This window comes from Arachis stenosperma, chromosome 6, assembly GCF_014773155.1.
Source record: "Arachis stenosperma cultivar V10309 chromosome 6, arast.V10309.gnm1.PFL2, whole genome shotgun sequence".
Taxonomy (NCBI): domain Eukaryota; kingdom Viridiplantae; phylum Streptophyta; class Magnoliopsida; order Fabales; family Fabaceae; genus Arachis; species Arachis stenosperma.
The window spans coordinates 7,477,417-7,549,064 of record NC_080382.1 but is presented as its reverse complement, the minus strand read 5'-3'; the positions used below and the strand labels follow the sequence as shown (position 1 = coordinate 7,549,064).

The window sequence follows — 71,648 nt, the reverse complement described above, 5'->3', positions numbered from 1 at the left end:
ATTAATAATCAAAGAGTTCACGACAAATTTATTCATTGGAGAACATAAACAATTTGTTTATAACTTTTATTACACTTGAGACATAAATTTTAAAAATTCTGTCATTTTTTTAGTTAAATTGTTCAAATAACAGCAAAAAATCTAATAAACTACCTCTTTTTCTTAACTTTTTTTTGGATGAAATATTCGTCCAACTTTTAAAGTGTTATTTTTTTACCTAAAAAGCTCCACATTCTTTTAAAGGTGAGTGATCTCACAACCAACAAATAAATAAAAAGTAATCTTCACATATTTATAACATAAAACACATATATTGTCATTTTGATTAATAACACATAATTTACACATTACACAGTCTATTCTTAATATTTTACTATGTTGACCAACACAAACTAAAAAAATAGCTCAATTTTTAGTAAGACGAACTCTTTCCAAATAAAACTAGTAAAATTATAGTTTAATATGTCTAATATTCCAGCACCTAATATATGATTTTAATAGTAAATTTTTCAATTTTTTAACTAATCAAAAAAGCTAAAGTTACTATTTAATTTTATTTCAAACATAAAAATATCTACAAAAATTATCAATAATATATATTAATTTTATGGTGAAGATAAAATTAATTTTGTATTGGAGACAATTAATTTATATTATTACAAATTATTAAAAAAAATTAAATTTTCACTAAAAATATTTATTTTTATTACTTTAAAAATAAATTTATTTTAATTACTGAGTAATAAATTACTACATACATAAATATACTCGGTTAGTTTAGTTGATTCGAATCTATGACCAAACTGATTCTATTTTTAACAACAAGATCATGTTATAAATTTATGGGCATAAAATTAGGATAATAAAAGTGCAATATAATGTTGGAAAATGCTACTTGTACAACATAAATCAGTCTTTAGTCAGCCTTTAAATCTAATATTTTATTATTTTAATTTTTTAATTAATTATATTTCCTATTTTTAAGGAACCACTATTATTTTAAACTTTATCAACTAAAAAATCTCTAAGTTCTTATCATTATAATAAAGTATTTCCTTTATTTTCTCCCTCTCTCTCTTTTAAAAAAATCAGTGAAGTTTTCAAAATTAATTAAACTCACTTCAATTATTTTTTTTATTTAAAACATTTAAAACTCATGTCAAAAACACATCTAAAATTAAATAAACAACATAAACACATTTAAAATTATGTATTAACACATCTAAATTATTATTATTGTAGTTCTAAATTACATATTGAATACAGAAAAAGTTAAACTCAAATACACATCCAAAATTATAAGAATGTACTCTAAATATTTTATCAACACATCCAAAACTCATGTAAAAAAACTTATATATGTACATAAGAACATAGTAAACAATGTAAACACATCTAATATTATAAGAATGCACTTTCAATATTTTATCAACACATCCAAAACTCACGTAAAAAATTCTATATATATACATAAGAACATAATAAGCAACATAAACACATCCAAAATTAAATATTGACACATATAAATTAAGTTAATATTACAACTTCCAAATCAAATATATGAGTTAAAATCACAAACACATTTAAAAAAATAAAACATAGACATATTTAATATTATACAAAAATTAAAAAAATATAACCTTTTATTAAATGAAAAGAAAGGGATAACATATCTCCATGAATAAACTCAACCAATTTTTTTTTAAATTTTGCCAGAGACAGAGAAGAAGTGTGATGTAGAAGAGGAGACAGGAGAAGCACAGGAAGAGGAGGAGGCGGTTGTGCGTGGTGCGAGGGAGGACACCAAGGATGGGGAGGAATCCATCGATGGAGGAGGTGTGTGCGCGTCGCGAGGGAGGTGCACGTCGCGAGGGAGGTGCACGTCGCGAGGAGGAGCGCGTTCGCCGAAGGAGAAGATCCTCGCAGAGGAGGTGTGCAACGCGGGAGAAGACGAAAACGGTCACATATGAAGAGGGGTAAACGTTGCAGTTCTGAATATTTACGAAGGAAGATTTTACTAGTGATGAAAATCTGATTTGAAATATTTGAGATTTGTTAGGATTTATAAGCTTTAAATTTAAATTTTGAATTTGAATTTTAGTTAATCCAGTTTTTGTAGATTTGTATTTAAATTTAAAAAAAGAAAACAAGAAATCTATTTTAATGTGTTTGTTTTAATTTTTTTAAATTAATGTAATAAAAGGCTGAATATTGTACCATTTTTAAAGGATATCTAGTTAAATTGTATAATGTTAATTAATGTTGTGGATTTTTAGGATAGTGTTGTACGAATTCCTTTCACTGGCCGACCAACTAATTTGGAAATGTCAGTACTCAGTGGCTTACTCGCATATTTTTTAGCAGTCAGTTTATAAAGTTAGTTTTGTTGGACAAATCAAATAACTGAAATCAAGGGGTGAAAATGACTATTATTATTGGAAATAAAAAAAATAGAAATTGAATACTATTATACCAATGTTATGAAAATATATTCATTTGAATATGACCTGATATTGTTCAAAATTAAATAATTACCCCTTTTTTTTTCTGTTAACATTTATTATTTAATATATTTTTTTTGTTTTTGTCACAAGATCAGATCAAGGCCCAAAGTAAAGAGAAACGATACTTTAATATGTTTTGAGGTAAGGAACTTTAATTATTAGTTTATTGATTTATTTAAATAAATATTAAAAATTCAAATTTTATACAATAATTTATTAGTAACTAATAAAATTTTAAATAAAATTTAAATTTATAACAAATTAATTTTTAACTTAATAAATTAAAAAATGTTATAAAAAAATATATTGTGAGGTTGGAGACTTGGTTACAACCAAGATTTGGCGCATATAAAAAATTTGTAAGCATCTCATTAAGTTGTATCAAGATTTTAATTTTATAAGTAGAATATAAAACTTTTTTTTAATGTATTTATCAATTATTTTACGGTGTTTCATTCTCAAATTCTCTTTTTTTTCATTCACTCAACAGCTCATTTTTTGATTTTTTAAATTGTATAGAAGATAGAGTACGTATTCTTTTTTAAATTCTTTATCTGAAATTTTTGATAAGATGAAAGTCAAAAATACTCTTTTATTTATTATTTATTAATGTGTCATTTAAATATATACTAAATTTATTAGAAATAACTAATAAAATGTACTTAAACTCGATATGCAAATATATACATAAGTAAAATATGATGTAACATATTTTGGCCTAGTGAAAATCTAATTCCATTTATTACAAAATTACAGTATTTTAATAACTGTTTTTTCTTTTTGTATATTTTCAAAAAATAATAAAATTTAAAAATGGATTAATTTCTGAATAATAAACTTGGATGTCTATTAAGTAAGCGGATCATGAATTTAATGTAAAGGCAATTAATTAATGTTTTATCCATTTTCATTCCCACCAAGAGAAAAAATGAGGCAAGTTTAGATCATTTATTTAAAACAAACAATATTTTTTGTATATTAAAATTAAATTAGTCATTAAAATTATTACTAATATATTTATATATAAATATATAATCTAATTTATTTTTAATATATATTTATATTTTAATATAAATTTTATACTAATAATTAATTTTAATAATTGTTACGGTAGGTAACCGGAGATTAGTCCAATGGATGGCGTTCGGCGGCCCAAGTGTATAATAGAGGAGGACTCCAGGTAGGTTCGCAACTCGGGAGGCTCCGTCCGACTTGTGCTCGCGTGTGAATGGGGGGTGATACCTGAAGACACTCCGATGCCTAAGTTAGCAAGGGTGTAAGCAGGTCTTATAGAGTATTGGACTTAGGGATACCTGAGGAGTGTCAGTGTATTTATAGTGGTGAGCCAATAACCACCGTTGGTGTAGTGCCGTATCTCTAGGATAATAACCGTCCCATTATCTTAGGGAGGTTAAGATATGGCTTTATGAAGTGGTTAGAGAGATTTTCGGGGCGGTTACTCATTTGAATGAGTGTTTATCTGCCAGCTAATCTCATAACCGACTTCTTCATCGCAGGTCGGGATGAACACCGACTTCGTCTGCGAAGGCGGCGTTTAGTAAGGCTTAATCTATTGGATTAGGCTTTTTAATAGGACCTGGGCCCTTATCATTGGGCCAGGGTATGAACAGTGCCCCTACTTGAGCCCAAGATCCTTTTAAGGCTTGGGTTCAAGTATTCAACTCGGGTTCGTAGCCGACTTTCACGGGTTTTGAAACCGACGTGATTTACGCGACCTTTTGTTTCTGACAGTTACGTCAATTCAAGCGTCGTGTCTGTTGAGGGATCCTTTAGGGGTTGAGGGCTTTGGAAACGGTGCAATCTCATTAATGACTACCTCGTTTTTATCATTATGCCCCTTAGCCTATTTATAAATGCTTTCCCTCTCTTTCGTTTTTCCGTTTCTGCAATCTTTTCAAACTTCTCCTTTTGCTGCATTCTTGTGCTTGAAGATTTCCGTTCTTCCCCATCCTTCATTTTCGGATAAAGGTTAGCTTTGCCTTTTTCATGTCATGCTTTTTGTTTGCATGTTTTGTTTTGCCAGTAGATAGGTTGACCTGTAGATTCTAGTTTCGAATCTTTCTCCTTAGAGGCCGTGTTTTTTGATTTTTCCTTTTCTTTTTCCCTTTTTGTAGGTTTCTGCCACTTTTCTTTATATATAAAAAATGGCTTCCGTAGACGTTCTTTCTCAATGGGTAGATGTTACGGTCCTTGGGGAGGAACCGTTGGTCGACGCTGAGTTCATCACTCATCTTCGCACTCATCACAGGCTCTGTACTTCAGAGGAGGACGAGCCCAAATACGAACTGATAATCCCGGGTCCCGAAGACCGGGTCTGTTTTGGGAGAGAAAATGAGGAGGCCCCTCATTTTTTCTTTATGTATGAGTGCATGATCACCCGTTTGGGTGTTTTTCTTCCTTTCTCAGATTTTGAGATATCTGTTTTGCATCATTGTAATGTTGCCCCTACTCAACTTCACCCCAATTCTTGGGGTTTTTTGAAGATTTATCAGTTTATAAGCCATGCTCTGGACTTTCCGACTTCTCTAAAGATTTTCTTCTTTCTCTTCCATGTGACCAAGCCCTTTAGTGGGCTCAACAATAAACAGCAATGGGTATCCTTCCGAGCCATTCAAGGTCGGAGGATTTTCACCCTTTTTGATGAATCTTTCCACGACTTTAAAAACTTCTTTTTCAAAGTTCAAGCCGTAGAGGGTCACCACCCCTTTTTTCTGGATGAGTATTCCTCTCCCCGCTTTCCCCTTTATTGGTCGCCGCCCTCCTCTTGTGAAAAATATGGTCCCGATGACCTGGATGAGGTGGAGGCGGCCATTGTAGGGTTTTTCCGAGAAGCGTGGGGGAGGTCCCCATATTTGGATACCAGAAAAATTCTTCAGGGAACACCGTCTTTCGTTCAATCTCAAATAGGTAGTGCATGCATTCTTTATTTCCGAGTAGTTTCCGCCGACTTATATTATACCGACTTGTAACTTGGTTGTTTCTTTTGTAGATATGGCAAAAAAGAACGCTCAGGAGGCCTACCAAAGGGTCCGAGAGGCCAAGGCGAAGTCCCGGGCTAGGTCCGGGGCGATCACCTCTCCTCCTCCTCCACCTCCTCCTCCTAAGAACACTGGCACTCCTTCTCAACCCATTGTAATTTCTTCCTCGAGTTTGCCCCGACCACCCCCTTCAGCCCAAATTCTCTCCGAGCCCGAGAAGAAGAAGCGTAAGACTTTGGAGTCTGGCTCTTCTTCCTTCGATGGTGGGGTTAAGGCGGATGCTATGGCATTCGTCCGAAAGAACATCTATCCTTTTATCAGTATGGATGATGTTTCTGTTCGAAACCACCTTACCACCATGGCTGAGGAGAGTTTTAGGGCGGCGGGTGTTTGTGGCAAACTTTTGGACATTTTTGAGAAGGCTCCCCTCAGCTCTTTGGGGGCATCCTCGAGGGTTGAGGAGTTAGAGGGGAGGATTCTTATTTATGAAAAGCATGAGAAGGAGTTGAAGGAGGAGAGGGATAAATTGAGGAAGGAGAGGGATCACCTGAAGGAGGAGGAGGGTAAACTGCGGGCCCAATGCACTTTGGAGGCGAATCTGAGGAAAACGGCGCAAGACAGCTACCACAGCTTATTTCAAGATATTGTGGCCGTGAGGAAGGACTTGCTGAATTCTCGGAACGCATACGCCGAGTTGGAGGACTCTATCGCCGATGGTGCCGAGGAGTCTTGGAGAATTTTCTTGGAACAGGTCAGAGTCATCGCTCCCGACTTGGACCTTTCTCCACTACATCCTGACAAAGTAGTTATTGATGGCGCCATTGTTGATCCTCCTGTTCCCGAGGTCGTTTCCGAGTCAGACCTAAAGACTCGGGGACAGAGGATTATTGAGTCTCCTCCTCGTCCCCAAGATGCTCCGAGTTCTTCAATCCTTACCCCGACTTCCTCTTTGGCTCCTCCTCCCGGTCCTGGTGGTGGTGATTCCTCTACTCCGATCAAAAAATGACTTCTTTATTTTTATGGCTATATGGGGGCCCGGCCTGTGGGTCCCCCCTTTTTTAAACTTTATTTATCTGTTGGTGCTTGTGAACAATTTCCTTTTCTGGCCTTTTAAGGCCGTAAACAAAATATTCCGATCCGTACCCTTTTTTGGATAAGGGTTTTAAAAATAAATGCCCTTTTTGGATAAGGGTTTAAGTTACCTTGTGCGTGTACATGCTTTTCTGTTTTGGATATGTTTGATCTTTTCTGAAAAAACCTTTTGTTAGCTTGTATTGTTTTCTCAAGCCCTTTTCGTTCAAAGGTTTGTATGCAACCTTTGAACTTTTTCCAGGTTTTGATATCTCTTTTGTTATCCTTTATACTCAACTTTTGCTTTAGTGAGTTTTTACGACTTAGGTTATTTTTGCGATGCGTTTTTCATTTACTCGGAATATATCCGAGTTTTTCTACTCGGGTTCTTGTCTTTGACTTATGAGTCGGACTGTTCCCGAGTTTAATACGATCAACTCATATAACCTCTTTACGCCGACTTGTACCTCGTCGTTTCATCCTGACGACCATGTTAGGTCGGTTCATGGGATTTTCACGTTTTGTCGAGGTTAAGTCGGCGCGTTTCGTAGAAAGACTTATAAAAATAAAGAAGGATATTTAAGAGAGATATAATAGACGAAAAAGATCTTTATTAACTGGGAAGGTACCTTTTTGCTACTAAGGGTCTTGATAGCTTATTTTCCCTTAGCCTCTACTATGATGCCTCGTTAAAAACCCTTCTCCAGAAAAAACCCTTTTCTTTGGGAAAAAATCGTGAAGTTGGGAAAAGAGTACATCAGGGAGTAGAGTTCGCTTCTAACTGTAGTACCTTTTCATATTACAAGCATGCCACGACCTCGGTAGCTCATTGCCATTTAGGTCGGTTACTTTATAATAACCTTTTCCTAAGACTTCTTTGACTTTGTACGGTCCCTTCCAATTCGCGGCGAGTTTTCCCTCTCCCGATTTGTTGACTCCGATGTCATTTCTGATTAGGACCAAGTCGTCTGTAGCAAATGTTCTTCGAATGACTTTTTTGTTGTACCTCGCAGTCATTCTTTGCTTTAGTGCAGCTTCTCTTATCTGGGCATTTTCTCGGACTTCGGGGAGCAAGTCGAGCTCCTCTTTGTGCCCTTGTACATTTCCGACCTCATCATGGAGAATTACCCTTGGGCTTTGCTCACTGATTTCTATAGGAATCATGGCTTCTACGCCATAAACTAGTCGGAAGGGTGTTTCTCCTGTGGCGGATTGGGGGGTCGTCCTATAAGCCCACAATACTTGAGGGAGCTCTTCAGCCCAAGCTCCCTTTGCTTCCTGTAGTCTCTTCTTCAGTCCTGTCAGTATGACTTTGTTAGCTGCCTCGGCTTGCCCATTGGCTTGTGGGTGTTCTACCGAGGTGAATTGATGTTTGATTTTCATACTGGCTACCAAACTTCTGAAGGTGGCGTCGGTGAATTGGGTTCCATTATCTGTGGTGATGGAATAAGGTATTCCATACCTTGTGATAATATTTTTGTAGAGGAATCTGCGACTTCTTTGAGCGGTGATAGTGGCTAGAGGTTCTGCTTCTATCCACTTTGTGAAGTAATCTATTCCTACGATCAAGTATTTGACTTGCCCTGGTGCTTGGGGAAAAGGACCTAACAAATCCATTCCCCATTTTGCGAAAGGCCAGGGGGAAGTTATACTGATGAGCTCTTCTGGAGGAGCCACGTGGAAATTTGCATGCATCTGGCATGGCTGGCATTTTTTCACAAAGTCGGTTGCCTCTTTCTGCAAGGTCGGCCAATAGAATCCTGCTCGGATTATTTTCCTGGCCAGCGACCTTGCTCCGAGATGGTTTCCGCAGATCCTACTATGTACTTCCTCCAACACCTCAGTGGTTCTTGAGGTCGGTACGCACTTCAGCAATGGCGTTGATATCCCTCTTCTGTAAAGGACATTTCTCACCAAAGTATAATGTTGTGCTTCCCTTCGGATCTTTTTAGCCTCTTTCTCCTCTTTGGGGAGGATGTCGAATTTCAGGTATTCGACTAAGGGGTTCATCCATCCGAGGTTTAGGCCGACTACCTCAAGTACCTCTTGTTGATCCTCTGTTTTTGATACCGAGGGCTCTTGGAGGGTTTCTTGGATCAGGCTTCTATTGTTCCCTCCGGGTTTGGTACTTGCTAACTTGGATAGGGCGTCAGCTCTGCTATTTAGATCCCGAGTTATGTGCTTAACCTCGGTTTCCGCAAAGTGCCCCAGATGTTCCAAGGTTTTTTCCAAGTATTTCTTCATATTGGGGTCCTTCGCCTGATATTCTCCACTTATTTGGGAAGTCACCACTTGTGAGTCGCTGTAGATCATCACCTTTGTAGCGCCAACTTCTTCTGCTAACTTTAATCCGACAATCAAGGCTTCATATTCTGCCTGATTGTTTGAAGCCGGAAATTCAAATTTTAAGGAGACCTCTATCTGGGTTCCTTTTCCATCTACCAATATTATACCTGCGCCGCTCCCTGTTTTGTTGGAGGATCCGTCTACATAGAGCTCCCATGTAGTCGGTTTTTCCTCTTGTTCTCCTGCATATTCTGCAATGAAGTCGGCGAGGCATTGGGCTTTGATTGCTGTCCGAGTTTCATATCTCAAATCGAACTCGGAGAGCTCTATCGCCCATTGAACCATTCTCCCTGCAACATCCGTCTTTTGGAGGATTTGCTTCATGGGTTGGTTTGTACGGACTCTTATTGTATGAGCCTGAAAGTAAGGTCGTAGCCTTCGTGAGGCTATCACTAAGGAGTAGGCAAACTTTTCTAGTTTGTGATACCTTAGCTCAGGGCCTTGTAGAACCTTACTGGTAAAGTAGACCGGGTGTTGGCCGACCTCGTCTTCTCTGATCAGGACTGATGAGACAGCCCTGTTTGCCACGGATAGGTATAGGACAAGGTCTTTTCCCGGTACTGGTCGGGTTAAGATAGGAGGTTGGCTTAAGAATTTTTTGAACTCTTGGAACGCCTCCTCACATTCCGGAGTCCATTCAAACTGGCATCCCTTCCTTAATAAGGAGAATAATGGAAGGGATTTTAGTGCCGATCCTGCCAAAAATCTGGAGAGGGCTGCAAGTCGGCCATTGAGCTGTTGAACCTCTCTTAAACAAGTCGGGCTCTTCATTTCTAGGATGGCTCTGCATTTTTCGGGATTGGCCTCAATCCCTCTTTGTGTTAGCATGAAACCTAGAAATTTTCCTGCTTCTACTGCGAAGGCGCATTTTGCGGGATTTAGTCTCATCCCATGCAACCTTATAGTGTTGAAGACTTGTGAGAGGTCGGTTAAGAGGTCGACTTCTTGCTTGGTTTTTACTAACATGTCGTCGACGTATACCTCCATTAAGCTCCCTAAATGGGGGGAAAACACTTTGTTCATCAGCCTTTGATACGTGGCTCCTGCATTCTTTAGTCCGAATGGCATGACTACGTAGCAATAGTTGGATTTTGGTGTGATGAACGATGTTTTCTCCTGATCGGGTTCATGCATCGGGATTTGGTTATATCCCGAGTAGGCATCCATGAATGATAGGTATTGGTACCCCGAGCTGGAGTCCACCAGGGTATCAATACTTGGTAGAGGATAAGGGTCCTTAGGACATGCCTTATTCAGGTCGGTATAGTCGACGCATATTCTCCATTTACCATTTTGTTTTTTGACTAGCACTACATTGGCTAGCCATGTTGGGTATTTGACCTCCCTAATAAAGCCGGCTTCCAGGAGCGCCTGTACTTGTTCTTCTACTATTGAGGCTCGTTCTGGGCCGAGCTTGCGTCTTCTTTGCTGTACAGGTCGGGACCCTGGGAAAACCGAGAGCTTGTGGGACATGAGCTCGGGATCAATCCCGGGCATGTCGGAAGCCTTCCATGCGAAGAGGTCGGAATTAGTTCTTAGGAGTTCTCCCAACCTTTGTTTTAGGGTTTCCCCTAGGTTGGCTCCTATGTAAGTGTTTTTTCCTTCCTCTTCACCGACTTGTATTTCCTCGGTTTTTCCTCCCGACTGGGGTCGTAGCTCTTCTCTGGTCCTTGTGCCGCCCAGCTCTATGGTGTGGACTTCTTTGCCCTTTCCTCTCAGATTTAGGCTTTCGTTATAGCACTTCCTTGCCAATTTTTGATCTCCCCTCACCGTTGCTATTCCTCCGGGAGTTGGGAATTTCATGCAGAGGTGAGGAGTTGATACCACTGCTCCAAGGCGATTAAGGGTAGTTCTGCCGATTAAGGCATTGTAGGCTGACCCTTCCTCGATAACTATAAAGTCTATGCTCAGAGTCCTTGATTTTTCCCCTTTTCCAAAGGTGGTGTGAAGGGGTAAAAATCCCAGTGGCTTTATTGGCGTATCCCCTAACCCGTATAGGGTGTCGGGGTAAGCTCTCAACTCTTTTTCATCTAACCCTAGCTTGTCGAAGGCAGGCTTGAAAAGGATGTCCGCCGAGCTTCCTTGGTCTACTAGGGTTCTGTGGAGATGGGCGTTGGCTAGGATCATAGTTATCACCACGGGATCATCATGCCCGGGGATTATCCCTTGCCCATCTTCTTTCGTGAATGAGATGGTGGGGAAGTCGGGTATCTCTTCCTCGACTGGGTAGACTCTTTTGAGATGTCTTTTGCGAGAAGATTTGGTGATTCCACCTCCCGCAAATCCTCCTGAGATCATGTGGATGTGTCTCTCAGGGGTCTGTGGTGGAGGATCTCTCCTATCCATGTCATCTCGCTTTCTCTTTCCATGGGTGTCCGACCTCTCCATGAGATATCTGTCAAGCCGACCTTCTCTAGCCAGCTTTTCTATCACATTTTTGAGGTCGTAACAATCGTTGGTGGAGTGACCATATATTTTATGGTACTCGCAATACTCGCTGCGACTTCCCCCTTTTTTATTTTTAATAGGTCTTGGGGGTGGCAGCCTTTCAGTGTTGCAAATCTCTCTGTATACGTCCACTATAGAAGTCTTTAGAGGAGTATAAGAGTGATACTTCCTGGGCCTCTCGAGACCGAGTTCTTCCTTCTTTTTGACTTCCCTTTCTCTCTCCCTAGAGGAGGAAGTGGGTCCAGGTCGTGAACTCAGGTCTCTTAGCTTTGCATTCTCTTCCATGTTGATGTACTTCTCGGCCCTTTCTTGTACATCACTTAGAGAAATGGGGTGTCTTTTAGATATGGACTGTGAGAAGGGGCCTTCTCTAAGTCCGTTGACTAACCCCATTATTACTGCCTCTGTGGGCAGGTCTTGGATCTCTAAACATGCCTTGTTGAACCTTTCCATATAGGCTCGTAAAGACTCTCCGACCTCCTGTTTTATTCCCAGGAGGCTCGGTGCATGTTTTACCTTATCTTTTTGGATTGAGAACCTCATCAATAATTTTCTTGAGAGGTCTTCAAAACTAGTGATGGATCTTGGGGGAAGGCTATCGAACCACTTCATCGCTGCTTTCGATAAAGTGGTCGGGAAAGCCTTGCATCTCGTAGCGTCGGAGGCGTCGGCTAGATACATCCGACTTTTGAAGTTGCTAAGATGATGCTTTGGATCCGTAGTTCCATCATAGAGGTCCATATCAGGGCTTTTGAAGTTCGTTGGAACTTTTGCCCTCATTATGTCCTCGCTGAAAGGATCTTTTCCGCCTGGGAGTTGATCTTCTCCTTCATCGCAGGAGTTCTTGAGAGAGGATTCTAGCTGCAAGAGTTTTCTTTCTAACTCTTTTCGCCGTTCCATCTCTTCTTTAAGGTACCTTTCGGTTTCCTTTTGCCTCTCCCGCTCTTGTTCCAATTGCTCTAGGCGGCTATGAACCAATCCTATTAGTTCAGCTACGTGAGTTGGTCCGCCTTTTTCTGATTCACGCCCGTCTGAGGAATTTACCTTCGGATTCTTTACTCCGGAGGTACCCTCTCTGTGTTGATCATTGTCTTGATGTTGGGCTGTGTCTTCATTGTCATTGCCCATGTCTAGATTCTCTTGCTCAGAATCCGTTTCGACATGGCCTTCTTCATGGGATCTTTCTGCCATCGAGGGATGATCTCGCGGGTCCCCGGCAACGGCGCCAATGTTACGGTAGGTAACCGGAGATTAGTCCAATGGATGGCGTTCGGCGGCCCAAGTGTATAATAGAGGAGGACTCCAGGTAGGTTCGCAACTCGGGAGGCTCCGTCCGACTTGTGCTCGCGTGTGAATGGGGGGTGGTACCTGCAAAGACACTCCGATGCCTAAGTTAGCAAGGGTGTAAGCAGGTCTTATAGAGTATTGGACTTAGGGATACCTGAGGGGTGTCAGTGTATTTATAGTGGTGAGCCAATAACCACCGTTGGTGTAGTGCCGTATCTTTAGGATAATAACCGTCCCATTATCTTAGGGAGGTTAAGATATGGCTTTATGAAGTGGTTAGAGAGATTTTCGGGGCGGTTACTCATTTGAATGAGTGTTTATCTGCCAGCTAATCTCATAACCGACTTCTTCATCGCAGGTCGGGATGAACACCGACTTCGTCTGCGAAGGCGGCGTTTAGTAAGGCTTAATCTATTGGATTAGGCTTTTTAATAGGACCTGGGCCCTTATCATTGGGCCAGGGTATGAACTAAAATTATTACTAATATATTTATATATAAATATATAATCTAATTTATTTTTAATATATATTTATATTTTAATATAAATTTTATACTAATAATTAATTTTAATAATTAATTTTAATATATATATATAACATAATTAATATAAAAATAATTAATTAGTGCCTCATTTTATTGTTAAACATTATGATGAGAGAAACTAATACAAGATTTAATTTACTGATTTTTTTTATTTCTTTCATTGAAACGAATACTTAATATGATATTAAATTGGTAGGTTTTTTTGTTTTTTATCGTATTTTTTAATTTAATAGATTAAAAATTCATTTGTCGTAAGTAAATTTAAAGTTTACTTAAAAATTTGTCGTTTATTAATGTAATGGATTGTTAAATGTATAAAATAAAATTTAAATTTTAAATACTTAAACAAAAAACTGATAAATTGATCACTTGAATACTATAATTTATTATAACAGAATAATTTATCAATAAAATTTAACATCTGAATTTAATTATAGTAAGACATTTATAGAATGAGAAAGTCACCGCTTTGGAGCGGAAATATTGACTTTGTTAAGTAGATAATAATTTTTGTGAATAATGTGAATAATAAATTTTAAAATTAGTTCAATAAAGTAAAAATAAATTAGACTTTTAAATTATTCTCCTAAATCTTAATAATAGAATAATTATCCGTACACTTAATAAATTGAATATTTAATATATCTATTATTTACATTATTTAATATTTGCATTATCTATCTATACTTTTTCTAAACTAAAACACCAAAAAGTAAGAACGGAAGTGATATTGGAAAGACTTATCAGTCATGAATGTAGGAGTGTTTATGGGTCGGGTGAAATCGAGTTTGATATGACCCAGACTCTGTTCGAAATATATACCGAACCTATTTGTTAGACCCGAGCCCGATCTTAAACTCGATGAAACCTACCCACTTTCGGACTATGATTATATCGGGTAAAAATCAGGTGAAAATCGGACCGTTAACATTATTTTCTTGTAAACTAGTATGTGAAAATATCCAAATTTTCAAGACTCCAACAATTATTTGACATGGTAAAATTCACTTAAAAAAATATAACAAGAACCAACTCTTCTCTAAAATTAAAGCATAACCACAATCAATATTAATATTGTCTAATAACACCAAATATTTAAATCAATATAAATAACACAATATCATGCATTAGTCTAAAGTCTTATGCATTTTAAACATAAAACATTAATTTATAGTCTTATAATGACTAATAACACAAAATATTAAAGTTTACAATATTTAAATTTCACATAAAAATAACCATTATCCATCACTACTAACACAAAATATTAATTGTGTATAATGATCGGGTCATCGGGTCAAATTCGAATGACTCGAGTTATGTCTCGAATTCGACTCAAAATAATAATTGAATATATTTTTGAGATCCTTATTCAATTTTAAATTTAGTAAAATTACATCAAATTAATCTCTAAAAAATTTGAGACTAAACCAAATTTTAAAACCAAACCGAATCATGAACACTCTGTACGGATGGAAGTTTGGAAACCAATGTCACTAGAAGCTCCTTATTTCACCAGCACATCAGAGCAGTTATTAGCTTCTTTAGAGTATCATTTACGTAACTAATACTGCTTCTCAGTTCTCACCTCAAATCATATCTTAATATCTTATTTAGGAACTCTAATCTCTCTCCACCTTCCAATTCCAAAGACAACAAGGCAGATAAGCCACACAATGGTTGACAACTATTTTTAATAGAGTTAATACTAATTCTAAAATTATTTTCCTACCTCAATCTAATTTTTAAAATTTTGCTTTATTTGATTTAGTCTCTAATTTATATTTGTCTTTAATTTTATTTTTATCACAAAATTGTTATTAGTATAATGTGATAGACTGACGACTGTAATATTAAATTTTTTAATAAATATTTGATGTCATAATTAATTTGTTTTTTATTTCAAATTTTTTTATGAAATTTTTTAAATTTTAATTTTAATTTTATTTAAAAATTTTAAAAATTATTACATCAAATAACTGTCGATCTATTTTCGTAGGCTGTTAATGGTCATAAGTCATAACACACATTCATTCATTTACATACATATTATGACTTCTTAATCACTCCAACTTCTTAATCACTCCAACTGCTGGGAATTGAGTCTGGAGGTTAAAGACTAATCTATTGCAGTACTGAATTTTATTTAAGAATTTGTTATTGAATAATAAGTTGTTGTATGTATAAAATGGAATTTAAACCTCCATACTTATCTAATGAGCTAACCATTAGACTAACCAATTTGGTTGGAGGCAAACAACTTTGTTATTGAAATGCAGTCTCAGCCACGTAAATACAAGATTATTTTTGGGTCAAGATAATACAAGATTTCAACAGAAGAATAAAACCATATAATTGGGCCATACAAAATCCATGAACCAAACTGGATAAAAAATAAGTTGATCGAGCAAGGCATCGGGCTAGCCCAAATGATCAAGATCAGAGACAAGCTCCCCCCCCCCCCTCCCTCTCTCTCTCTCTCTCTCTCTCTCTCTCTCTCTCTCTCTCTGTAAATGTGTAATATACCTCACCCGTGCAAGAAGAACAATCGTCGTGGATGATCTCAAATACATAAACAGTCATGGATCTCAGCCAGGTATGTCTCTCAATGTTAATGCACATTGGCTACATTCTCAACTTCCAGTTAGATAGATGTGCATGTGCAACGATTAAATCTCCTTTGGCATCTGCATTATCATTGGATTTGATTCATTTGCTTCTATTTCCTCTTCATCTACACCTACTTGGTTTCTGGCATTGATTTTCTTATTACTACATTGTTTTCATGATTATGATAATTATATGGATCCCTTGTAGATTTAGCTGATTGATTTCAACACAATGATATAAACTCTTGGTGCAGCCTGCAGGTGAAAACTACGGCAATCCCATTACTTGCTTCTTTCACGTTTTCTTCAAGGTTTCCAACTTTGCCCTTTTCAACATCCTTCATATTTATTCTTTTTGATCTTTGTGTGATTCTGGTTATGGATGGCAGGGCGCAGCTTTGGCATTTTACATTGTATTTTCCATCTTTGTTGGTAACTTTGTCGTCATTTTCGTCGTCACTGCCCTTCTTGCTGCTCTTGATTTTTGGGTCGTCAAGAATGTAAGTGGCAGAATCTTAGTTGGTTTGAGGTGGTGGAATGAAATTGATGATCAGGGTGAGAGTGTTTGGAGATTTGAATGCCTCGATCAAGAGGTAATTTCGATTTGCATATAGTAATTGTAATTGTAATTCCAACAATACTAGCTGTACACTAAAAATCAATCACCAAATCAAATAAAATACATGTTCAATTATAAAGTACACATTGAAAATGAATTAAATACTACAATTATTTATACACAAATTTGTTATGACTGATTTTTAGTGTGTAAATAGCATTTTAGTTGTAATTATTTAAATCTAAATACTATATGTCAATCTCTCTGTTGAGTAGTGTGAGATTGCAATTACCCAATTTTCAGTACTATATATCAATCTCTCTCATGTTTGTTTTCTCTTAAATCCACAGTCAATGGCTCGGTTGAACAAGAAAGATTCATGGCTTTTCTGGTGGACCCTTTACTTGAACGTAAGAAAACATGGCATGGTTTAATTTATATCGCAATGCACTGCTTTAATGTAAATACTAAACAGGGATCTATGATAAAAACAAGAATCATCATTCATCAATTGACTTAAAGCTTTGGATATAGATAGCAAGTAGTTGTGTTAAATTTGCATTGCTTAGGTATGTTCTCTGGTAAATCAGCATAAATTTTCCTTCATTTTGTTGTTGTTGTAATGTTGTATAGGCAGGTATATGGCTTTTGTTGTCAATATTCTCGCTCATAAGGTTTGAAGCTGATTACATCCTAGTTGTAGGAGTTTGTTTGACTCTCAGTATTGCAAATATTGTTGGTTTCACCAAATGCAGAAAAGGTTTGCTACTCATTCATCTTCTTAAATTTGTGGGGCCATGGATATTGGCATTGAAAGAGGGATTCTCAACTCTGCTTCATCATGCATGTGAACTCAACGGATAACATGTCTGCTTTGTTGTGTATCTTGCAGATGCTAAGAATCAAGTTCAACAATTTGCTGCTAGGACACTTGCCTCAAGGGTCTCATCTACCTTTCAGTCAGCATTTAGTATTGTCTGAATTGTTTACTGCCGAACATGTAAATGCAAGAAGCAGTGGATTATCTTTGAAATTTGAAAGCAGAGATTAGAGATATAGTGCATAAATGCATAATGATTATTTTCGATTCGCATATAGTTTAGAGAAATTCAAATGCAAAATTGTGTACACGATAATTAATATTCTATTGTCAAATTACTTAGTGAAATAATGACACTCCTTTGAGAATGTAAATCAAATTTTCCTTTTTCATCTTTTCTATTTTTTATTTTCTCTTCGTCCGTTGCCGCTCCTTCTCCTCCAACGTAGGGATTAACAATTTAATAGACAACTTAAACATCCAAAGAGCAGGCATCATAGAATCATCTTTTTACAAATATCTCTCCGATATAAAATTGTTTTTGTGCAAAGCAGGTAAGAATTGAAATTATACTTGCATTTTATACGATTTTATGCAAACAGAAACATATAATCGAAATTTTCAATAAAATGTATAGCCAAAAAATAATATAAACTATTTTAATCTAAAAATAATTTTTATCTATTGGGTAGTGGTCTATATAAACAGATTAGATTTGTTGTATCAACTATTTTTTTCTGGATATAAACCAATGTGTCTATTCATTTTGTTTTCATTGTGTAGTATATTTCTGTTACTTTATGCAAGGAGTTCAAACTTTTTGGTGTTAGAACCATATGAACTATAATTGATCCTGACTCTTCTACTAATAGAAGATTCTACTTTAAATTTTTCAATAATTTTGGTAGACAATTTGAGTTTTAAGTTTGATTTTAAATGGATGAATTTTATTTCTGTTTATAAATTGTAAGTTGGAAATATTTGTATATTTAAGATTGTATCATCATATCTATTTGAGATTTAATATACTCAGAGATTGATATTGGATTGTAAATGTATTTTTTTGGTGACTTGGATTGTAAATGTGTTTAATCGTGTAATTTTTTTACCATTGAACTTTATTTTTTTTTCTGTATAATTAGTATATCATATAACCAACTCAATCTTATTATATTTAGTTGTAAATCTTATATTAATATAACTATATTTAAGTGTGTATTACAAATTTAAATGTCTCTATATGATTATATTTTTGGTTTACAATTTAATATAAAGTTTATTACGGTACACAATTGTTATTATGTTATCAGTGTTAGCATGCTAATAATATATAAGCTCAATAAAAAAATTAACATAAAAAAATATTTTTAGTTATATAATATAACGTGAAAAAGCTTTTTAACATTAGTGATTAACATGTAAAGAATAATTTTAATTTATATTTGTGTATCTTAATTTAATTTAATTAATTGTACATATTATGTTATACATGTATGATGTAATTTTTAATTCCGGTGCTAAGCACGGATTCATTCACTAGCTCTTCACAGAAAGGAAAGTAAATAAATATAATGCTCCATAAAATTTTGAAAGCTGAATATTAAATTAAAAAAAAAAAGAAAGATTTCTGCAGAGAAGATAAATATAATTTACTTTTTTTTAAAGCATAGAGGTAAAGAGTGAATAACTGAAAAAGAAAAACCGTTGTGTAAATATTTGAGAGGAAGAGTGCAATCATCATCTTCCTCGGATCTCTGGACTCTCTACAGAAATGTTGCAATGCATATTCCTTCTCTCCGATTCCGGGTATAACTGTATTTCCTATTCTCAATTCATAACTTTTTAAGGAGTAATTGAACATATGGTTGTTCTGAATCTCTGATTCTGCCGCAGAGAGGTGATTCTAGAGAAACAGCTCACTGGCCACCGCGTCGATCGCTCCATATGTTCCTGGTTCTGGGACCAATCCATTTCTCAAGCTCATTCCTTTAGGGTATCTTTCTCACATTTTACCTTCATTAATTTTTCTTCTCCGCTTCTTCTCTTTACACTTTCTTTCTTAATAGCAACTTCCAGTGATTGCTTCTCCCACACATTATCTTTTCCAAGTTTTTCGTGAGGGAATCACCTTTCTGGCTTGCACCCAAGTTGAGATGCCACCGTTGATGGCCATTGAGGTATACTTTTCGTTATACATTCCCTTCCCATTGCAGCTCACAATTTCATGAATGGTACCGTACTATACTCTCTTTGTTTTTAACTGTCTGATTATTCTTCAGTTCCTTTGTAGGGTAGCAGATGTCCTCAATGATTATCTTGGGGGTTTGAACGAAGACTTGATCAAAGACAACTTTGTCATTGTTTATGAGGTGCTTTTTTCTTCTGAATTTCATGTGAAATGAAATGCTGCTAAGGATTTTGGTCCCTTTATACTTGTTGTTATTGTAGCTGCTGGATGAGATGATAGACAATGGCTTCCCACTAACTACGGAACCTAACATCCTGCAAGAGATGATAGCTCCACCAAATATTGTTAGTAAAGTCTTGAGTGTTGTCACTGGCACCAGTTCCAATGTGAGTGACACCCTTCCTGGTGCATCAGCTTCTGGTGTTCCCTGGAGAACAGCAGATCCAAAGTATGCCCAGAATGAAGTTTATATAGATCTTGCTGAAGAAATGGATGCTACAATAAACAGGTCTATATACTCATTTTAGTAGAAACAGTTCTTAACTCACCCAAGCCATGAAGTCTTGCATGTACGCATCTCCAAGTTTAGCTAACAGTATACTACTGATTCTAGCTGGCATTTATCTAAGATCATCTCAAGGTTCCTCCTTAGTAGTTTAAATATTATGCAGCACTTCTTTTATACTTGCTGCTAAACACTTCTGTTGATTTAGGGATGGAGCTCTGATGAAATGTGAGGTCTATGGTCAAGTTAAAGTAAATTCCCATATCACTGGTCTTCCTGACATGACACTTTCATTTACAAATCCTTCGATCCTAGATCAAGTGAGGTTCCATCCATGTGTTAGATTTCGCCAATGGGAATCCCATCAGATTCTTTCATTTGTGCCTCCTGATGGACAATTTAAACTTATGAGTTACAGGTAAGGTATCCAGCTTTATGTTAATGTCTGGATCAGAATTTGAAAACTGAGTTTGGATAAAGAAAAGTAATTGCGAAATGAATTCCATTCCATTATATTCCCAATTTTCTCTTTCTCAATATTTTTTATATTTCATCTTGTTTCAGGGTTAGAAAATTGAAGAGCACCCCATTATATGTAAAGCCACAGTTGACATCGAATGGTGGGACATGCCGTCTTAATGTAATGGTTGGTTCAAGAAATAATCATGGAAAGACTATTGATTTAGTTACAGTTCAGTTTCAGCTTCCTTCATGCATTTTATCTGCAGATCTTACCTCAAATCATGGAACAGTAAACATCCTTGCTGACAAGGTCCCTAACAAGCAGCAACCTTTCTGTTAATTTTTATCAAATACAATCTACTTTGCTCCATATTTCACTATTTCAGCATGCAATTTGAAGAAATGAAGCTTTCTTTGTATTCTATTTTATCAGACATGCAATTGGATCATTGGTCGGATCCCAAAAGATAAAGCCCCTTCAATGTCTGGAACGTTGGTGCTTGAGACTGGATTGGAGCGTCTTCACACCTTCCCCACATTTAGAGTGGGTTTTAAGATGATGGGTGTTGCTCTCTCTGGCCTGAAAATAGATAAACTGGATTTGAAAACTGTTCCTTACCGTTTCTTCAAAGGTTTTCGAGCTGTTAGCCGTGCAGGTGAATTTGAAGTCAGATCATAACCTTGTACTTTCAATTTATTTAAGAATAAAGTTTTAGTTCGGTTAGGTTACTCATCTAAGCAATAACATTTGAGTATGTAGTGCAAATTTTCCTTGTGTATTGAGGATGAGAGGAACAATAATAAACTTACAAGAGAAAGTGAATATATATTATATTATCTTCCTAAGCAGCAATCTTGTTGACACGAAAAGAATCCATGACTTGACGAAGATCATTTTGTTCCTCTGTAAAGACATTCTCTGGCACTTGCAATCTCAACTCATAGAGTTGATTGTTTTCAACTCCAAGTACTGAAAGATACCTCCGATCCCATTCCATGCGTACCACCCGCTCTTGTGGCATAACAGCAAGCTCATTGTTGTTTGCATATGACTTGATGTTTACCTACACATTCAATTCAATTCAGGACATGGAAAAGAAGCCCATACTGAAAGAAAAGTAATCATTGTAATTGAAACTGTGAGGCAACCTCAACTTGATAGTACAACTTGCCATCATCGGCAACTCTGGAAGAGGTGGAAAGGATGTTGGATTCGCGTCTAACACCAAGCCTGGTAGACATGAATTCAGTGAGATATTGCTTGAGAACCTTTTTGCCGGCTTCTTGGGGTGAACCCAAGTCCTGAACAGTCTTGTATCTGGAAGATGATGGAGAGGAGATCTCAACAGATATGTTTTCATCGAGAACATAAGGGTCTCTGAAGAAGATGTCAGCACCGGCACCACGCACTTGGATCCAGTTGCTGGGGTACCTGAATGAATAGCCATCAAATGAGTCTACGTATTCGCGAAGCACAGGGGAGTGCTGAGCCAATGCAGCAGAGGCAGAGAGAATGTAAGTTGGTAGGAGCAAGGACAAGGACAAGGACAATGCTTTCCTCCGTGGAACTGCAAAACCTTTAGCCTGAGAGTGGCCTGAAATGCAGCGAGGGGAACAAGTGGAGAGAGAGATGGGAATATCGTAGAAGCGCTGAATTGGAAAGGCAATAGCCATTGCCGCCCCCCTTCCCTCTCCAAATCATGAAATGAATGGATATGGTATTAGTATCACACTATCACCACCACATCACCACACCTCTGTCTCACTCTCTGGCCCACATCATCTCTGTTGCTTAGCCCATACACAAAATTATAATAACCAGTATTTTATATTTCATTAAATATTTTATATAGAATAATTGATTTGATATCCAATTTGTTTCATAATATACTTGATTATAATTTTTTTTGGATGTTATATATAAGAATTGGTGGATACTAATACTATGATAACATCTTCACTTAAAAATAATATTACGAAATGTTTGATGGTTTAACATATTTGTCTGAATTATCTAATAATTTTTAATTTTATATAAAAATATCTTTTTAAGAAGTATCTATAATAAAAATTGAATAATGCTAAACAGTCAATATAATTTATTATTTGTATTTAATAGTTAGTTAGTAATATATAAAAATATGGACTAAAAATAAATCGTTGAATTATTAGATTAAATATATTAAATTAATTATTAACAAAAAAATAACGAATTTTTTTTTATAGTTTTTCTCATAAAAATATTTTTAAAGTAATACTAAAGAGCTAGTGAAATTTACTGTTTTTGTTCCGCAGTTGGTTAACAATATTTAAAAGTGAAAACTAAAAATATATTATTAGATTATTAAATTAAAAAAATTAAATTAATAACTAAAAATATTAATTAAAAATAATAAATTTTGTTGGTTGTGGAACTTTTGTCATTTTCTTATATGAATGCTTGTTATGAATTTTCTAAGTAGCATATTTTTGTCAAAGTAATATTAGTCTTCAGTTTATATAGCGTAAAATTGATCATGTTTTTATGTGGCTTTTATAATGACACTGAAATAATATATTTGAGTTAGTTTCTAAAATTTATTAAAGTGAATTAACATGGCAACATGAATTAAATAGAACTTATTAAAAGCACATTCTAAGATGAATTTTCCAACAAAGGAGGAAGGGTAATAAAAAAAAAAAGAAAAAGGTCCTAGTTCCTGAATGCTGACCCGAGCATAACGGAACATTTCACTGATCACAAAACAAAGATCATCATCCAATAGTTACTTATAGATCATCCACATGTGAGATAGAGTATCCCGTAAATCATCTTAAAATAATTTGTTTGCCAAAATTGGTGGAAAATGAAAAATCAACGTGAAAAGTGTGAGCGAAATTAGAATCTTTGTTCCTTGCGCATCGCAGTTTCGCCTATATAATAATAATAAAAAAAATAAAAATAAAATGTCACATTCTAACCACCTTCGTATTTGACAGTTAGTTATTCAGTTACGTTCTTGAATTCTTTTTTTGTTTCCCTGGATATTCATGTTATGATCGGTACGAACCTTATTAGCATTTGCAGCATGAAACCATCTCCGAGGATGCTCATTAGTTGCAAGAATTCTTCATCGTTTCTTGCAAGATGTCACCCCACTGCTCCTCGTGCAATGTCTAATAACCTTTCTTCTACCAACAACATTCGCATGTTGGGTTTTGCACGAATAATGAACGGTAACCACAGAGCTTTTCGGTTACCCTCTTCAAGATATTTTAGCCATTTAACTTCAAGGCCTCAAACATTCCGTTCACCGGCCGCAACCAGAATCAACGGCGACGTCACCACTGCTACCGTGAATGAACTTGGATTGAAGCCTCGGAAGTCAAGTGTGAATGACAAAAAGAATCTGGAGATTGAGAAGGTTTACATAAAGACGGACAATGGCATCGATGAGAAGCAATTGGTTGTCGAAAAATCAGCGGACAAAGAGTCTGAGTTAGAAGCTGGGGGTGAAGAAGATAATGCAAGATCAGAGAATAAGGTATCTGAGGGTGTGGCTGCTCCAATTATCAACAACAATGGTGAGGAGGAGACAGACGTGGAAAGAGAGGCATGGAAGCTGTTGCAAGAGGCACTTGTTACGTATTGTGACACCCCTGTGGGAACGGTGGCTGCAAATGATTCCAGTGAGGAGTCTTTGAATTATGATCAGGTCTTCATTCGGGATTTCATCCCTTCAGCCCTTGCTTTCTTGCTCAAGGGGGAAAATGAAATCGTCAAGAACTTTCTCCTTCATACCTTGCAACTCCAGGTACCTCCTATATATTATTCAATCAATACTCTCACTTTTCTCTTTCTTTGATGATGTAATGTTTGATATTGCAACAGAGTTGGGAGAAAACTGTGGACTGCTATAGCCCAGGGCAGGGGTTGATGCCTGCAAGCTTCAAAGTTAAAACCATGCAAGTTGATGAAGAAAAGGTAGAAGAAGTTTTGGATCCTGACTTTGGGGAATCAGCTATTGGTCGTGTTGCGCCGGTAGATTCAGGTTAGTATTTCTGAGAATTTTTGTAATAATAATCTTATTTGGAAGATTGGTACTTTATGGTTGGTTGTGGTTGACATAGGATTGTGGTGGATCATTTTGCTGAGGGCTTATGGGAAGCTGACCGGTGATTACAGCTTGCAAGAAAGGGTGGATGTTCAGACGGGCTTAGAGATGATCCTTAACTTGTGTTTAACCGATGGCTTCGATATGTTCCCATCTCTGTTGGTGACTGATGGTTCTTGCATGATAGATAGGAGGATGGGAATTCATGGTCACCCTCTTGAGATTCAAGTGAGTGAGGAAGATTTTGATATAGATAACAAGGGTTTAGATTCAACATATTAGTTAACTAATTATTTTACTTTGGTTTGCAGGCGTTGTTTTACTCAGCTCTACGATCAGCCCGTGAGATGGTTAAGGTGGATGATGGATCCAAGAATCTGGTTAGAGAAATCAACAACAGGCTGAGTGCACTCTCATTCCACATTAGAGAATACTATTGGTTGGATATGAAAAAGATGAACGAGATATACCGGTACAAAACAGAAGAGTACTCGTTGGATGCCACCAACAAGTTCAACATATATCCAGAACAGATTCCTCTGTGGCTAATGGATTGGGTTCCACAGGAAGGGGGATATCTCATTGGAAACCTTCAACCGGCACACATGGATTTCAGATTCTTCATGCTTGGGAACCTCTGGTCCATTGTTTCATCTTTGGGTACCCCAAAACAGAATAAGTCCATTCTGAATCTCATAGAAGCAAAATGGGATGATCTTGTTGGCCACATGCCTCTTAAGATATGCTATCCTGCCTTGGAGTCTGAGGAATGGCGCATAATCACTGGCAGTGACCCAAAGAATACGTATAAATTTCTTTAATTCTTTCCCTTTTATGGTGTTGTTTAGATGTTTTAGTACTTTGGTGACTTTATAGTCAGAGTTGATTCTAAGACACATTTCAACTTGTGCAGCCCTTGGTCATATCACAATGGTGGATCTTGGCCAACACTTCTATGGCAGGTAAATTTTTCTTTATGGGAATGTTATGACCATGGAAGTTCAATGGTGTCGTTTCATAATTATTTACCCTTTTCCCCTTCGGTTTAATATGTGATTCATTTTTGTCATTCAGTTTACACTTGCATGCATCAAAATGGGGAGAACTGAACTTGCTGAGGATGCAGTTGCTTTGGCTGAGAAAAGGCTTCCAGTTGATTCATGGCCGGAATACTATGACACTCGCACCGGCAAGTTCATCGGGAAACAGGCCCGGCTTTATCAGACATGGACATTAGCCGGCTTCCTTGCATCCAAGATGTTCTTAAAGAATCCTGAGACAGCAGCCATGTTGTGCTGGGAAGAGGACCTTGAGATTCTTGAGACATGTGCTTGTGCACTGAGCAAGAGTGGCAGGGCTAAATGCTCTCGCGATGCCGCCAAGTCTCAGATTCTTGTTTAGGATTCTGCCAACATTGTAAATAGCACATTCTTGTTCCACATTGTTGTGACTGTGAATAATGCTCCTTCTTTTCACTTTTGTACATTTGTAAATATCTTGATATTCATTTTTCTGTTCATATAGAATGTTCCTTTAGAGCATTCATTTTGCTTCCCCAAGATTCTACCAAGTATAAACAATGCCAGAAACAATTATAGCATGATTATTGTGTTTTCTTTCAAGAAATAGTGGATGTGTCAACCACCAGAACACAGATGAACAAACACATTAAATACTAAGTGTTCAAAAAATATCTGGTGACAACATTTTCTACTTGTCAAAAGAATATGATTGAAGTCATAAAATTGAAACTGAATACTCTACAACAGCCCTCTTCTTCTCTTGTAGTCGCTGATAGTTAATGTGAGAGCATGCCTACCTCCATCGTTTTCAGGCACCTGCAACCCAACCGTTGCTTCTATCTTCTGTTTCCTTGCCAAGAACCCATTCTTCAATCCCTGTGGTCCGCCCAAATCCTTAAGTTCAGCCAGTGAAATCGGCAACTCAAAATCATGCATCATGTTTGATTCTGTTCCACAATCCACCGGAGCCAAAGTATCCACCAATTTCCCTGCACTTGCAGCAGCTTCCAGTGCTGCTTCTGTGGCTTTAAACCCAACAGCATTACCTGCTGACACACTTGGTTCTTCAACCTTAGTTTCATGCTTCTCTCTATTATTACTAACTTGATGACTCTCTTCTTGTTTAATCTCTTTCCCGTCTGCATTGTAGTAATTCCTAGACCTTGTCCACCTCCTAGAGAATGGATCATACCCTGCCTCACCCAATTTCAAATTCACCTGCAAATTCCTATGCTCAGACAAGTTCTTGAAATTATCAACCTTGTTCTTTCTGTTCATCTCAGCTAATCTTTTAGCCCTGCTGTCATTATCCCTGGCTTCGCGTGCCGCGTCCAATTCCAGGAGCTTGGCGCAGATCCTCTGCACCTCGGCCTCATCGTTCTTGCTCTTTGCTACCTCCATCAGCCTCTTCAGCTTGTCCTTCTCAACCGCGACATTAAGCGGCCGAGTAGGCGCGGCTTTCTTCTCCTCCAGCATCTGCTTCACAGTGGCTGCAGAGTAGACATAGTTATTCGTTCTTCTAATGGCCTCTCTCTTGTCCAAAACACTCGCCTTACTCGGCATTTGGCTGCAACTTCTCTCAATTTCCCTAACCCATTGCCTGAACTCTTTCTCCAATGGCGAAGAATCCGAAACCACAGCCATTTGGAACCTCTTGGCAGAGCTTTCACTTCCCCAAACACAAACAAGGTACTTGTGAGTGATTCTGTTCTCAACCTTGTAGTGCCTATTTGGATCGCCACCATCAACACTCTGAACCATGCAGAGTCTGTAAACAGCTCCACTCTCTGATTTTCCAATCCCAATTCTAACAAAGCACCCAACAATTAACTCTTCAAAGAATGGTTCATTCAGCCACTTCACAAGCCTCGATCTCCTAATGGTGATTTCCTTGATTTCTTCAAACGTTGGCATGTTTGATTCTCTCAACATATTCTTGTCATCGTCATCGTCACTATCAGCCAACCCTTCAGAGGAATCTCTATCACTGTCACCGCTCTCGCTCTGGCTTGAGCTACTTGAAGTAGTTGCTGCTTTCTTCTTCATTGGAATCCCCTTATTGGTGCTTGATGATGATGGTTTTCCATGGTGAGTGTCTACCACTTGCTGCTTCATCCTCTTGGCTCGCAACTCGCTTAAGACATCGCCTTTGGCGGCGGTCCTCTCGGCGTGTCTGGTGGAGGAGCGAACCTTGGAGGAAGATGATGGTGGTGGTGGTGGTGGAAGAGGTGATTGATGATTGATCATGTTCTTTGAAGTAGCATTGTTGTTGGTGTCCCTTTTCATTCTTAATTGTTCTTTGAACTCCTTTTCGCCTTTTTTGGCAGCTCGATCGGAGAGTATCATCTCTCTTTCGAGCTCGGTCATGTTTGCTAGCCTCTGCTTGTCATCTTCATTCTTGTAGAGATCACTGCCAACATCAGATTCTTCATCTTCATCATCATCATCATCATCATCCTCCTCCAACAGCTCTCCTTCATGGCCTAATTCCCTCTCAGTTTTGGTGAGGTCCAACCTCTTCTTGAGAGGAATGTTCCTTGATGACGATGGCGGCTTCTTCTTGCTTGCTCCGCCGCCCTCGGCGTCGGAGTCTTCCCCTCTGGACTCACTTCCAGCATCATCTCCTCGTTTGGATTTCTGGTTTCGCGGCTTACTACTAGTACTATTACTATTGTGGCGCTTTCTGTGCGGGGAGCTGGTTCTTCCAGCTGCCTCCAGAAGCATGTTCTCCAAGTCCGCCATAATAACAATAATAATGTTAATGAAGACGAAGATCAGAGCATGCATACGTTGGTGTTGGTATTGGTATTGATGGAGAGAGATAGCATGTTCCTGGACACGTGCATTGGAGCTCGCTTCCATAGAAATTAAACTAACTCCTACGAGTACGTATAATCTCCGCATATCGTATTTGACAGCTTCAAACAAAATATAAACATGTCGTCATTTCCATTAAAAATGACAACTATTTCTAGTTTAGACAAAACTTAGAATTTAATTTTAATGGATTGTCTCTCTAATTTAATTATATAATATTATATTAGTAAAAATAATTTCTTTTATATTAGTAGTATGAATGATCATTATCTGAAAAAATAATGATTATAAAATGTTATACAATATTTAAACATGAAAATTAAATTCACACCATTTAATATATGTACTTTTATATTTCATTCAGTTATCTTAAAATTGCATACCAATCAAATCTAAATACTCAAAATTTCAATTTGATTTATATCAATATAATAAAAAATGACAACTATTTCTAGTTTAAATATCAACAAAACTTAGAATTTAATTTTAATGAATTGTCGATGTAATTTAATTACATAATATTATATTAGTAAAAATAACTTCTTTTACAGTATGAATGATTAATTATCTAAAAAAAATAATGATTATAAAATGTTATACAATGTTCAAGCATAAAAATTAATTCACACAATTTAACGTATGTAATCTTACATTTTATTCAGTTACTTTAAAATTGCACACCAATCGAATTTAATATTGTCAAAATTTCAATCTAATTTATACTAAATTTATTAGGTTGGATTGGATACAATATCCATAATTTACACTAGATGAGGAACGAGACTCGGCTAAACTCAGGCAACAACCTATGTAGGTTAACATACGTCGAAAGTACAACAAGAAGGCACTTCTAGGAGCATTACAACAAGGAGACCTCAGCCTACACAAACTAGAAGACATGCAAAAACCACCAGGGCAAGAAAAGCTTCTTGTAACATGGGACGGACCTTTCAAAATGTCAAAAGTACACGGACGAGGAGCATATTCTTTGCAAATTATGACAGGGACCAAGCTACCAAATACTTGGAATGTATCATCATTACGTTTATACTACAGTTAGCTATCTATAAAAGTCAGAGGCGAGAGGAATTTTTTTTCTATCACTAAGATTTTTTTTATTTCGGATTTTATTCGGGGAGGTTTTAACGACATCGATCACTTTGCACCTTCTACATTCGAAGATCTACTAAAACCCAAATAACATTCAGTATTCTTTTCTATCTCTACATAACCAACATACAAACGTTGGAAGCTAGCAATAGATAGGTAAAACAAATTACCAATCATAAAAATTCAAAACACACAGACAAGTGCATGCATTGTTCGTCCGACAAATCCATCAAACTATACAAAACAAAAAGTTTTCATACTAGCAATAACATAGTCACAAACACATAAGTAAATGAGTCAATTATTCTTATCAACAGCTGCCACGCTTTCATTCTTTCATCTTCAGCTTCCCCCTGGCCTCATCATCTATGAGCTTGCCATTCACTACAATCTTAGTAACATCAAGATTGTCGACCTCAAAATCGGAGGATAAGGCAACAACTTGACTTACAGCACGATCAAATCCAGCCGAGAACATCTCTAACACTTCATATTCAAGCTCATGGATCCTCAACGTCATCTTCCCTTTCTCGTTATCAGCTTCCTATATTTGACTCTGCAAATCGCAGATTTGACCCTGCAACCTTAGCACTTCCTCTGCTTTGCTCTTCATTTTTGTTGTCACATCAACAATAACCACATCTATTTCTTTCAACGACCTCTCTAAATTTGGTATCTTCTCTAACTCTTTTCTCTCTTTGGCCCCCAGTAGTTTCCTTGTCCGACCTATACAAAGCATCCTCGTGCCAATCACCTAAAAAGAGCACAACAACATAACAACTGGAAACATCAAACATATAAGTACCTTTCCTTCTTACCTGCATATACTGTCTCATAACCTCTTTTCCTACATCCTTAAAAAACCGTACATCATCTAGATATTGAGTGACCTTGTAGCTAATTCCATGAAAGGAAAATGGTCACCCCAAACAGATTGGGCATCTACACCACTAATAAAACCTTGAAGTCGTATCGGTTTTCTAACCTCTTTCCCACCACTTGAACCCATCTGTACGTCAGTCGTAAAAAGAACTTCGATAGACTTTTCTGAATCAAGCTTTTTTCCTCTTTATTTTGTGAGGGCGAGCACTAGATTCTACATCATCTATGCCAATATCCCTGTCTACTCTGATGGTAGAAATATCCCTTTCATTCTTCTTTTTCTGGTCTAGAAAAGACTTCAACCGACCAGAGGACAAGTTCGGAACCTTCCCACCTGTAACACACAACCGACATATATTAAAATAGCATCCTCACAGAAACTAAAACTCCCCATACTAGTATTTACCTATAGACTCCTTTAAAGCTTCCTTATTAGTCTCCACTTTCAACATGTCAGAAATTGATAATAACTTTTCCGCTGAGAAATAATCTATTAGGAAATCTAGGATCAAATTCTCTTCATTACTTCTCATCATAACATCTAAAATTTACATTGGTTCCAGACACCAATACAGAGAAAACTTCTCGCCTACTTCATCATCCAAGAAAAAAGGATACTCTGTTTTCGAAGAATAGACTTTCACGAACATTTTTTTAAAGTTCTTAAAAGAAGACTTATACAATACAAAAAGCAACTGGCCTAGATAACTGCTAAGGTTTACCTAGAGATCCCTCCGAACTCCTTTCAATTGAAAGAAAGAAAAAAACAAATTCAGTGAAGGAGGAATTTCCAAAAACTCCATCAAACACTCATAGGCTCGAAGAAAAGCCCATGTGTTAGGATGTAACTGTACCGGAGCATAATTCAACTATGTCAATACTTTACACTCAAAATCCGAAAAAGAAAACCTAACATTCAGCTCTATTAACATGCAACTATAAAAGTAAAAATAAGCCTAATCACCCCTCTTCTTGCACACCCTCTCCTCGTCATTATAGGGGAGGAACTCCACAGCAACCAAATCACTACTCTTAACCCAGTTAACAATGCCAAGTTCAAAAACCGTTTTTGCATTCTGAAAAAAGGAAGCATGACATTTCACATCTGCATGCACTCTTTCATATAAGTCATCCTTTACCTCTACAACCTTGTTTTCAGCCATCAACAGGAGGAAGAAAATTCAAACAGTAAAAAAGTGAAAGTTACTAACCTTTTGAAGTCATTTCCTATTTTGGCTAAACTTGTTGAAATAGTGCACAAAGACTACTCCCAACACGCAGACAGAAAAGTTAATAAAGGACCAACAAAATCACTATCACATGATCTCTACCAATCTTACTTACCAACCATTAGATCAAAAAAAAAATTTCAACTACTATTCAATTAAATGGTTTTGATTCCCCCAAAGTAATCGCACGGTAGTAATTATTACATCTCAATAATTTTTCTGTTAAGTCTGAATCCACAATATTTTGTTAATGATACAAAACTACATGCATATTTTTCATAGACTCATAGTAGAAGGTAAGGTGGATGATACTTGTGAGTGAACATTCCCCTATTGGGATGATCTGATGGTTGCATAAGTTAATCATATCTTGAAAGATTACTACAAGGGTATATATAGCGAGGGAGGGTTGATTAGAATCATTGATGAATGATGAATGTAACAACGAATGTGAAAGATAGTTAAAAATACAAGTGGAACTTCAACTTCTTGTCTATATCATTGACCATGTAGCCGCCACTATGGTCACGACTGGCATGGAAAGCACATAAGAAATTATCCTTTTTTATTTTATATTCATTGCATCAATTATCAATCATCTTAAGTTCTTAAATAAGCTATTATAAATTGGTAAGTTATCTTTTTAGTCGAAAGCCGTTTTTAGACTAACAAACTCAAATATCTTGAGGAGGAGTACTGGTCTCCTAGACTTTTTCATCAACAAATACAGAAGAAAATAAAGAAAGAAAAGGAAGGAACAAGAATGTGGGGAAGGGGAGGCCATTGCTACGTTGCAAGGCTGAAGCCTGACGGCACCTCAACCTTCCAACTATGCATTCTTTTTGGCAAGCCGTGTTTGTACACAGATACTGATGAGTAAGTTGTTCCCTATTTCTTATCATCATAAATATCCTATGCTTCTTGATGAAGATGAGGACCAATTTGGAGAGTATATAATTGTTCCGGGGCTTACCTAGAATCGGACGGTGGTTGGACTTGTTTGAGGCCCAAGCGCTGGAGGAGTGTGGTCTCCGACTTGGTTTACGCTTGGGAGCCGCCTCCGAGTTGTGTGTTCCAAGAGATGGGGGGTGGTACCTGCAAAGACACTCCGATGCCTAAGTCAGCATGGGGTTAAGCAGGTTTAGAATGTATTGGAACTTAGAGATACCTGAGGGGTGTCAGGGTATTTATAGTGGTGATCCAATAACCACCGTTGGAGTAGTGCCACCTTTTTAGGTGGATAACCGTCCCTTTTATCTAGGGATTGTTGGGATATGGCTTCTAGAAGTGGTTAGAGAGATTTTAGGGGCAGTTACTTATTTGAATAAGTGTTATCTGCCAGCTATCTCTTGAGCCCGACTTCTTTGGAAAGAAGTCTGTGTTGAGTCCGACCTCTTTTGAAGATGTTGGTGAATAACGAAGGCCAATCTTTGGATTGGGCCTTTTGGTGTATTTGGACCTGGGTCATACCGTTGGGTCAGGGTAGGAACAGTGCCCCTACTCGAGTCCAATCTCTTTTGCTTATGAGTTGGATTCGAGTATTGAACTTGGTCTGTAGCTGACGTGACTTTAAAAACTGACGTGATTTTAAATTTCTTAACCGCCAAGTCTAATCAAACGTCGCGTCTGTTGGGGTTTTCGCATTTACACGTGGGAGCAGTTACATTGGTGACAGCGCGTTTATTTAATGATCGCGTCAATTTACCCTTATGCCCCTGGCGTGCTATAAATACTTTTCCCTCTTTAAACGACTTGTTTTTGGCCAAGTCTTTTTTCTAAGACTGATTGGTACAACTCGTTCTTTCTGAGTTATTTAAGGCTTGTAGGCTTTGTATGACTGGTTTTAGCACATCGTGCTTAACCAGAAAATATTTCTTATCCTAATTTTGTACAACTCGTTCAGTTCGAGCTGTTTTGAGGATGCATGACTTGTTTTAATACAAATCGCCTTTCTGAAACTTATTCTGATTTCTTACGACTTGTTTTGACACAAATCGTTTATTTCAAAACTCGTAATTATTTTTTAGTATAACCTCATCTAGCTCGTTCGATGCGAGTAGTTTTAAGGTCTTACGATTTGTTTCATTTCAAATCGTTTAATTAAAACGTGGCTATTTCTTGATCTAATTTCATACAACTCATTTAAATTTGAGCTGTTTTTTTAGGACTTCACAACTTGTTTCAAGTACAAATTGTTTATTTTGAGTCCTTTTAAACTATCAGATCATCTTTATAACCATCAGACTTCGTTGCTTTATCCATTATGCCCCTGCTCGAGGTCGAGCTTTATGAAGTCGGACTCGAGCAATCAAGCAGAAAGGATTTTCGAATGAAGCCTTTTTTTTGTTGAACTCATTCATTCTGAGTTTTCTAGATGACTTGTTTTTTATACAAGTCACTTTTTTGAAGCACAACTCGTTATATATCAAGTTGTTTTGCGCAATTTATTTTGATACAAATTACTTAGATCATATGGTTATTTTTTACTCGATTTTGTTCAACTCATGGGCTTGAGTTGTTTTAAATCATCAAGCCGTATTATAACCATTGGATACCAATTTATATCTCGTCGCTTTATCCGAGCGACCATTGAAAAGGCCAGCTCGTGATTTTTGCGCTTTGTCGAGCATAAATTGGCGCCTTAGGTGAAGGGATTATATGCTTATTCCCTCCCCTTTCTAGTTTTTACAAGGTTGTCGTCCTTGTGTATGATACAACTTGTTTTATCCAAGTTGTTTTGGAGGATAGTTTTTACGTTTCGATTTTGTTCAAAAACGTTTACAATCCTTCCTTTTTAACTTGTTTCTATACGAGTCTTTTGAAGTGATTCATTTTGATACAAATCACTTTTAAAGCTTTGCTTTTAGATAGACACGACTTGTGCTTAACACAATTTCGTTGAAAATATGGTTGACTGGCATAACTCGTTTAATCCAAGTTATCCTTATGCTGTTGTGAATGCTAGAACGAGTTTTCTTGGAACAACTTGTTTTTGTGAAAGTGTTCCATTTTATACGACTAGGTCGTTTTATTTTTAGAACTTGTAGAGATGAGATTGTGGGCTTGAGATTTTGTACGATCCATTTGTTATCCGTGTGGATCGAGTTGTTAGATCGTATTTATGCCTCAAGGGGCATATTTAGTTAAGTTACTTTTGCGACTTGTTCTAAACACAACTTTTTCAACCCGTTTGGCCCGAGCTGTTTCGAAGTGTTTTCTTTCTAATTCGCATACGTAACTTCTTTCCACCAATTGGTTCTTCGTCGCTTCATCCAGGCGATTTCTATATGATCGGCCCGTGACTTTCGCGGTTTATCGAGCTTCAATTGGTGTGTGTTAATTGTAGAAAATCAATTTTCATAAGGAATTGTTTTATCTCCTTATGTTGGAGGTGTGTTGCGACCTGGGTAGCTTTTCACCCTCGAAATTAGACACTTTGTAGTAGCCCTTTTCTAAGATTTCAGTAATCTTAGAAAAAACCTTTTTGATCTTTGTTTTGAAAAACCTTTTTCTTGGCTGACTGTCCCTTTCTTTAAGTTAAGTTTTCCTTAACAACTCGGGACAGCCTTTTGCCTTAGTGCTTTCAATAGGTTTCCTGATCTCTTTTTGGTATTCCTTATACTCAATTTTTGATTTATTGAGCTCTTATGATTTAGGTTATTTTTGCGATGCGTTTCCTTTTTTCTCGGTTTTTCCGACTTGTAAGTCAGATAATTTCCGAGTTTATTACGATCGACTTTTATAACCTCTTTACACCGACTTGTACCTCGTCGTTTTATCCTGACGACCATCTAGGTCGGTTCATGGGATTTTCACGCTTTGTCGAGCTTAAGTCGGCGCGTTTCGTAGAAAGAAAGAATAACGAGAAGGAATTTATAAGAGATAAAAGATCTTTATTTATTTGCGAAGGTACTTTCACTGCTACTAAGGGTTTTTCACTATCTATGATCCCTTAGTCTCTACTATGATGCCTCGTTAAAAACCCTTCTTCAGAAAAAATCCTTTAATTTTTGGGAAAAAATCATGAAGTTGGAAAAAGAGTATATCAGGGAGTAGAGTTCGCTTTTAGCTATAGTACCTTTTCATGTTTCAAGCATGCCACGACCTTGGTAGCTCGGTGCTGTTTAAGTCGGTCACCTTGTAATAACCATTTCCTAAGATCTCAGTAATCTTGTAGGGTCCTATCCTTTTTGTTGTCAGCTTTCATTCGCCCGAGCTCAGTAGCCTGATATTTTTTCTTATCAAGATGAGGTCTTTTGCGGCGAATCTCGTAGCCATCCTTTGTCTCAAGAGCTCTTTCCTTATCTGAGTTTGCTCTCAGGTTTCTGGAAGGGGGTCACGTTCTTCTTTCGTGCTCTAGCATCATTGTAGAATGTTGTCTTTAGTTTTTAATAATTTTGGACTTAGCTTTCATGATAAGCCAGTGCCCCTACTCGTGGTCGAGCTTCATAAAGTCGGACTCGAGTATTCAGTCATGCCATTCTTGAATCTTACTATTTGTTGCTATGTGATTTTTACAAGTTATTTTGGACTCTCTTTTTGGGAGGTCGGATAACTTGTTTTATACTTGTTGTGTCAACTTAGTAAGGTTGGATACTTATCTCTTGGCTTGAGGAGGCATTCTTATAAATCGCCATCCTTTCTCAATTTGTTTTAAACAAATTGTTGTGACGTCGGGTTTACATCCTCTTCGTGTTGATGTTTGATTATGATCACGTTGTCCTTAAGTTATTTGTGCAATTCGTTTTAGGCTTTGCCCCTTGCCAGTTTAATTTAGTACAAGTGGCTTAATGAGGTCGGATCACGATTTGCATTTATAACTTCTTACGCCACTTTGGATCTCGTCACTTCAAGTCAGAAAAAGTGTGCATTAAGGAGTAAGGTGCACTTTCTAGCTGTAGTATCCCTTTTGTTGTAAACATGGCACAATCTAGGTAGATTGTTTTCGAATAAGTTGAGTATGTTGTAGTAGTTCTTTTTCAAGTCTTAAGTGACTTTGTTGGATCTTTTCATTTTGGTGTTGGCTTTTCTTCGTCCGCTTTTGGTCCGATGTCATTTTGGATCAAGACGAGGTTGTCAGTTGAGAAATTTCTTCGTATGACCTTCTCATGGCCATTTATGCTTGGGATCTGGTTCTCGAAGTTGTACCTCAAGAAAGAAGTCGGACTTTTCTTTGTAAGCTCTTTAAAGGAAGTCGAATTTTTATTTGTAGACTTGAATCCTCAGAGGAGGTCAAATTATCTTCATAAGCTTGGATCTTTAGAAGAGGTCGGATTTTTCTTTCTAAGCTTGGAAAGAGGTCGGACTTTCTTTCTAAGCTTGGAGGTTTTCGACCTCATTGTAGACTCTGATCTTTAAAAGAAGTCAGAATATCTTTCTGATATCCTTCGAGGTTTTTGACCTCATTGTAGAGTTGATCGTGAAAGAGGTCGAATTTTTTACAGACTCCAAAACGAGGTCGGATTTCTTTCTTGTCGGATCTAAAGAGGTCGGATTCTTCTGAGCAATGAGGTTTTAGACCTCATTGTAGAGTCTAACCTTTAAAAGAGGTCGGACTTTCTTCGTGGGATCTAAAAGAGGTCGGATTTTCTTTGTGAGCTCCCAGCTCATCCGACCTTGTTGTAAAGTCTAACCTTTAAAAGAGGTCGGACTTTTCTTCATGAGCTCTAAAAGAGGTCGGATTTTCTTTGGTGAGCTCCCAACTCATCCGACCTTATTGTAAAGTCTGACCTTTGAATGATGGTCGGACTTTTATTCGTGAGCTCTCTAAAAGAGGTCGGATTTTCTTTGGTGAGCTCCCAACTCATCCGACCTTATTGTAAAGTTTGACCTTTAAAAGAGGTCGGACTTTTATTCGTGAGCTCTCTAAAAGAGGTCGGATTTTCTTTGTGAGCTCCCGGCTCATCCGACCTTTGAAGAAAAGTCTGACCATCATTCCCTCCAATGAAGACTGGGCCTTTGTCGCCCCGACTTTCTTTTTCTTTGGATCGGATTCCAGTTTTCTTCCTGGAAGACATCCATCTTTATTGGTGTGCAAACAACATCAAATTCTACCACAGGAATATTTCTTTCCATATTCATTGGCAGTGATGTAATTTGTGAGCAACCAACGAAAGATGTACCATGAGAATTCTTTGTGTTATTCACTGTTGTAATTGACAGGTGAATCCACTGAAGAAAAAACTGGGTTCATCACTCTGTTGTCGGATTGGGTTGCGTTCAAATTGGCTGATGCTGTGTATTTGGAACATGCAACTGTTCCATTTCCTGAGTTGGTATCATGGATTTTTCCGAGATTGTAAGTTGGCACAGATGTCATTGTCCATCCTATATCACGAAGAGGTTGGGATTAGTCACGTTCCCTTTTCCTCTTTTTTTTTTCTTCACGAAACTTTTTTTTTTTTTGCCAATTGAATTTTCTGAATTGAAAATTCTTTTATTCAATTGGCTTTAGAGTTCATTTTTTTTTCAAGTAATTTCTTTTGCTAATTGAATTTTCTGAATTGAAAATTCTTTTATTCAATTGGCTTTCGAGTTCGTCTTTTTTTTTTCACGTAACTTCTTTTGCCAATTGAATTTTCTGAATTGAAAATTCTTTTATTCAATTGGCTTTCGAGTTCGTCTTTTTTTTTTTCACGTAACTTCTTTTGCCAATTGAATTTTTTGAATTGAAAATTCTTTTATTCAATTGGCTTTCGAGTTCGTCTTGGTTTGCTTTCTACAATGGCCTTGGGACGGTGCTTTCTTCTCTTTTAATCCAATTTAACTGTAGAAGTAGAATCATCATCCCTATTTGATATCTCTGCCCACTGGGAGAAGTTTTTACGGGATTTCTGGTATCCATAGAAACTGTATTCCAGCTTCTTTTTAACATGCTTTCATCTTATTCATGTCGAGTGGTTGTCTGACTATGTTATTGATCATCCGCCATTATCAAGAGTTGAGCTCCAGGTCCCCGGCAACGGCGCCAATGTTCCGGGGCTTACCTAGAACCGGACGGTGGTTGGACTTGTTTGAGGCCCAAGCGCTGGAGGAGTGTGGTCTCCGACTTGGTTTACGCCTGGGAGTCGCCTCCGAGTTGTGTGTTCCAAGAGATGGGGGGTGGTACCTGCAAAGACACTCCGATGCCTAAGTCAGCATGGGGTTAAGCAGGTTTAGAATGTATTGGAACTTAGAGATACCTGAGGGGTGTCAGGGTATTTATAGTGGTGATCCAATAACCACCGTTGGAGTAGTGCCACCTTTTTAGGTGGATAACCGTCCCTTTTATCTAGGGATTGTTGGGATATGGCTTCTAGAAGTGGTTAGAGAGATTTTAGGGGCAGTTACTTATTTGAATAAGTGTTATCTGCCAGCTATCTCTTGAGCCCGACTTCTTTGGAAAGAAGTCTGTGTTGAGTCCGACCTCTTTTGAAGAGGTCGGTGAATAACGAAGGCCAATCTTTGGATTGGGCCTTTTGGTGTATTTGGACCTGGGTCATACCGTTGGGTCAGGGTAGGAACAATAATAATATTAAAAATTGTCATGTTTTGTAGAAATAAATTAAATGTGTAAATTGAAGCTAAATTTAAAAGGTGTTTTATTTTAAATAATTTGTAGTACAAAAGATTTGGATGTTGGAGTTGTACAAAGTGACATTTTTATTTGGTGGTTTGATTTTGCATTTGTTTTAGTTGATGGACTTAGTCATCTTATGTGGCGCTCGTTCTCCTTTTTTTGTTGGTTGTTAGAGTTGGTGTTTTCTTCTTTTTGTCGTAGATTCTTGTGAAGACATGTTCTTTATGAATTGTTAAGTTTGACGCACTTTCTATTGTGTTATTTGGTTCCATCTTTGTATGTATGTTCTTCTTTAGAAGATGTGTCTTGAATTTGTATGGTTTTCTTTCTCCTTAATCTCTTGATGGGATGGTGCTTCAATGTCATTATTTTTCTGAAATGTCATTAGATTTGAAGCAGTTGTGCCCAATAAGTTTTTTGCGTCGCCATCAAATAGTACAAAAGTTATTGTAACACTTTGATCTAAAACTTTTAATTGAATTCTGAACCTAAAATAAGTATTGGGCTAGCAACTAATAATTTGATAGATGAAATTATGAAAAGTATATAGAGTTACCTTATTGTTGGATATTGTGGTGTTTGATTACATGTGCCACAAATGTAGTTGTTTCTTTTTTTTATATGCTTTCTTCTAACACTTTTTACATTTAACATAGTTCCATCCTAATTTGTCATCAATTTCGTTTATAGTTGCTAAAATTGTGATGATCTTTTCTTATTCCAATATTCAATTTATGTTATCATTAGGTATATGATATTTGAGTAAGTATGAATGTGTGATGCATGTTGTGATTTTTTTTTTGTCATACCTGATCATCAGATTCTCATTGCAGTTCGAAAATAAATTTTTTTGTGCTAAATTTGATGTTATGTGAAGGAATAGTAATAAGAGACTTATATATGTAGTTTAAATGGTATGGAATTTAAATACTTATAACGTAAAATTTATTATGATTAATAATATTATTATGACATTTGTAATATGGACGTTTATTACCTTTAGTGAGTTATTTATAAAAATTAATAAATTAATTGTTGCGGTTATAAATTTATTGTATTATTTATAACGGTAAGATATAATAAATATAGGAATATGAATTCAATATATTTGGAGGTTACAAATTTATTGGATTATATTTTTTAGTTTTTTATTTGTATCTAATATAAAAATGTATGTCTAATATCATATATTTTTTGGTTTCGTTTTGATACTCTTTTAATAAATTTGTTTTTTTTAGTTTTCAAATATTCTTTTCAAAATTTATATTGGTAAAATAAAATAGAATTTGTTTTTAATAATAAGTAAAAACTATAATAATAGTTCTTTGTACCTAGTGTTACTTCTAAAAATTAAAATGATTATTTTTTTACCAAAGATACAGAGACTCCAACTCGCGACCAATATGGGAGACTACGCCATTTGAGGTGTAACTCATTGGCAAAAACTAAAATGATTATAATAAATATAATTATAATAATAAAATATAATTTTCATTTTTTAAACTTTTAATTTATAAATTAATTGTTACGATTATAAATTTATTGTATTGTTTATAACGGTAAGATATAATAAATATAGGAATATGAATTCAATATATTTGGAGGTTACAATTCATTGGATTCTATTTTTTAGTTTTTTATTTATATATTTTATTTTTTTGCTGATTTGGAAATAATAGTTGATTTGTCAAGAATTGAGTGGTTGATTCTAAAATTGTGTCAAGTAAGCAATATTGCTGACATGGCATTAGTAGGAGAAAATAAATGTCTCAAAAATAATGTGGTGCATGCTTATGTATCTACTTTTATATATTAAGAATAGATGTGTGATATCATCAAATGATGGTTATGAACAAGGATTGTGAAGGATGATGACTCACGTTTGTTTACCAGATGCTCGACTTAATATTTCTAAGAAAGATGATAAAGAAATAGAAGAGAAAAATTCGGCAGGGAGAATGCTTGATGATGATGAGGTTATAGGAGATGAAATTGGGAATGAAATTGTGATGGAAGAAGAGTTGAGTAGGGAAAGTGATGGGAAGCAAGCAATGATAGTGGGGGATATAGGTAAAAAAGTAAATTCACAATTTTACTAACGTTTTTTAGATGTTTAACGTTAATAGGAACTAAATTAAAAAAAATAATATGATATAAGAATTTAATTGAAAAGAAAAAAATATATTAATATATGGACCTAATTAAAAATTTAATACAATTATAGAAACCTATCAAATAATTAAACCTAATATATATCTAAAGAAAATCTCCAAGCTTGTTTGTATTAACGAAACAACTGTGTTGTGCTTGGGGCTAATAGGAATATAGGATACTTCAAATACTGAGATATATAATCGTACTATCATCTAGGCAAAGCTCAACTTGTTTACACCGTATAAATACACAAGTCAAGTTTGGGCTTGTGATCCGTATCCGAATAACTCGGATACACGATGTCATGCTTCGAAACCGATTTTCAGATATTTAAACCTGATATCATCAAGTAATCATTTAGCACATCAATAGCTCATACATGAAACTTGGCCAAAGCACATACAAGTAGGGGTGGATACAGGTCAGACTAGATCAAACTTTGCTTTTAATAGGCCTGGCCTGTCATATAGTTGATTAATTTGAGTCTGGCCAGGCTGTTATAGGCTCTTTATAAAGTATTAGGCTTGGCCTGTTATTCAGCCTGGCCTGGCCGGAAGCCTGTTAAAAGATCTGATAATTTTTTTACAAAAATATAAATATTATTTAAAAAATTATTTTTTAATAAAAATAGTTATATGTAATATGTCATATATTTAATATTTATAAAAAATTTAAACTTTTAACATATTTAAAATATACAAAAATATTTATAATAAAATATAATAAATTTAAAATATCTCATAATTTTATTAATAATAAATAATTATTTATATATTTAATTATATTTTAACAAGAACAGGTAGGTCTGACAAGCCTATAAGGCTAATTAGTAAGTTTGGGCCTAACCTATTAATGTATTAAGGCTTTTAAAAGAGTCTGAACCTATACCTATTTTATAACAGACCAGATCAGGCCAGGCCAAACACAGACCAGACTACAGACCCCTAGCAGGCCGCTTGATCTTTTTCTACCCCTACATACAAGTCAGTTATTATTAAACAACGATAAAGAAAAAAAGATCAGGATTGTAGAAGGCAAATGAAAATTACACATAAACTACCAAACTCGTAGTTTTAATTAAGATATATATTCTAAGAATTTATATTAATTTGAGTGTCATAGTCCTTTTTACAAGTTTTATGTACAGGTCAGATTTTCGAAGAATCTATAGTACCACCAAAGAGCAAAAGACCCAAGAACACTTTCGTTATCAACAAAATATACCTCGGAAGGACTGGTTGGAACCATTTATAATAACAATGTATAATTAAGGATACTACTAGAAAAACAAAAAAACTTTCTCCTATTTTTTGTTTGTGATTCAAAAACAATATTTGTGATAAAACTCATATAATTGTTTTATTTTTTCTATTATCTTTCGTATCCAAATGGAATGAGAATGTTTTTATTTATTTGGATTGAACAGCCCTCAATCCTAGGCATTACACCCATATTTTATACACACAACACACTCACACATACTACCATAAATATCATGGGTTCTACCAACAACCAGCCACAGCTGGGATTAGAACCCGGATACAGCGTTGTATGAAGCAGATAGATAAACTATCTGTGCTGGGCCTCTGCTGCCCTAGCATTCTCTCTCAAACCAATCGATGGATTGGAGAAAAAAAAAGGTTTGCTTTTGGTATATTAACATTGTGTTATGGTGTTAGTTTTTTTTTTTTTTATACAAGAAAACATTGTGTGTTATTGTGTTCTAGTGTGAAAGTTAACAAATATCACAATTCAAAATCAAGACAACATTGTTAATAGATCCAATTCCCAGGTGGAATTGCACTTTAAATGTAGACCCTTTCGCAAATCCGATCAGCAATGTCGGTTTGTTTTGTCTCTCGTCAGCACCTTTTTAATTTTCCACAATTCCGGAATGGGGTTCATGTTCTTTCTGTGACTTCTTGTTTTGGTTTCTTTTTTCGTTTTAAAAAAGCACTTCATATCACCATACTCTTCTTGTGCTCAATGATTACCTTTGACGTCGCAATGCATTCACTAAAAATTAGGTTTATGGGATTTCATTACATGATTAGAGATAAATCAGATCATAAGCCATAAACTATAGTATTGTAAATAAAATCAAATATTAACATAGATAAATACAAGTCAATGAATTATGACTCAAATGACATAATCTCTCAATACTCATTCAAAATGTTGCATATTTGAATATCTCTATTTTTAGTTAAAAAAATATATAAATAAATATAATTACTAAACCGATCTTAAATAAGTATTCATTTAAAAATTGTATTTGATGTAGTATATCATTTAAAAAATGGTTAATAATAATATTAATTTAATTTTTCAATAATATTGTTAAATAAAAGAGAAAAAAGTAAATAAAATTAAAATATTTATAATTATTTTTTAAATAAGGGGAATAAAAGAGTTCGTCAAGTTAAGTTATTTGTTCGTTCACTTCTTTCTTGTCAAAAAAAATATGGGGTTGCCAATAAATGAATAATGAAACATACTTATTACTTACTTTCTACTGATAATTTTATGTCATAAATTATGTTGATAAAACATAAATTAAATTATTGAAAAAATAATAAATAGATCACTAACTTTTTATTTTTAAAATAAATACATTTTTTTATCAAATTTAATTAAAAAAAATCTTTGATTTTTATAAATTAAAAACACATAATCATAACAAGCGGTAACCATTTCTTTGTCTTATCCTTCTCCTGCTTTCAGTCAGTTACATGCCAGTATAATAAGTTTTAATTTTTGATAATTTAAGAAAGAAACGAGACTTCAAACCGAAAAGAGGTTAGACCTCATCCTATCCCTATACTCTTAAGTCTCACTCAGTCACCCCTTAAAATCTTAATGCGAATAAGATTCGAATCGATTTATTCATTATCAATCAATAATCGGCTAAAAAATTTTGATATAGTAGTAAAATAGATGTTATATTTTAACATGGTGATATTTTGTGTTTTTTAAAATTATAGAAGTACACAAATCGGACCCACCGATTTGTGTTGAAAAAATTAAAAATATTTGGAGTACACAAATCGGTCCGATTTGTGTACTCCAAATTTTCCGATTTGTGTACTCCAAATATTTTTAATTTTTTCAACACAAATCGGACGGTCCGAGTACAGAAATCAGACGGTCCGATTTGTGTACCTAAAAATCGGACGATCCGATTTCTGTAACTCTTAAAAATCGGACGGTCCGATTTGTACTTCGTACATTAAATCATCCCACATTTTAGAAAAATACCACATTAAATTACATCTTAGAAAAACACCATTGTTAATCCAATATTAAAAATAAAAAAATGTCAATAATCCTCTGAAACCAGAATTGTCCCTTGATACCAAATTAGATGATAACGAAAAAAAAGATGATGATATTGGAATTAATCACATTTTATAATTAATAATAATAATAATAATAATAATAATAATAATAATAATAATAATAATAATAATAATAGTAGAACATAAATGATGATATGCGTAGAACAACTAAACAGCACAGAACGGAATTTGAGATGATAGTAAAGAAAAGTAAACAAGAACAAATCAACACAGCACAGAACGGAATCTGAGATGATAGTAAAGAAAAGTAAACAAGAACAAATCAACACGATTGGTTGATTGGTTGATTGATTGATTGATTGATTCAGACCTCCTTGACCTGAACGGCTTCATCGACCTGCGTGGTGGTGGCGGCGGCGGCGGCGGAAGCCTTGACATCGTCGGACTTGTCTTTCTCTTCCTCAATCTCGAAGGCAGAGACAGGAAAAGACCTGAATAGCCCTGCAGGCGTCTTGAAAGTGATCTTGCCGGTGGGAGGGTCATCAACGTAGATGTCACTGAGCGAAACCCACAGCAAAATCTCCTTCGTCTTCACTCCGGTCAGCTTCTTGATCTTCCCTTTCTCCACCTGCGCCGTCACCTCCGCCGCGTACGACACAAGCTTCCCAATCTTCTCGAACTTGTGCGTGTATGGTTTCTTTTGCTTCAGCCACACGAACCCCGTTCCTCTGTCGTAACCGCACTCCTCCATGTCCTTCAATGGCAGCAGACCGTTGGGAAGTTCTATCTCCTTTAGAAGCTCCTTCGACTTCACCTGACACATTTCGTCTCCATGATACACCTCTGACCTAGCTTTGATTTCTTCTGTTACCAGAGACATCTTTTTCTTTTGTGATGATAACTATTTTGATTTAATTAATTTCAGTTGGATCTGCTTCTTCTATATAATAAGTCTATGTTGGTGTGGGGAGAAAGATAGATAGGTGTGGCTTCTTATATAGGGTTTGAGATTATGAAATTGCCCCTTTTCTTTCCCTTATATTCAACAAAGCCCTTCTCTGCTTTCTCTAATATCATGACCTCAACTTCTTTCCGTTTCTAAAATTCTATCAACTTCAACTACTTTCGGAGGTAAAATATTTTTAAATTGTTTTCATTGGGGTTCAATGAATCTTTTAAATTTGAATTCCATGTTGTTAAGAAATCTTTTTTTTTACTAATTCATCATCTGTATTTCACTGTAATTCATAAATATGTCGGTAAATGGAAGTTGAAAATAAATCCTAAAAAGGAACGAAATTAGTGTTGCAATTATATTATTTATTATTATTACTATTTAAGAAAATATCAGATAATCTCAAATTCTGTAATATTAAAATGTATTTAATAAAATTCAAAATTGGTAAGATTTTATTTTTTCTAACAAAAAAAATTCTTTAGTATTAAAATTAAATTCCTAATTAACTAATTTATTATGTGTAATATATAGTTAGCCACTTAGCCAAATAATAAAATAAAAATGTTGAGTAGTACGCGTGAGATACTAAATTAAAACGTTTGTATTGGCAATTAATAGAAAATATTTAGAATTTTAAATTTTATTATTGTCTTAACATAAAATAAAGAAAAAATCTTAAAGAAATGGGTACCGAAAGAAGGTTTGGAAATTGGCAAATGAATATGCAAGCTTTTTATTTTGCCTACAAACATATCATCCACAGTTCCACACTATATTTTCCTAATTCTATTGCAGACATTATAAGAATTAACTCCTACAAATATCGCTTATAAAGCCTCATTTTTTATGAAAGAAAAAAAAGGAAGAGTCTCAAATGGATTACTGTTTTTTTCTAGTCCTTAAGATGGAGTGATATTTGCTTATTTAGCAACTGTCATTGTACTTATTTAGTTGATGCAAGTTTAAACAGCTTTACGGTTGAAAATTTATGGCATAATAAAGAGGGAATTGAGGACAGATAGCCATCGCAAAGTAATGTAGTTGGGAAGGTCACCTATTAGTATTTATTAGGCTTTATACTTGTACTCATTTGCCACCTTAGACCTTACCCATCACCTACATTACTCGTATTCATATCTACTTACCTTTTTTATGTCCTTGTTTTTTTCTTTCTTTTGGTAAATCAAAACGAACTTATGTAGGTTTGTGGTTTCCTATACTATACGGATTTTTTTTAGTTGTATTTTAAAGTAAAGAATACGCATAGAATCCACTTTATTAAACAACTTGTGGATATTAGATAATACATTATATATTTTTTATCCATCAGAATTTATTCATGTATTGCTATCACTTGAATGGCGTCTGATTTAATACTCCTAGAAGGTTTGGAGTATTAAAACTCTTCTTAAAGAGTTAAACAAAAATTAACGTATTTGGAGTTTTAGTACTCCTTAACTAAGAAGAGAGAGAAGAATCATCATTTAATTATTAAGAAAAGAGAAAAGAATTAACATTAAATTCTATTTGGGTTAAATTTTTTGTTTTAATTTAAATTTATTTTATTTTTAAATTGATATTAAATTATTATAAAATTATGATAAAAATAAAAATTTAAAAGAATTAAAAAGATATAATACTCTTATTATTCTAAATTTTTTTTATTTAAACAAACATATTCATATTATTTTAAAATTAATATGAATAAATTTATTTAAAATTTTTAAATTTTAAATAAATATATATTCATCTTATTTTAAATAAATGTTCTCGTATTATTTTTTTAAAACGATTAAACATGATTTTTAAATATTTCAACAAAAGAGATAGATACATGTAATCTTTCAAATTAATAATATTAGAGTGTATATCTAAATACATAATATCTGAAAAGATTGATAAATCTTACCTAGAAAATATAGTTAGAGATATTTAAAAATAATACGAATATATTTATTTTTATTAAATTAAATTATTAATTTAAATTATATCTATCTAAATTTTAAATAAAAAATTTTAAAAATTTAAAATTAAAATATGTGAAGAAAATTAGATTAATAAAAAAAATAAAAATATACGAATACGATTCAAATTGTATAGAAATAGGAATAAGTTTATCAGTGAACAAATTCATTATTTTCAATGAACAAAAAAAGATAGTATATTAAATAAACTTTATGAAATAAATTATAATTTTAAATAAATAATTAAAATAAATAAAATATAAAATTATTAATTAATTAGATTTTATTAACTAATTAAATAACTTATATACTAATAGAGCATATTAAATTTCTTATAATAATTATAATTATTATTTATTAAAAATATATTTTATAAGTTGTAATTAATATGTTCATAGTTTTTCAAAAAAAATAGTATTAATTGTTTATTGATTTCATCAGTATGCATTAAATGTTAACCTAAATCAACGTAAAGTAAATTAAATTTTAAATTTTAATAGTGTTTTTTTTTTGTTAAAATTATATGGAGTTTTAAAACTCCAAACATTAAGGGAGTATTGTAACATCCACCAACTTGAATTTGTTTGTTAAGTTCTCTAGGAATATTTTGGGAATTTTTTATTTTAATAAATAAAATAAATATAATAATTACCAAAATAAATAATTTAAAAAAAATATTTATTGATTTAAGTTCTTCAGTCTTATCTCGTTTACAATGTAAACGAGATATATAGAAGACAACGGCAATAGATATAAAAAGATGTGTAATATTTGGTATTTTTTACAAATTTTTTCTATCCTTTTTCTATCTCGTATTTCTCACGAAAACAAGGCATCAATGGCCAATAATAGTTCATACATAGTTGTGCTTGTTTATCCCAATTGTCGTATGAAAAATGACAACAACGGGTGACATTTGAGTGTGAGGATCCGATATTGTTTCACACTTAGCGTGTGAATACGTTGTTGGATTTGAAGAGTTTGATATTGAGCAAGCTCGGTGGTATAGAAGTGAGAGAGATCGAAAGGGTGGCGTATAGGTTGCTGGCACCCATGGGTAACGGAATCTTCTGGTTTCGCCTATTTCGATAAGTAACATAATATAGTACCTGTCGTACTGTCAGAGGGTCTCCGGATCGTCTGTCGGGGACATCTGGCAGACACGATCTTGTAGCCACACGAGTTTCAGCGTAAAAGACTCCTTCCTCTGCGTAACCTGCTGTGCCGCCACCGGAGGCCTGGCACCAAGCAGCTGGTCCACCATAGCCCACGTCTCCGTGCTGTACCACCTACCAAAGTCACGGAGGCACCCCCTACGAGATTACCGTGTGCGCGCAGGCCTAGGTAGTACGCCACGTCTTGCAAGGTGATAGTGACCTCACTCACGGGAGATGAAACGTGTGCGTCTCCGGACGCCATCGCTCATCGAGTACCGAAATCAGGAGATTATCAAAAGTGAAGTCCCTGAGTAGCACCGTATCGTCGAATCTGGCCTCAGCTAGATACGGGACGATGGTGTCGGGTAGAGGAAGGGTATGGTTCACTCGTCAGGCAGTAGAAGGCGAGGCCTCTGAAGAATAAAAAAAATTCAGCCTTATAAACAGATGATCATAAATTTATGAACAGTACTGAATTGTTACGTTTTGTTTTTTTTTTTTAGTAATTAAATCACCATAACGTGATACACAGTAAATATTTCTATCTAACACAAGAAAAACAGAGTTTCTCCTAGAGACCTATCACTAAACTGTTTAACTACGTTCTTGTCACTTCAAAACTACCCTAACAATGGCGACATACTTAGATTAAACAAAAAGTACGCAACTAACATCGAAGTCGGCTGCTCCAGCGTAATGCAACGTGTCGTTCAGCCTGTTGATGTTTCCGTCATTTTCTGCCTGGCACGCCATCACCGTATCAGTCTAAAATAGGATAGGAAATGGTCAAAAGAGGAGAGAAAGAGGTTGACTACGTCAAACTGAGACCCCCCATAGCCGCTGTAAACGACTTCTATTTATAGACTTGTACAGGGCTTATCTTATTTACAGTGTAAACGAAATAAACACGTTGCAGCTGACATGTCTTATCTCGTTTACACTGTAAACGAGATACATGCAATGTCATCTCGTTTACACTGTAAACAAGATAAGACTGAGAAATTTAAATCGATAAATATTTTTTAAATAATTTATTTTAATAATTATTATATTTATTTTATTTATTAAAATAAAAAATCTAATATTTTGGTACTATTAGATTGAACCAATCGTTTCTCCAAAACTTTAAATATTTATTATGCATACCATAAATAATTGTTTTCTTAAGCCAAAATTAATTTAACATCTATTATATATTATTAAAATTAGGTTTCTTTCATTAATAGTGTCGCTGACATGGTATGTTCTTAAAAGTATTTTATAATTTATTTTGTTTGATTTATTTAAATATATTAATTAAATATTTATTTGATTTAATTAAAATAAATATTAAATAATTTAATATTTTGTTTGATCACATAACTATAACTAATCAATTATATTAATTATTTTATTTAAATAGAATAAATAAATTTATTTTATTTTAATTTATATTAATTGTTCACCTGATGTATTTTGATTAATGATTTTTAAAAATATTATCATTATTTATTTATTTATTTGATTTAATTGAGTTAAATATTAAATTATTTAATATTTTATTTAATTACATTAATTATAAATAAGCAATTATATTAATTATTTAATTTAACTGAAATAAATGGATTAATTTTATTTTAATTTGTATTAATTTTTTTGTCTTGTGCATTTTGATTAATGAATTTTAAAAATATTATAATTTTTACATGATATATTATAAGATATTTTTTATTTGTTTAACTTATTTTATTGAGTCAAACAATCATAATTAATTTATTATATCAATTATTTAATTTAATTAATTCAAATATATATTATTTGATTTAATTTATTATCACACTAATGTTTGAGTCATTGTTTATAAAAAATTTCTCTTCGTTTCCTCCTTTAACCTTAAACATTTTGACTTTAAATTTTAAATTTTATTCATTTGTTTATATTTATTTTTTATTTTAATATTAAATCTAATATTTATATTAATATTTTTTTATATTTTATTGTCTAATAATTATATCCTACTATAAATTATATGATCATAAATATTTCTTTAATTTATTTAAAAATATAATTTTTTATTTTTTATTTTATTTATTTTTGTATTTCATAATTTATCCATTTTAAAAAAATTATATATGTTAAAAAAATTTCATTTTTTTACTAATAGCTCTTCCATTAGGTAATACTTTTTTTTCTTCTATGATACATTATTTTTATTCTTTGATTTTTTTTATAAACTATAAAACATTATTATTCATTGTTGTACTTATCTCTTCTATTTCTTTTTTTTGTTCTTATTTATTTAAATTTTTATAATTTTTTATCTCATACAAGTTAATTTATTATAACTCTTCACATATTGAGTCTTTTCAATATTTAAATTATATTTTCTATGTACTTAATTTTATTTCTGATTTGAAGATTGAATGATAAAATAACATCGATAAAAATTATTGTACATCTTTTTTATCTTTTTGGCTTATCTCCCTTTTTATATAAATCATGAATAATTATATATAATGGTGTTTATGCATAAAGAATAAATATAAATTATATCATTTTTTTAGTAAAAATTTTGTTATTTGTCTTGAAATAAGAGAAAGTAATATAAATTACTTTGAATTAATAAGTTTATTATCATAACTTGTAATTATAGAATTTAAAAAATATATATATAATTATTCAATGATTATTTTATTTAGTCTAATATATTAGTTTTTTTATTCAAATATTATCTTAAATTTGTGTTGCACTCGAATATTTTAATAAAAGGCATCGAAAAGAGTGCAACTCTTCTTAGTTGAAAAATCAATAAATTTATATGCTTATTACAATAGCTAATGGCTTGTACTTAGATAAAAAAATGGATTGAAGAATTAGACAAAAAAAAAAAATTGAAAGAATTTGAAGATAATGCACTTTAATATTAGATAGATTTTTATTGTGTTTATTTCGATTATTTTATATTTCACTATTTTTTGTTTGAGGTGTTTTAATATTATTCCTTTATATTTTAGTATTTTAAAAAGTTTTTTGGTCTAATATCTTTGTTTTTTGTTCTAATAATCACTTTTTACAAAAAAAAAATACTAAATAATCCCAAATTAAAAAATTATGTTGATTAGTACAAGTATTATCGTATATAATTTAATTTATTTACACATTAATATAATTGATTGAAAATAAATAATAAATAAAACTAAAAAATAATTAAAAAATAGAATGTTTTTAATTACTTTAAAATAGATAATGAAGTAAGTTAATGGTACTACTTTATTTAGATTGTTAATAATTATAAGAATAGAAGGTCGATAATTATATAAAATAGACACTAAAATAAGTTTTATGGTACTAGATTGATTTTGAATTGTTAATATATAGTCTTAAAAATGATAATTTTGTACAAAGAGATTGTTAATAAAATTTTATAATCTCTGTATTTGATTCATGTATTTTATTTTATTTTACTTTGTACAAAAAATTGAAACTTGCTTTTTTTAATTTATTATTTATATAAAGAATAGTAAAATGAGTTATATGGTATTTTAACTATGCAATAATTTTTATTTTTTACTTTTTACAATGATAAAACATGGTTCTTGTTGCACTTATATAAATAGTAAAATCGATAGATCTAGACTTCATTGTTATAGATGTATTAAAAAAATGATTCAGTGGTGAGAAATTTATATAAAATAAAATCATAGATCTAGACTTCATTGTTATAGATGTATTAAAAAAATGCAATTATAAATCGTAAAAAGAGATGTATTTCTTATATATTATTTTTAGAGTAAATGCCGGATCTCTATCTATTTGTCTGATGAACTTTTTATCTCTTAAGAAACCTAAAAATCTTAATTGATTCCTATCTACTTTGATATATGTACGTTTCAGTTTCTATCTATTTTGAGTAAATGTCCTTTCCGATTCCTAATCAGAAACTGAAACGTACATATATCAAAGTAGATAGAAACCGATTTGAGTTTTTAGATTTTTTAGGAGTAAAAAAATCGAACAAATAGTTAGAGGGTTGAATATACATTTACTCTTATTTTTATTAGTAAAACTCTTGAATGTTATGAATAATAAATAGTTAGCCTATTACCTGAAAGATTACATATAAATAAAGCATACAACAAAATAAAATATAATTAAGTAACATATGAATACGTATAATTTACTACGTATAATAAAGGTAGTTTTTTTATTTACCATGCTATGTATACTAAAATCAGTCATAATAAAATATATGTTAAAATACAAATATATATTAAAAATAAATTAAATCACACGTATATTTACATAAAAATATATTAATGACGAATTTTAATGGCTGATTTTAATTTACAAATATCATTTTTGTTTTTTTCTTAAAGGAGGGAGAAAAAGAAGCATATTTACACAATTTATTTATACAACAACAATAACAAAGTCTCGTCCCACTAGGTGAAGTCGGTTACATGAATCAAACAATGCCATTAAACTCTATCATGTATCATATCTATAGAGAGACCGTTTACATGTAAATCTCATTTGACCATTTCATGGATGGTCTTCTTAGGTCTTCCTCTACTTTTTACCCCTTATCCATCTTTTATCTCATCCACCCTCCTGACTGGGTGTTCTTTCGATCTTCTTCTCATATGTCCGAACCACTTGAGACGCGATTCTACCATTGTTAGCACAATAGATGTTACTCCAACCATCTCTCTTATATCTTTATTCCTTATGCTATCCAATCGCGTATGACCACTCATCCATCTCAACATCTTCATCTCTGTCACACTTAATTTATGTTCGTGCTCCCCTTTGGTCGTTCAACACTCTGTACCATAAAACATAGCCGGTCTGATAGTAGTGCGATAGAATTTACCTTTAAGTTTTAAAGACACTTTTCTGTCACATATAAAACCAAATGCACTCCACCATTTTGACTAACTTGCTTGGATCCTATAATTTACATCCTTTTCAATCTCACCATTATCCTATATGATGCATCTAGGATACTTAAAACTCTTAACTTTTTGTATGATGTTATCTCCAATTTTCACCTTTATATTAGGGTTTTCCCTTAGTAGGCCGAACTTACATTTCATATATTCCGTCTTACTACGACTTATGCGCAGACCATATATTTTTAGAGTTACTCTCCATAACTCAAGCTTCTTATTTAGGTTTTCTCTTGACTCTCCCATAAGGACGATATCATCGGCAAAAAGCATGCACCATGGTACAGGCTCTTGGATATACTTTGTGAGTACTTACAAGACTAATATGAAAAGATAAGGACTTAATGATGATCCCTAATGTAATCCTATACCAGTAAGAAATTCTTCTGTCACACCACCTTGAGTGTTCACATTAGTTGTAACTCCATCATATATGTCTTTAATTGCACAAATATATGCGATCATTACTCTCTTCTTTTCTAAAACCTTCCATAAGACCTTCCTTGTCATCCTATCGTATGCTTTTTCAAAATCAATAAACATCATATATAGATCCTCTTTGTTACCATGATACCTCTCTATCATCCTTCTTAACAGGTATATCGCTTTAGTGGTGGATATGCCCCTGCATAAAATCAAATTGGTTCTCAGTTACTTGTGTCTCTTGTCTCAACCTCTGTTCTATCACTCTTTTCCATAACTTTATGGTATGGCTCATGAGCTTGATCCCTCTATAGTTTTCGCAACTTTGTATATCCCCTTTATTCTTGTAGATAGGTACCAATGTGCTCTTTCTCCACTTATCTAGCATCTTCTTAGACCTTAAAATCTCATTAAAAAGTTTGGTTAACCAAATGATGTCTTTCTCTCCAAGACTCTTGCAAACTTCAATCGGGATATTATCAGATTTTATTGCCCTACCCTTTTTCATCCGCTTTAGGGCCTCTTTTACTTCGAAGTCTCAAACCCTTCTATAGTAGTTGAAGTTTTGATCTTCTTCCCTCGTGTATAACCGACCAAGACTCGGAAGAGTCTTCTATCATTCATTAAATAACTCGTAGAAGTAGATCTTTCACCTTTCATTGATCTTCTCCTCTTGAGCCAACACCTCCATGTCTTTATCCTTTATGCACTTAACCTAATCGAAGATATGATTACAGCCACTTTTGTTTCTTTCTTAGCCGCCTTATATTTTTTTCCAATATCTGCATTGCGGCACAGAGACCACTCTTTAAAGCACACCCTTTTTGCCTTTATCTTTTCTTGTACACTCACATTTCACCACCAAGACTCCTTGTCTCTTGGTCCTATCCCTCTAGATTTACCAAAACTTTCTTTTGATGTTCTTTTAATAACTTCTGCCATCTCTCTCCACATCTCCTTCGCACTTCCGTTTCCATCCCACTTTACCTCTTCTTCTACCTGTCTTAGGAAGCTTCTTTGTTCCTCACCTTTTATCTGCCACCACCTCGTTCTTGGGTTATTCATATGATGTCTTTTTCTCGATTTTTTCTCAACGCAAAAATCCAAGACACGTATCCTATGTTGTATTGTTAAACTCACTCCCAAAATAATTTTACAATTAATACAAAATTTCTGGTCGACTCTTCTCAACAAGAAGTTGATTTAAGAACTTGTCATAGCATTCTTATAGGTTATAAGATGTACGTCTCTCTTTTTAAAATACATATTTGCAATGACGAGATCAAAGGTTGAGAAAATTTTCAAAATAGTTTTACCCTTGTTATTGACCACCCAAAAACCATAACCTCCGTGAATACTTTCATACCCAGTCACTTCTCTTCTAACATGGTCATTTAAATCTCCTCCTAAAAAAATCTTATCTTCTAAATATATATCTTGGATCAAACTCTCGAAATTCTCCTAAAATCTTATTTTGTGTTGTTCTTCCGAACCCACTTGCAATGCATAGACGCTAATCACATGAAATGAAAAATATCTCGTTTCACAGTAAAATAACTAAAATCCTTACCAGCAATTTTGATTTCTTACGAAACACTTGAATCTTTTTTACGAATTTGAAATTCCATCAAGCTAGATATAGGATTATCATGCTAAAACTTGCAAAAGTAAACATCAATCACGTGGTTTTCATTGCCAGAAACTAAGGAAAACGACTGAACAACGAACAAAATTAAAAAGTAGGTAGGAGCTGCCCAACCTGAATTTGACATGCAGTATTTTCATTCAAGAAAGGTAGTTGATCGAGTTGTTTCAACTTTCAACCCTAGGAATTAGGAAGCTGCTATTAACCTTAGTTACTTTCCTCTCTTAAGTGAGCGCAACGCGGAACAGATTTAGATACAACTCTTTTCATTTGTCGTTTTTTTTTTTTTTTGGGGGGGGGGGGGGGGGGAGTGGGAAGAAATCCAACAGAAAATATGGCTATACCATGCTAACAATTTCAATAATTGCCAGGTAAATATGACCTATGTGCCTGACAAAAAATCCTGGCTCTTACTTCAGTGAACACAGCTGAAAATCCATTTAAGACCGGAAAAATAAGAAAACCTAGGTAATCAACAAAAGTAATTACGTATTACTTCACCCGAAGTTAAAACCACCTGGCGGGAGGGTTGGCTGGTTAGTCCCAAAAGAAAAACCTTGCTGAGTACCATCCCCGCCATTCTGACTCTGCTCAACTTCCAATTCATCCTCAGCCCAATATCTCTCCAAAATCTTCACAGCCCTCTCATAAATCTCATTGTTGTCATGGGTCTGCAGATTTTCGATCTTATCCAATCCTTCACATTCGTCAACCATTTGAGCGAAAACATTGATCCCGCCGTTGTGTCCCATTTCCTTGTCAGCTTCTCCAACCTTTAAAATGTTATCCAGCCCCTCAAGACAAACTGTCACAATCCTTGGGTCGGGACATGTCAATAGATCACACAATGGCTTGATGCAACCTTGATTTGCCAGGAACCTATATCAATGTTCATCACAACATATTGCAACCAAAGTAAGCATTATAAACACAAGTTTATAAAATAAAACCCATAAATCCCAAGTTTGTATATAATGCAGAAATAGACAAAAGTTTCCTAGCTTTAGAAAATAGGACCCGATACATGCATTCTTTTCAAGTTTTTGTTGCCTTTACAGTCTTTTTAACCTGATGGAAAAACCGTGTATTTTCTTACACCCAGAAATATCCCCCTAAATGGTGAAATTGATGATACAGGAAATTCAAATGTAATAGTGAAGAGAAACCATACTGAATCTGCTCATGCGATCCTCCAGAAGTTGCATTGGAAATGGCCCATGCAGCTTCCTTCTTGATTTCAAATTCTGCATTCTGAAGAAGATTGACAAGAGGAGGAATAACGTTGGCCTCAATGACAGCCTGTAGCAATACCCATATTGGTTACGGACTTACGGTTGTTAAAATAGAAATGAAAACTGAAACGCACATAGTGAATTAGTAGAACACGTTAAAGCAACCAGAAATTGTTCACTTAATAGCAGTATTAGTAACTACTAACTAGCCAACATTATTGTTAATAATTTCATATCAATCACAGTTATTTCCAGGTAATTTTAGAATAATGCTACACATCCAAGTCTTTTTGTTAACCAAGTCTAACCAAGTTGGTCTAACATAACTAAAATCAGTTATCGCTAGCATTATTCCAAGTCTTATTGTTTAACTTGGTTCATAAAAAGACTTGGATGTGTAGTATTACTCTTTTAAAAGGCCAGTGAATAGGAACTCTTTTACTCCAGCACTAAATGCATGCACAAAAGAATAAACAAATTAATACCACCCGTTTCAACAAATATGACCTTGTCCTTACCAGATAATATGACATCAAATCATATATGATCAATATCATGAAACCAAGATAAGAGTTGGGAACGAGCGAAGAAATTTTAGACTCCACTAATAAATGAATTTATTAATAATAGTAAAAAATATCACATGTAAAGTTCAAGCTCCCTATTAATCCCTCTTAAAGCAAGATAGATTTAGATATCCACCCTCGTTTTACCTGTATTTGAATTCTATTCCCAGCTGTGATATTTGATATCGTCCAACAAGCTTCTTTCCTGATGTTTTTCTTGTTATTTTGCGAAAGAAGTTGGTGAAGACAGGGGAGAACTCCTTTATCAATTACAAACTGAAATACATCGCTGATTTAGTCATAATGAATTCAAGGTGGTATAAAAAATAATTTGGTACTATTATATGATCTTCAACCTTTATAATGAGATAGTATATATATGGAAAAATATACTAACATGATCCACACATGTACACACACTTGGCCTAGTAATTTACAAAGTTATAACTAGCTCAAGTCTATGAGATAATATGGCAAAAAGACGTTCTTAATAATCAGGAGATAAGCATTCTTTATACCTGAGTCTGAGCATCGTCACCGGTAACAATATTTCCTACAGTTCGAAGAGCAGGTATAAGAACTGTAGGTGATGGATGTCTGCCAAAAGGAACTTCAGTAAGCACAAGTAGTACAACAATACGAAAGTGAAAACAGAGCAGAAAGATAGATGGAGTCAGTAACAGAACAGAAAGATAGATGGAGTCAGTGAGTCACCCATGAGTTTACAGAATACAGAGTGACACATAAAAAGTACGAAGGCATCAAATTAAAACTTTCAGAGGATGCTAAGCTTCAGAGAGCAGAGTAGCTTACAGCAAGAGCTCCACAAGTCTTGGGCATACTCCTATTTCAATTACAGCTTGGATTTTTTCATTTGGGCCATCTGAAAGGTAAGATAGAGCCCAGCACGCATCTGTTAGAACTTCTTCATCATTCAAGTAAATGAGCTCCCGAAGAACAGGCAAGGCAGGCTTTACCTGGTAGAGATCAAATCCAATCATTACTAGCACAATAGTACAGAAGACAAAATATCAACATCACATGAAAGGACGTAGAATAGTGGAAACAAATTCACAAGTAAGCTTCTTGTTAGTTATACAGGACCCCACAACCTCACAAGCAAGCTTTTATGCAAATGTCCCCAACCTGTTCAAAAGGTGTTGGAGGCTTTCCACGGCAGAAATTAGACAAAGTCCATGTAGCATTCCTCAACATAGATGGTTTAGAATGTTGATTCAATTGAGACAGTAATGGCATGAGTGCACCATGACTTAGAACAAGATCCCTACAGTTTGGGGAGTCACCAGCAACATTACCCAAGGCCCATACTGCCTGTTCAGCACAAGAGATAGTAAAAACTGTCAGAAAATAGAGAAGGCGCCTTTATTTCAGAAAAAATAAATAAGTAAATAAGAGCTTGTGTTATTACATAAAAAAAAAGGAATAAATTTTCTTCAAACTTCCATCTAATCAGTCATTAAGACAGTAAATTTTAAAATATTTAAACATAAAATCTGGCCAAGAGTCTGAGTAAGACTCAACCTGTTCTCTAACGTCATCACTGCCAGAGCTCAGAAGCTGCACAAACAGGGGAACAGCACCATGTTTAATGACAACTCCTGTGTGCTCAGATGTTCCAGATGCAACATTTGTTAGAGCCCATGCAGCCTCAAACTGCATAGGAAACAATATTGGATCAGCCAGGATAAAACTTTTGCAAAGCAAGTAGAGAGCATTAGAGCAAGAATAAAAAGGTAGAGAAACACCCATACTTGCAACTGTGGTAGATCATGCCTTCCCAAAAACTCCACAAACCTAGGGACAACACCTGCCTTAATGACCTCATCAATTGGAGGGCTGCGTTCTAAACAGACCAGCCAATGAAAGTTAAAATTCATATGGGAATATCCAACAACAACAAGCGAGTACGGTACCAATAGATGCAGATAAGGCAATGACAATAGTAATACGATTTAGACAGGATAATCATATTGCATGGTACACCGCAAATTTATGAGGATGACAATTGCATTCATACCAATTGATAATAGCTTTCTAAACTGAGTAGTTGCTTCTAATTGTGCAGCTGGGTCATCGGACCATACTCGTTGTACCATCACAGGAATGCCTTCTAACTGTTAAACAACATAAAGATGATTTTTTAGCAGACCTAAGGTATCACTCCGAAACTTGAAGATTGGAGATCAGTACAAATAGAGGTGTCCCATATATAGTATTGCTATGCTTCAATTCAAAGGCCCAAAAAAGAAAAAAAAAAAGGGGGGGTGGATGGGGGGGACTGTCATTTGTTTAACAAAAATGCATTTCTAGCTCCAAACCCTTTTTTTTTTCTTTTCTCTTTTCTGACAGGACTGCCCTGAAGCCACTTTCATTTGAAGCATAGATCATCTGGTAAATCCCGGGCATCCTCTCAACTATAGGCAGGTTTATTAAGTAGCTTCTGCCCGAAAGTGCTTTGTAATAATGTACTAATAATGCCTCAGTTAAAATGCAAGTACATAAAAAAATGCCCTAGTATCGTACATTTTGTGTCTACAAGACAAACACAAATCCGATCCAACTAGTACCACATCCTGATTCCGTTGTGGTCCTACGTCAACAAGTCACTACTCACTGCTCACAAAGATCTACAATTCGAGAAACTAATCCGTGATCACGTCTAAGATAACAAATATGATTCTTTCATTGGTTATGCAAACAGAATCGAAACAGCGAAATTACGATCTACAATGTTGCCATCGTGAGAAACGTAAGATTGAAATTGATTGTGAATAATATATACATACCCGGTTGGCGGGGAAGGAAGGAGAAGGGGCATGGTTGTTGTTGTTATTGGGCAAATGAGGGTGAAGGAGAAGGCCCTCCCTTCGTTTCTTAAGAAGACTGTCCTCGCGCTTGTTCTTCCTGATCTCGACCAGGTTGTCCTCCCTCCGGCGACGAGCCTCGTCGGCGTCGACGCCGATCTTGTAGGACTTCTTCCTCGTCTCCGAGCGAGAGTTGGCACTCGGTCGCAGAGACATTCTTTATTATTATTATGACTATAATCTCTCTGGCTCCGTTGAATTTGAATGTTAAATCTTGAAATGGGGGTTATGTGCAGACCAAGTGTTTGAAGAAAGGATTGAGAGTGAGAGAGGGGGGGTGTTGTGTTCAACTAACAAGAGCGAAGAGTGCGTGTGTTGTTCCCTCTCCCACGCAACCAATGCTGCTTCAAAATGCAACCAAATCCCTATTGCAACTCACTGCAAAAGTAAAGTTCAATCTAGCCAGATATTTTAAAATAAATTCAGCTCTTCTATTATTTTGTCTTGGCTAGTTGGCTTAAGTACCAATTTGTTCGAAAGATTTCGCCGAGAAAAAGTCTCTCTTATTGATACAAGAGCCTTAAATAATTTAAAAATACAATAACAATAATTAATAAATATTATATATTTTTAAGTGATAAAAAAATTTATATTTAGTAAATGGTTTATTTTTTTATCTAAATTTTTTAGATAATATTTAAATAATTATTTAAAAGGTTCACAAAAAGAATTTGAAACAAAATTTAATTTTTATATTTTTAAAAAAAATATAATTATTTACACTAAAAAATTAAAAAATTCACTTAGTATAAAATTATTAAATTTTATAGATAAAAATATTATTTTTTTAATATTAATTACAAAAATTTATATCAAAATTTAATTTTTGACATTTATTTTTAAACTATATATTAATATCTAATGTAGATTTATTTATTTGAATTTGTTTTAAGATTTTATTCTAGAAATTCGAATTTATTTGTTTTTTTTTTTTGTGACTGAATTTATTTGTTTTAGTATTATTTATTTAGATTGTTATTTTAACTTTATTTTGTTATAAATATTTTTTGTAATATTAAACTTTTTTTTTGTGCTTGAAGGATTTTAATTTGTTAGAACAATAATATTAAAAACTAAATATTTAGTGACGACACCTAAGTATACTTATTTTAATATTTAGTTTTTAAAATTGTTATTTGAGTAAAATATTATTTTTGTCTCCCAACGTTTGGAGTAAATCTCAAAGTTGTCCCTAACATTTGAATCGTCTATTTAAGTCACTAACGTTTCAAAATTTACTCTATGTTGTCCTGCCGTTAGCGATATGTTAATGGAATTGACGGTGGGACAAAATTAATACCATTTTGAAACGTTAGGAACTTAAATAGGATGAATATGTTGGGACAAAAACGATATATAAAAATAAATTTAAATTTTATCCTTTACCAATATCAATCTTTTACAGTACATAATTATTCAATTATTTTTTAATCACATTTAAGTAAATTATAATTAAACACGTTACTTTGATTCTAAATAAATTTTTTTTATAATTTTATTCTTAAAGATTTTTACTCATCATAAAATGATTGTAAAATGACTAGAATCACATTATTTTATTGTATATGTATCATTTTTTTCCTACAAGTTTATGTACTAATCATTCTACAAATATTTTATGATAGTAAACATTTTTAAGAGTAAAATTATAAAAAAAATAAATTTATTTAGAATAAAATTAATGTGATTAAGTGTAATTTACTTAGATGTGATCAAAAAATAATTGAATAATTATATACCATAAAAAATTGATATTATTGAAGGATAACATTAAAATTTATTTCTATGTATCGTTTTTGTCCCCAACGTGTTCATCTTATTTGAGTTCATAACATTTAAAAATCGTCTCAATTTTCTACGTCGTCAATTCCGTTAACAGATTTTTAATGATAGGACAACATTAAGTCAATTTTGAAACGTTGGGAACTTAAATAGGACGATTCAAAGGTTAGAAACAATTTCCAGACTTACCCAAACGTTTGGATAAAATTGATACTTTACTCTTGTTATTTTTGTGTTTGGCAAAAATAATGAACAAGACACACAAATATTTAGGTGTCATCACTAAAAACTTTTAGAATTTTATTTATAAATTATTATTTGTTTAAGTTATTACTTTTTTAAATTTTAAATTACGCTTTCTTAGATTGTTAGGTATTTAGTGCTTGTTCGGGCGCCATTATCTTAATAAAAAAAATATCTTTTTTATATTTTTTTTATTTTTTAGCGTGTTTGAAAATTTCTAATAGTAAAAGTAAAAGTATTAAAAAAATTAAAAAAACATCTTTTTTGAAAAGTTATAATTTACATCTTTTTTAAAAATATATTTTTAATATTAATAATTTAAAATTAACAATTTAAAACATAATTATTCATTTTATTTTTATAAAATTTTAAACATAATTTATAAATTATTTTTTATTAAATAAATAGTGACAATTTAAAAATTAACAATTAATTAATTAATCATTTTATTTTTATAAAGATTAAATGACGTAAAGTATTTTTTTAAGTATACGTATTTTTTATATTTTTAATATTAACATAACAATAATAATATTTTAAATAAAAAAATAAAAAAATATTTATTCATGGAAAATAATTTTTTCTAATAAATTGAAATCCTTCGAACACAAAAATAATTAATATTATAAAAATATTTATCACAAAATAAAGTTAAAATAATAATTTAAATATAAAATACTAAAACAAATAAATTTAAATTAAAGTTAATATTAAAATTTTTAGATTTTGTTTTACTTGTCTATTATGTGTAAGTATTTATATTTAAAAAATAATAATTAATTATTCATCATCAACTTCTAATTCAATAATATTGTACGTACTAGATTTGTTATTTTTTTTAAGAGTGATCTCATCCCCAATTTCAGCAAGATATCCAATATTATTTAAAGTTGATTAAAATAAAAAATATTTGTTGTCAATAAATTAGTTAAAAAAATTCAGCCAAAATTATTAATGAGTTAAATAAATTTATTATTAAATATTTTTTTAAATAATAAACTTACCAGCTAAATAGGTGTAATCGAACTTAGGAGCATTGAGAGTGTCAAAACTCACAAGGCTAAATCTATATTGTGGGATACTTGACGATTCCGAAAGTCTCCGCACATCAATACATTGATTTAAACTCACAGAACTATTCATTTTCTTAGCAAATTCATGAATCGAGACACAAAAGTCTTCTTAATCGAGATGTGTATATTTTCTCCCTATAATTGACCCACAAAAATCAAAGAACAAATAAAAATGATAAATAAACACATTTAAAATAATAATAATACAAATTTAACATTAATTAAAAAAAATGACAAAAAATTCACATCTTCATCGAGACAAACCATCTCAATAGAGTATGGCAACAGAGAATTTTTTTAGCTCGATCGTGTTCAACTATTCATAACTTTATCACTCGTATATATACACACAAATTCTTAAACGTAGTTCAATAATTTTGTGAATACCAACTTCCATTTAAAAAAATAGAAAAATTTTAAATAAGACAAATATAAAGGAAGTAATTGATTGTACTAAACAATTGAGACACAAGATGACAATGGAGAACACGAATACGTATACACAAATTATCAACTTTAGGATTAATCTCAACAATTTTGTGAACACAAATCATCATTAAAAAAAGATAGAAAAATTTAAAAGAAATAATTAATTGTACTAAGCAAGAGAAGTATAATACTATACATATCTAATTCGTATTTTTATAATTGGCACATAGCTAAAATTTTTTAAAACTTAATTGGCTTTGATTTGAGTTTAAAATATAAATCCTAACAACTAACTAAAGAATGATATAATGTAAACAAAATTATTATTTTTACACAAAAACTAATTGAATAATTATTAATTATTATTATTATTACGTGAAAACTAATACGCACTTAGTTATAAATCCTAAGTGATAAAACTAATTTGCATTTAGTCCAAAAGATGATAAAAGTATATTTTTAATTATTATTTAAATAGAATTATTATTGTTATTAAAAATTAAAAAAATAGTGAACAACCTAAACAAAGAATAATTTATAATTTTTAAAAATTGCTAGTGATAACCTAAACAAATAATTAGTTCAACAATATTAAAAACTAAATACTTAACGACCTAAAAAAATGTATTTAAAAATTTAAAAGATAACAAAACAAATAATAAATTATAATTTATAAATAAAATTTTAAAAATATTTAATAATGACATTTAAATAAATAAATTTTCAAATTCAATGTATGAACATCACACCAGTATAAGAGTTCTCAATTTCTATTACTATTAAAGATATTTATTAAAAAATTTAAAACGTTTGCTATGCCTTTATACTAAAGGCATATTTTAACTAAATCCATTAAAATTAGTGTCTTGCTAAAATTAATTCCACTTTAACTGAGTTTAGAATATATTTTGTTGTTTTGGTAGTCTAAAATATTCTAAACTATAATACTAATAATAGTTTAGAATATTAATTCTTGAATAGTGGTGGGAGTCAAGTAATAAATGAAGCCCTAATTTATTTATTTTGTCATACACACACAGTTATTGCTGGGCACTGGATTTAGTGTGACTCTTTGGACAAATATATTTGTCATTCTTACGCATAATGAAGCTCTCTTTTTTTTTTAATTTTTTATTTTTGGATAGAAGAATAGAACACATAATAAAGCTCTAATTTATGTGCATGGGGACTGGGAGAGAATGGTGAACCCTTTTTTTTTTTTTGGAACTAGAATAGAGAAAATCTAATGTAGTACAAGAGAAGAGGTAAGAGCATCCCTTTCCCTTTAGTCACCAAAAACCGGAAGAGTATCCCTTTCTCATGGGCTCATGGCTGGCCCTTCCTTCCCTACAATCGAAGATGATGTAATGAAGGGTCAAGGGAGTGGTGGGCCATCCATGTGAGTATTGGGCCCATTATACCCAATGTCCTCAATAACCGTTCAAATAGGCAACGTGCGGTAACTCACACTTCGGGCCCAATCCAACATGTACGTTATTGTTGTGTTTGTTAATTGTTATATTCGTTTGTTTCACACCCCTTAGCCCTCTCTGTGTTTCTTTCCCAGTTCCCAATTCCCACTTAGATTGTGATTGTTGATTAAAAAATAGGGCTAACATTTTTAAGCACCTTCATCTTCACCTTCTCATATGCGGATACATAATGAGTTCTTAAATATTGTATAAATTATGACTCAAGTTCAACTCTTTTTGCATATTATTAATAACATCACTTGTTCGATGCTAAAGAATAAAGATATAGCTAATAGCTAAATATTATAACAACCCCATCAAATCCTCTTTAATATATATATATATATTAAATTACGAAAAAGCATGGATTCGTAGTAACTAATGGAGTAATGGTCCCATTTACCATATTAAGGAGTTCAACACCACATGATCACATATATGTCTAATGGACCATATTTGAAAGAACATACCTGAATTAAACTCTCTTGTACCTAATCGTTGTGCTACTTTAGGGATCGGAATAGGCTAAGAAAGTACGATGCATATCACCAGGTTCGTTACATGTAGCTGCGTTTTTTGCCTTTTTTGGTGGGTTATTGCTATGATTGGGTTGCCGTTAAAACTCGAAATGCACAGTGATTATTCATTTTTTTCTTCCAGATGCATTATTTTTTGTTGATCGAATGGTGCGTGTTGATGGCCTTATTATGGTAATAACAAAAATACAGGAATAATATGCTTCATGATATATTGTGAATAATTTTGTTAGTAATTAATATTATTTTAGATAACTATTCATAGTTAAAATAATATTGGATAAAACATATTATTTGTTTTTAAAATTTATCAAAAATTTTAAAAATATTTTTAAGTATTATTTTATTTTTATTTTATCTCAAAATTTACTATTTGTATCAAATATACTTCTAGCAGTTAAATTTTCAATAATTTTAAGACCAATCTAACAATAATACTTGATAATTATGAACCAAAATTTTGTGTCTCGCTTGCTTGTATTGAAAGTTGTTTTTGTGAAGTCATTGCTGAATTAGAAAGTTCTTAAAAAATTAATTGCCATGAGTATATTTAATGGAGACAAAAAAATTTAAAATAATTAAAACAAAATAAAACTTAGAATATTTTTAACAAATTTTAAAAACAACAAATATATTTTATTCATGTAAAAATTAATAATTAAAACATTGATCCATATTATATCAAATAGTAAAATTATTTAATTATTTTTAATTATTATTTTTACATAAATACTAAGATTCTTAAAATTTAAAAATTTAATTTTAATTCAATTGAAGTTAAATTAATTATAAGAAAATAATATATTTATGTATAAAATATATTTTTTCAATTTTTTTAATATTTTACTGTTTTAAACTGGTTAAATAATGCTAAAAAATCACACCAATTTGACCCACTAATCGGTTCTTTAACCAATTTGTTAACAACTAATTTTTTTTTCTTTTGTGTTAAACCGACCGGTTCCATTCGATTCTTAGAACCATAATAAATACTACCCCAACAATTATTGTCTTGTTCACAACTATTTTAACTATAATTTATGGGAAGGTGATGGGGTGGCACATTAACACGGGGAGGAGGATGTCATTATGTGGAAGTATTGACAGTTGTATTCTGAAGCTAAGGTTGCATGCGTGCCAGCCCCTTATAAGGAAAACAGCCCACACAGGCGTGGGGTACCTCCAACCCTCATTTGTCTCTTCCTCTTCCATCAAAATTAAACCAAATTCACCGGTCTCTTCCTTAAAATGTGCCATGTTTCCAATTAAAGTATTAAACTATTCTTTGCACTTATTTTTCATTTGATAAATGTAAATTTCATTTCAAAATAAAAATGCTCTATCTAATAAATTAAAATTATATTCCAATTCAATATTCAAAGTATAGTTATGTAAACGTTTCTATTTATTTAATTTTTTTTTTTCTCTTAGGTCTCATAGTCACATGCAAGCCACTGTAGGAGGAATGGGGGCGTTCAAGGGTTCGGTGCCCCCTATGGCCCTTGATATTGCAGGGCCACCTACCCACATGATTCATTAGCCTCTTTCAAAGTTTCTCTATTCTTGGTCCTAACTTTTAAATGTGGGGTTCTTATTTCTCTCTCCCAAATATCCAAAATTGTCATAGCATCCTTGCCATTTCACCTTAATTGATTACTCTATGTTGTGTATGAATCCATACCATTTGCAACAAAAACTAATTAAAAATATGCAAATTACCGTTAGAATCCTCTGACTACACTGAATACAGTTAATGGCTCTTTTATTTGTAACTGATCTTACAAGCCAGTCTAAGCAAGATGTTATTATTAACTAGAACAGTTTGTAAATCCAAAGATGATGGACAACTAAATGAGATTACGGTAACATATGCGTATGAAGCACTGAATTATCCTTTTTCAGTTTTTCTAGTTAGAATTTTGCTATCTTGTGTAATAACACCATACATTAAAATTATAAATTAAAAAAATATTATTAAAAATATAAAAAATTTATACTTTTAATATATTTGTTTTTTATTTATTAAAAAATTTAAAATTTTTTACTGTTGATAATCTTATTATGTATTCTTAAAACACGTTAAATAAACCTTATTGTGTGATGTGCCACACAAGGTTAATTTGGATAAAACAAATATCCTGAAAAATAATGTTTTAAAATTACTATTTAAAATAAATAATATAAAAAATTTAATTAATAACCTTGAAAGGGTTCTTTTTTAAAAACACGTATTAGCTAAATATTTAATTCAGATGGAATATAAACTAGTCATCCGTACGCCACTGCGTCTCTGATCTTGATTGATCACTGCCTCACTGCTACCATTTTTCCTTTTTAGCTTTCAAAGAAAAGGATATCAAAGCTTAGCCCCAAATCCGTGTGGTGTGTATAATATGCTTATAGGCAGTGAGTCAGTGACCATGGATGTGGATTATTATATATTTATTTACTTTTCTAAAAGTTTGATGCATGCATTATTGCATTTTCAGAACCACGGTAAATTGTACTCCTTCAACATGAGACAGTGGAAGGCCTAAAGATCTGACCAGGTTCAGGACTCAAATCCCCCTCCCCCTCCCCAAATTAACCACATTCATAGTTTTATTTGGAATTCTAAATTATTTTAGTACATGAATTTTTAATCTCATGCATACAACTCAAGTGAAGTCTCTGATTACTAACAAAAGTTCAGTGACTTATCCAAATCACAATTTGGTGTCAGTGTGTCACATATTGTATACAGCACAATTAATCAAAATCTATACAATATTTCCATGTGGTTGAGAGGTTCAATTCAAGCACATTTACAATTATTATATTTTGATAAACAAAAGATTAGATTGTGTTTCAAGCACATTTTGTGTGAGACGCTAGCTGGAAGGCGAAGGTGTCACTCAAGACACAAGAGAAGTAAGAACGAAACAAACTACTTCTCTTTGATAAGGTTTTCAGTTTATTGTTTGTTGAGAATAACAATAATTTTGGAAGAATGCAATTCAAGAATTCAACGACTTGTAGAAATCTTAATAAAAGCTTTAAAAAAAAAAAAAAGCATTAGCAACCCTATGAAAATTTCAAGCAGTAATGGACGCAAACACTTTTAATTTAATTAGCCGAGACGATAAAAATAAAAAGAAGAAGAAAAATAGAAAAGCAAAGTGGCGATGATGGAAAGTAGAAGATCGAAAAAAGCGCATCATATACACTGAAAATTACACGACTCTGAAACCCATGCATTCTGAGTAAATGCTCTAAAATCTTAAATTTTACTTATGAGATAAATTATTTATGAAAAAAATTAAAAAAAATAGTATAATTTATTATTTTTACTAATATTTTAGTTAATTTAATTTTTTAGTCTAATAATTTAATAAAATATTTTTAAATATTATTAAATATTATTTTTAATTTTATTGAATCAAATTAATTTTCAACATTTTTTCCGCCACGACGTCGAAAAATTACGTGGGTTTTTTCTTTGTTACATTTTACGTACACTTACCGTCCAAATCAAGCATGAGTCAAACTACTCAAATACAAAAAATAAATTTAAAACCAATTTAATTCAATAGAAATTTGACGACTAATTTAACTCATACATAAAATTTGTGGATCAATTCACATATTTACTCATAAGGAAAACAAACAAGTGAAAAAATACCACCTGGTGCGAATTGTATAGCCTAAGGCTAAAAAACAGCGGGAGTCAACGTGTTTTTTTCACGGCCGAGTCAAGCCGAGGCGAGGGAGCCGCCGCCGGTGAGTAACTCCGTGAGTGCCGTCATCGCTCTCACCTGCATCTCCAACGCCGAGATGTAGTCTGTGGCTTCTTCTAGAAGGTTCGGGAACGTGAGCTTCCGGCAGCCGGGGACTAAACGGCCGAGAACGCGCGCTTTCTTCTGCACCACCGGTAATCTCCGGCGAGTCTCCGGCGACTTCTTCGGCAATCCGGTGGAGGCCTTGTGAACCTTCTTGTGCATCCGCCGGAGCTTCCAACGGTTGAGTGGACTAGCAAGGATAGCGCGGCTCCAACGAGTCCGGCCTTTTGCAGTGGTAGCGAGGACTCGGTCGGCGGTCTCGCGAACCTCTCGACCGGCACTAGACTTTGCCGGCGGAGACGGAGGGTTCCGATGGATGACGTGGCGGAGAGCTTCTGCGAGCTTGGAAGAGTAGATCCGCTGTTGCGTCTCGGATCTCCATGGAACGAGGCTGAGGGAATTGCTGTGTCCAATTTTCCGGCGCTTCTTGGGATTGGATCGTTGCATCGTTTCCGAATTTGTAGAATCAACGTTTGGTTGCAGAGATGACATCTGTATCTGTGATTGAATTGGTGGAATGAAATAATAGAGATTCTTTGTGAGACTGATCGGAAATTTTTGGAATTGGAACTCGAAGGATGAGCGAAGGAAGATATTGATGAGTGTATGAGAGAGAAAGAGAGAGAGAAAGAAGAATTCACGAGGAACCACGCGTCGTTGCTTTACTCACATTTATCTATAGGGAATACTCACGATGACATTTTCATATGTCATTTGTACCGATATCGAGTTAACAGTTAAGTTAGATATATTCGGTTAAATATATTAAATTATTTAATAATTTTAATATTTTATAATACAATTTTAAAAATCGAATCGAGTATAAAATTATTTTAATTATTAGTTTATTAATTTATAGAATCAATCGGTTCCACTACTGTAGTTAAATTGAAAAATTATTTTATAATAAAATAATAAATAAAATATAAATAAACATATTAAAATCTAATTATAATCTAATATAATTATTCTCAGCATTATTATCTTTAAATAATTCTTAGCGAATATTATTATTCATACTTAAAAATTACCAACAATCCAATAACAATATAATCCAATTACAATATTACAATAACCTACTCCAACTTAATAATTTCAACAAACAATAATTATTATTACAAAAATTTCCAACTTCTAATGATATGTCATGATCTTACGAAAAATCAATTACAATAATTTAGATAAACTATATATATATTTACCTTTCTAAATTTCCTAAGCTAGTTTTACTATATATATATAGGGTTTACGGTTAATATATATAAAATTGCAAAAATATTTAGATTCAATCTTATTAGTTATTTGAAACTTTTTTGAGATCAACTTGACTTAATTTGTTGGATAATTTTTAATAAGGTATAAAATGCAGTGAGATTAAATAACAACAGCAAACATTACAAAGCAAAATAATCATATTCATCTTGGAACGACACAACACAACTTTACCCTAATCAATTAATCCATCAATGCTTTAAAAATTAATCATGCTTCAAGAAATTAACAGCAAGATTTAAAATTAACAATTAATCAATATTTCAACCATTATTATTGCAAAAACAAAATTTATACCTAAAGTTATTAGAAGTTGAAAGTCTGGAAAAATGTAGAGCTAGCGAGGATAGAAATAGTGGCTGACAAGAGGTGGCTGAAGGAGTGATAGGGTTGAACAAAGCTGGCGCTGGCGGTCCTTAATTGCGCGACAGAAAGTAGCACTAGCGGTGGCTGCAATTTTCGAGGGCTGACTTAGCGACGGAGCGTGGCTGCACGAACAGTAGTGGTGGCTCCACGAAAGTTGTGACGGCGGCGGTGGCTGGATGGAAGTTGCATCGGAAGCTCGAGGTGGACACCGGAAACGTGAGAACTGAGAACGAGAGGTGAGAGTGGATTGTGGAGGCTCAAGAGGAAAGGGGTGAGTGGGTCTGTAGGTGAGACTAGGATTCGTTCCCCTTTAGCCTTTTCTTCAGCTTGCAAAACGCACCATTTTGCCAGCCAATTTCAAAAATCGGCCAAATTACGGTTCGGTTCGACT

The 71,648-nt window shown here is 33.7% G+C and overlaps 8 protein-coding genes across 8 annotated transcripts; 3 read left to right on the top strand and 5 right to left on the bottom strand.

The window, feature by feature from the left end:
* The first annotated feature begins 15,715 nt into the window (after positions 1–15,715).
* LOC130936839 (Golgi apparatus membrane protein-like protein ECHIDNA) lies at positions 15,716–17,415 on the top strand. Its single transcript, XM_057867001.1, has 6 exons — positions 15,716–15,796; positions 16,064–16,120; positions 16,199–16,402; positions 16,719–16,778; positions 17,002–17,128; positions 17,261–17,415. The coding sequence occupies exons 1-6, from the start codon at positions 15,782–15,784 to the stop codon at positions 17,347–17,349; spliced, it is 552 nt and encodes a 183-aa protein (XP_057722984.1). The 5' UTR covers positions 15,716–15,781; the 3' UTR covers positions 17,350–17,415.
* Positions 17,416–18,948: 1,533 nt separating this feature from the next.
* On the top strand, positions 18,949–21,022 carry LOC130933377 (AP-3 complex subunit mu-like). Its single transcript, XM_057862978.1, has 8 exons — positions 18,949–18,994; positions 19,082–19,181; positions 19,255–19,365; positions 19,468–19,557; positions 19,637–19,884; positions 20,090–20,299; positions 20,446–20,653; positions 20,777–21,022. Exons 1-8 carry the CDS (start codon positions 18,960–18,962, stop codon positions 21,020–21,022), a joined length of 1,248 nt encoding a protein of 415 aa, XP_057718961.1. The 5' UTR covers positions 18,949–18,959.
* Positions 20,709–22,090, bottom strand: LOC130933376 (psbP domain-containing protein 1, chloroplastic-like). Its single transcript, XM_057862977.1, has 3 exons — positions 21,493–22,090; positions 21,154–21,407; positions 20,709–20,923 (listed from the first exon to the last, which is right to left on the bottom strand). Exons 1-2 carry the CDS (start codon positions 22,015–22,017, stop codon positions 21,186–21,188), a joined length of 747 nt encoding a protein of 248 aa, XP_057718960.1. The 5' UTR covers positions 22,018–22,090; the 3' UTR covers positions 20,709–20,923; positions 21,154–21,185.
* A 1,321-nt stretch (positions 22,091–23,411) lies between these two features.
* Positions 23,412–25,838, top strand: LOC130933580 (alkaline/neutral invertase A, mitochondrial-like). The gene is made up of 6 exons (XM_057863208.1): positions 23,412–24,137; positions 24,215–24,374; positions 24,454–24,665; positions 24,749–25,242; positions 25,351–25,399; positions 25,512–25,838. Exons 1-6 carry the CDS (start codon positions 23,412–23,414, stop codon positions 25,836–25,838), a joined length of 1,968 nt encoding a protein of 655 aa, XP_057719191.1.
* A 359-nt stretch (positions 25,839–26,197) lies between these two features.
* On the bottom strand, positions 26,198–28,201 carry LOC130933579 (protein RTF1 homolog). The gene has a single exon (XM_057863207.1). The coding sequence runs from the start codon at positions 28,199–28,201 to the stop codon at positions 26,198–26,200; it is 2,004 nt and encodes a 667-aa protein (XP_057719190.1).
* Positions 28,202–44,600: 16,399 nt separating this feature from the next.
* On the bottom strand, positions 44,601–45,592 carry LOC130936649 (uncharacterized). Its single transcript, XM_057866761.1, has one exon. The coding sequence runs from the start codon at positions 45,386–45,388 to the stop codon at positions 44,873–44,875; it is 516 nt and encodes a 171-aa protein (XP_057722744.1). The 5' UTR covers positions 45,389–45,592; the 3' UTR covers positions 44,601–44,872.
* Positions 45,593–55,924: 10,332 nt separating this feature from the next.
* Positions 55,925–60,684, bottom strand: LOC130936401 (importin subunit alpha-4). Its single transcript, XM_057866467.1, has 10 exons — positions 60,189–60,684; positions 59,420–59,516; positions 59,154–59,245; positions 58,924–59,055; positions 58,528–58,713; positions 58,195–58,358; positions 57,900–57,978; positions 57,529–57,657; positions 56,755–56,882; positions 55,925–56,462 (listed from the first exon to the last, which is right to left on the bottom strand). The coding sequence occupies exons 1-10, from the start codon at positions 60,420–60,422 to the stop codon at positions 56,081–56,083; spliced, it is 1,623 nt and encodes a 540-aa protein (XP_057722450.1). The 5' UTR covers positions 60,423–60,684; the 3' UTR covers positions 55,925–56,080.
* An 8,661-nt stretch (positions 60,685–69,345) lies between these two features.
* On the bottom strand, positions 69,346–70,306 carry LOC130932952 (transcription factor bHLH149). The gene has a single exon (XM_057862423.1). It carries the CDS (start codon positions 70,109–70,111, stop codon positions 69,533–69,535), a length of 579 nt encoding a protein of 192 aa, XP_057718406.1. The 5' UTR covers positions 70,112–70,306; the 3' UTR covers positions 69,346–69,532.
* Between the last annotated feature and the right edge of the window lie 1,342 nt (positions 70,307–71,648).

Bases quoted from the DNA above. Each gene is read 5' to 3' on its own strand.
- LOC130936839 (XM_057867001.1), top strand. The intron at 16,121-16,198 runs GTTTCCAACTTT...TATGGATGGCAG, and splicing joins TCTTTCACGTTTTCTTCAAG to GGCGCAGCTTTGGCATTTTA. The intron at 16,403-16,718 runs GTAATTTCGATT...TTAAATCCACAG, and splicing joins TTGAATGCCTCGATCAAGAG to TCAATGGCTCGGTTGAACAA.
- LOC130933377 (XM_057862978.1), top strand. From the start codon at position 18,960: ATGTTGCAATGCATATTCCTTCTCTCCGATTCCGG. The intron at 18,995-19,081 runs GTATAACTGTAT...ATTCTGCCGCAG, and splicing joins TTCCTTCTCTCCGATTCCGG to AGAGGTGATTCTAGAGAAAC. The intron at 19,558-19,636 runs GTGCTTTTTTCT...TTGTTATTGTAG, and splicing joins ACTTTGTCATTGTTTATGAG to CTGCTGGATGAGATGATAGA.
- LOC130933376 (XM_057862977.1), bottom strand. From the start codon at position 22,017: ATGGCTATTGCCTTTCCAATTCAGCGCTTCTACGATATTCCCATCTCT. The intron at 21,408-21,492 runs GTTGCCTCACAG...TTGAATGTGTAG, and splicing joins AGTTGTACTATCAAGTTGAG to GTAAACATCAAGTCATATGC.
- LOC130933580 (XM_057863208.1), top strand. From the start codon at position 23,412: ATGAAACCATCTCCGAGGATGCTCATTAGTTGCAAGAATTCTTCATCG. The intron at 24,666-24,748 runs GTGAGTGAGGAA...TTTGGTTTGCAG, and splicing joins GTCACCCTCTTGAGATTCAA to GCGTTGTTTTACTCAGCTCT. The intron at 25,400-25,511 runs GTAAATTTTTCT...TTTGTCATTCAG, and splicing joins GGCCAACACTTCTATGGCAG to TTTACACTTGCATGCATCAA.
- LOC130933579 (XM_057863207.1), bottom strand. From the start codon at position 28,201: ATGGCGGACTTGGAGAACATGCTTCTGGAGGCAGCTGGAAGAACCAGC.
- LOC130936649 (XM_057866761.1), bottom strand. From the start codon at position 45,388: ATGTCTCTGGTAACAGAAGAAATCAAAGCTAGGTCAGAGGTGTATCAT.
- LOC130936401 (XM_057866467.1), bottom strand. From the start codon at position 60,422: ATGTCTCTGCGACCGAGTGCCAACTCTCGCTCGGAGACGAGGAAGAAG. The intron at 59,246-59,419 runs GTATGAATGCAA...TGGTCTGTTTAG, and splicing joins TAGAAAGCTATTATCAATTG to AACGCAGCCCTCCAATTGAT. The intron at 56,463-56,754 runs GTATGGTTTCTC...ACATTGATATAG, and splicing joins GGATCGCATGAGCAGATTCA to GTTCCTGGCAAATCAAGGTT.
- LOC130932952 (XM_057862423.1), bottom strand. From the start codon at position 70,111: ATGTCATCTCTGCAACCAAACGTTGATTCTACAAATTCGGAAACGATG.